The following is a 72,089-nucleotide window of genomic DNA, read 5'->3' as shown; positions in this document are numbered from 1 at the left end:
ATTTGATTTTGGTGTCTGATTCATAGTTAAAGGTGTTATATTGGTGATTTGATCACGCGAGCAAGTTCGTATGATATTTTTAGACTTGTGTGCATATTTGGTTTAGAGCCCCGAGGGCTCGGGTGAGTTTCGCATAGGCAACAAAGTGGAATTTGACTTAGAACATTGTTGGTGTGCTTCAATTTTTGGTGCAAGCCTCAGACCTCTCAATTGTGAGGTTAGGCTTTGCATTTGCAACCTTTGATGGGTTTGCATTTACGAAGAGTAGCTGGGGCACCTTAAGTTCGCATTTGCGAAGTGGGTCAAGGGGGTACAGTGATCGCAATTGCGATCAAACGGTCGCAATTTCGGAAGGTTGAAGTTCGCATTTGCGAACAAACCATCGCAAATGCGATGTTAGCAGAGATAGGGGGAGTCTTCGCATTTACGAAGCAATTCTCGCATTTGCAGGGTTCGCATTTTCGAACCCCAGGTCGGAAATGCGACATCTGCAACTGATCAAAATGGGACTTAGACGGGATTTTGGTTCATTCTCTCAAATTTTCAAAACAAGAAACCCTAGAGGCGATTTTTCAAAGGACCTTTCTTCCCCAAATCATTGGTAAGTGATTCTTAGCTAGTTTCTTTCAATATTTCACTACATTTCCTAAGATTTCAACCTAAAAATCTTGTGTTTTCATGGTGGAAATTGGGGGTTTTGGGTAATATTAGGGATTTTTGTAAAATGGGGATTTAAACCTCAAATTGAGGTCGGATTCCAAAACAAATTACATAACCGAGCTCGGGAGTGAATGGGTAATCGGGTTTTGGTCCGAATTTCGAGTTTGGACCAAACGGACCCGAGAGTTGACTTTTATTGACTATTTCAATAATAACCTAAATTGAATTCTTTGCAATCGTGGGTAGTTCCTAAGGCTTAATTTGAATCATTTGGTTGGTAATTTTCTAGATTCTATTAGTTCGGAGGCTTGTTTGAAAGGCAGAGCTGTGATTGAGCTTTGAGTGGACTTTTGGAGCGAGGTAAGTGTCGTGGTTAACCTTGACTTGAGGGATTAGGACTTGTTTGTCTATTTTCTACATATTTAGATGTTGGGTACAACGTATATGTGAGGTGACGAGTACTTATGCATTGTTGTCGGGTTAAAGCATATGGGTGGGGACTTGTTCCTTGTAGTTTATTGATTACTTTGATCTTATTATCCATGCATAGACTAATTACTTACTAAATTGATCGTTCGTATTGTATTTACGGGCTTTTGTGATAATTAAGTATTGATTCCAAAGTTAAGATTGGTATTGTGGAACCATTGTTGAAGTAAGGCTTGTTCTTGTTGATTCTATCTCCCTGCTATTACTTGTTCATTGTTAGGTGGTAAGGGAGAGTGTTAATGCACGAAGAGTGATGTCGTGCCATATTGTGAGTGTTAATGCACGAAGGGTGATGCTGTGCCATATTGTGAGTGTTAATGCACGAAGGGTGATATCGTGCCTTATTGTGAGTGTTAATGCACGAAGGGTGATGCCGTGCCATGTTATGAGAGTTAATGCATGATGGGTGATGCTATATTGTATCTATTAATTTATATTGAGAGTGAGAGTAAAAGTACGAAGTGTGATGTCGTGTAGTATCATTATTTCATTGTGAGGTTGAGAGTAAAAGCATGAAAGGTGTTGTCATGCAATTTTCTTTATTGTGTTTAATTGTTTTCACTGGTTAAAGGCATATTGTCTATTCTGGCTATCATTTCCATTGTATTACTCGTATCTTGCATCCCCTTTAGCATGTCCCCCTCCCAATAGTACATGTTTTAGATGTTATTGTTGTTTTCTTGTACATATATTGTTATCTGCACAGGTTTATTATGTGGGTGTCTTGTCATAGACTCGTCACTACTTCGTCGAGGTTAGGCTCGACACTTACCAGTACATGGGGCCGGTTGTACTCATACTACACTCTGCACTTCTTGTGCAAATTTTGGTACTGGTCCTAACTGATCGGGAGTCTTAGCAACATGGACTTGCTTATAGGAGACTCAAGGTAGATCTGTTGGCATCCGCAGACCTTGGAGTCCCCTTCTATCTCCCATATTTTACTGTTTCTTTTCATTCAGAACAATTGTATTTCTTTCAAACTCTGTTTGTAAAAAATCTTAGAAGCTCGTGAGTTGTGACTCCATATCTGTATTGTATCAAATATTATGGGCATATATGTTATTCCGCACTCAGTTTTGTTTCATTTTGGCTTAATTGACTTTATTTGTTGAAACTGAATAACAATTGACTTAACGGTTCTCTAACGTTGGCTTGCCTAGCAAGTGAAATGTTAAGCGCCATCACGGTCCAATAGGTATGAATTCTGGGTCGTAACATGTTCATACCAAGCGTGGCGCCGGAGTTAATCCCGAATCAGTTCAAAATGCCGGACGTGCAAAAATATGATGGGACCTCGGATCCTCATGAGCACATCACCGCCTATACAATGACGGTGAAAGGAAACGACTTAGCTCTGCACGAGATTGAGTGAGTCTTGCTGAAGAAGTTCGGGGAGACCCTCACGAAAAGAGCCCTAACATGGTATTCACTTTTACCCTTAATAGATTCCTTCGATATGCTCGCAAATTTTGTTATCAAGGCCCATGACAGAGCTAGGAAGGTGCAGGCCCGAAAGGCTGACATATTTAGAATTACGCAAGGAGAGTCTGAATTGCTGCGAGAGTTAGTGACCAAATTTCAGAAGGAAAGGATGCTGCTACCGGCCGTGACATATGAATGGGCATCTAAGGCATTCATGAATGGGCTGAACCCGAGGAGCTCTGACGCTTCCCAAAAACTGAAAGAAGGTCTTCTCGAGTTCCAGGAAATAACATGGGCGGATGTTCACAACTACTACGAATCAAAGATAAGAATAGAAGATGACGAGCTCGGTTTCCCGGCATCAATCAAGGGTCGGGATCGAGAGAAGAATAAGGAAAAGTTGAAGGATGATTTGACGCCGATCGACGATCTATTAAAGGTCTAGTTTTTCCCTACAGAAGGATCGAAAGATACAGTAGAGGTTTCCGGTCTGCGAACAGGTTCGCTACCAATAGGAGAGCCGATTGTGGCCAGACCAACAGATCGTTGCAGGATAAAGCGACGTCAGGTTCCCGAGACTCCACCTACCCCAGAGTATCCGAGTATAATTTCAACGTCAGCGTGGTGGAATTGGTATCGACGATGAAGAACGTAAAGGAAGCACGGTTCCCGAGGCGATGAGATCTAGCCCCAGTCAAAGGGATCCTAATCTATGGTGTGAGTATCATGGGACCAATAGCCACCGGACTGGGGACTGCAGACATCTGCGTGAGTAGGTGGCGACATTGCTAAAAAATAACCATCTCACACAATTCTTAAGTGACCGGGCAACCGGGATAACGCGAAGCCCTCAAACATGGGAGAAGATCATCCTCGTCTCACGATCAACATGAGTTTTGGAGGTAACGAGATTAATAGTGTAACCTTCTCAACCGCAAAAGAGATAAAGGTATCGGTAACCTATAGTAAAAGACTCTGGGAAGTCGCCAAGGACGATATCACCTTCACGGAATAGGACGCCGATGGACCCCTACTACTGCACAATGATGCCTTGGTAATTTCTCTTAATATTTTGATTTTAAAATTAAATGTGTTTTGGTGGACCCGGGAAGTGCAGCCAATATTAACCAATGGAAAGTGCTAGAACAAGTCAAGCTAATCGGAAGCCTCATTCCGGCTGCAGAGCTCCTCGCCAGGTTCAACTTAGAAATCGTGACAACCCGAGGGGAGATTCTTCTTCCCACAAATGCTTAAGGGGTAATGAAGAAGACCCTGTTTGAAGTAGTAGACGACGATATGGGCTACAACATTATTCTTGGAAGACCATAGCAACATGAGATGAAGGCTGCACTATCAACATACCATCAACTTCTGAAATTCCCAACTCTATAGGGAATTAAACAAATAAGAGGAAATCAATCGGCAACAAGTGAGATGAACGCAAACTCGGTTTCCAATAGCAAAAGGAAGGAACATGTGGCATAGCAATTATAGGAACTGACACCTGCTTCCGAGCAAAATGAAGTCTACAAAGGGGGGGAGTCGTCAGAATCCTATCAGGTACCAAGGTATTTCTAGGTACCATAAGAAAAGAACGCAACCAAATCCATAGCGGAAGAACTCAAACAAGTCGCATTATTCGAGAAATACTTGGAGAGGAAATTCCACTTGGGGACATGACTAAACCCAGAGCTTATGTCAGGATTTGTAGAATTTCTTAAATTTAATGTTAATTGTTTTGCGTGGTCACATGTGGATATGACGTGTATCCAACTAGAGGTGGCCGTGGACAAGTTAAGTCTGGATCCCAGCATCCTTCCGGTAAGGCACAAGAAACGCCCTATTGCCGAGGTCATAAATAGGTTTGTCAAAGAAGAGGTAACTCAATTTCTTGATATCGGTTCGATCCGAGAGGTAAACTATCCCGATTGGCTAGCTAACGCAGTAGTAGTTCCAAAAAAGAATAATAAATTTCATATGTGCGTAAATTATAAGAATCTGAATAAGGAGTTCCCAAAAGACTCATTCCCATTGCAAAACATTGATCAAATGATTGATGCGACGGTCGGGCACGAGTTGATGAGTTTCCTCGATGCCTATCCCGGGTACAACCAAACCAAAATGAACCCAGAGGATCAAGAAAAAACTTCATTCATAATGAACTTTGGCACATATTGCTATAATGTGATGCCTTTCGGGCATAAGAACGCCGGAGCCACTTATTAGAGTCTTGTGAACAAAATGTTTGAAAAATAAATAGGGAAAACAATGGAAGTTTACATAGATGATATTCTGGTTAAGTCTTTGAATACAAGTGATCATCTTAAACACCTCCAAGAAACTTTTGACATCCTAAGGAAGTACAACATAAAGTTTAACCTAGAAAAGTGTGCATTCGGAGTCAGCTCTGGTAAGTCCTTGGGATTCCTAGTGTCACAAAAGGGGGATCGAAGTCAATCCCAATAAAATTAAAGCCATCGAGGACATCCCCGGCCAACTATCAAATGTGAAAGAGGTTCAGAGGTTAACAGGAATATTAGTTGCTTTAAGCAGGTTTATTTCTCGGTCTTTAGAAAAATGTTATCACTTTTTATCACTTCTGACAAAGAAGAACAACTTCGAATGGACTCCGAAATGCTAGCAGGCTTTGAAAGATTTGAAAAGGTATATATCGAGCCATCCGTTACTATCAAAACCAGAGGAAAGCGAATAGTTGCTGATTTACTTAGCGGTCTCGGAGGTAGCAGTAAGTGTCATTTTAGTCCGTGAATATGAAGGTACGCAATCTCCTATCTATTATGTTAGTAAAATTTTAACGGGAACGTAAACTCATGACCCACATCTCAAGAAATTGGCCTTAGCTCTTATAGTCATCGCTTGAAAGCTTAGGCCTTATTTTCAATGCCACCTGATAGACGTGGTGACAACCTTTTCCCTGCGGAATATCCTTCACAAACATGAACTTTTAGGTTGATTTGCCAAATGGGTAGTCGAAATGAGTGAATTTAACATAGAGTATAAACCCAGGACTGCGATCAAATCACAAGTTTTGGCCGATTTTGTGGCCATTTTCAATCCCGTACTGCTACCTTTGGCCACCAAAGAAGTGGTGATGGTGTCGGAATCGACATTGGGAGTCTGGATCTTGTTCACGAACATAGCGTCCAACGTGAAAGGGTCCAGGCTCAGGGTAGTACTAATCACGCCCTAGGGAAAAATCCTGAGGCAAGCTATAAGAACTGTTCCCTTGACTAACAATGAAGCCAAGTATGAGGCTTTGATTGTAGGACTCGAGCTGGCCCGGGGACTGGAATCCGAGGTCACAAAAATCAAATGTGATTCCCAACTGGTAGTAAATTAGGTCTACGGGATCCTTGACACCAAAGAGAAATGCATGAAACAATATATAGTGAAAGTCCAAACTCTGCTCGCACGGTTCAGGGAATGGTTAATCACCTACATCCCGAGGGAAGAAGACGTAGAAACTGACACGCTGGCTAACATGGGCTCGTCCATGGAGATGAAGGGATTCGACTCCGGTACGGTTTTACACCTCATGCATTCGGTATTGGACGTGGTCGATTATTGTGAAGCAAACACGACTAATTTGGTCTGGGACTAGAGAAATGAGATCATTGACTATCTTGAGCATGGAAAACTACCCGGAGATCCCAAGGCATCTTGGGCGCTATGTACTAAAGCAACATGTTACTACTTCAGGGGAGGCCAATTATATAGAAAGTCTTTCCAAGGCCTGTTGGCTCTATGTTTAGGAGCCTCCGAGGCTAATTACGTCATAAGATAAGTTCACAAAGGAATATGTGGAAATCACTCGGGTGCGGACTCGTTGGTATTAAAGCTAATTAGGGCAGGATACTACTGGCCCCGGATGAAACAAGATGCTAAGACATTTGTTCATAAATGCGACAAATGTCAATGACACGCGCGATGGTGTATCAACCAGTAGAACTATCGCATTAAGTACTGTCACCCCGGCCATTCATGAAATTGAGGATGGACATAGTTGGTCCATTGCTGCCTGCTCCTGATAAGGTAATATTTTTTTTTATATTTTAACTAACAACGTTTCTAAGTGGGTTCAAGCATGTCCTTACAAGCAAAATAGACGAGTGTGAAGTGGTCGATTTCCTGTGGAAGAACATAATTTGCAGGTTTGGGATACCAAAGGAGATAGCTTGTGACAACGGGCCACAATTGATAGGCGCAAAGGTAACAAAATTCCTTGAAGACTTGAAAATCAAAAGAATCACATCTTTGCCATACTATCTGAGCGCAAACGGCCAAGCGGAATCTACAAACAAAGTGATTATTCAAAATCTCAAAAGGAGATTGGAAGCAGCCAAAGGCAAATGGCCCAAAGAGTTACTGGGAGTGCTATGGGCATGTTGAACGATGGCCAAGTCAAGCACGGGAGAGACACTTTTCTCTCTCATATATGGAGCAGAAGCCCTGATCCCAGTGGAAGTGGGAGAACCTACCATGAGATACTTCCAGCAGATGAAGAAGCAAATAACGAAGCGTTGTTGTCAGATTGGTGTTGCTTGACGAACGCCGGGACATGGCACATATAAGGAAGGTGGACCAAAAATAAAGAATGGAAAGATACTATAATCAAATAACCAATCTTCTTTATTTCAAAGTAGGAGACTTGGTTTTGAGGAAAGTAACTCAAAATACCTGAGTGGTCAATGTAGGGAAGTTGGGTCCAACGTGGGAAGGCCCCTACCGAGTTTCAGGTGTCGACGAGAAAGAATCATACGAATTGGAAAATCAAGACGGTATAAAATTTCCAAGCAATTGGAATGTGGCACATCTTAATAAGGTACTATTGTTGATAGGGACCGCTTATACTAAAAGTATGTGCTGCATTCTTTTTCCCTTCGTCTAGTTTTTTTCCCAATTGGGTTTTTCTTACAAGGTTTTTTAATGAGGCAGCAATTGAAATCATACTACGAAGGAAATTCCATTAGCACAAATAAGACCTTTAAACAACAAGGCATGGAAACAAGAAGCCACTACAGGATGGTTAGATAGTCTTTGGCTCGATAGCAAAGTTCCTAAAGGAAAAAAAAGCTTGTTATCAGACCAAAAGCTATCTGATCGTTCACGAGTGCCCCCACACCTCAAGCCACTAGGGGTGGTTAGATAATCTTTGGCTCGGTAGCAAAGTTTCTAACGGAAAATGAAGCTTGCTATCGGACCAAAGATTATCCAACCATTAACTAGTGGAATAATCAAGGAACAATACTTCTAGTGTTCAAATTCGTATTCTTCGCATTCGAACACTGAGGGTTGATATGAGAAAATGGAAACATGACTGCCACATAAACCGGGACTACAAAATCCGGGAACAAAGATGTATCATTGGACCGGGGATTGTGCGGCCAGCCCCGTAAAAATAAGTTGTACAAATTAGCCACAAGTAATGGCAATTTCTTTTCATCACAACGAATGCTTATATACTTTTGAAAATGGAAGGAATAAAGTAAAGTCCTTTTATTTTTATCTTGTTTCTTGTCCAAACGATGAATTAATTTTATCATCTGAAAGTTAATCAAGTACTTCAAATGTTAGTGCCGGAATGAACAGGAGACGTCATCTTCAAGAGCACCATAAATATAAGAGGGCCCTCTCTTATGAAACCCTCACAGTAAAGGATTGGTTCCGGAAGAATTTATGCCCCGAATCCAAATGCCATCTGGGGAAAATACAGTAGAAGCATTAAATAACTCGACATAAAAAGTAAAATTTATGCAATGCTTAAGCGAAAAAGAACTTTTATATAACAAACGTGCCAAGAAACACAAGTACAAGAGTATGAAAAGGAAAACAAAGGGTTGAAAGCAAAAAACTAAACTATTGCATCCCCAGAACTTCGGGGAAGAGAAGTGTTTCCGCCCCTAGGAGAAGTAGGCGGATCTGCTGCCAGCTTGGGACCTTGGACTTCATTGTCATCCCCTTCAAGTTCCTCCTCGGCTCCTGAGAATGCGAAACCAGAACCAGAAGAGTCAATTCCATCCGGTTGAACCGAGAGGCCCCTTCGGCAGTTGACTCCAGCTCACGGGCCTTGGCAATCTTGGCATCAAAGTCAATGACGCCCGCTTTGGCCTCCTTCAAGGTTTTTCTCCTCATGTTGTACATAGAATGTGTTGTTTCAACAATGAGGGAATCTGCTCAGCGCTGAAGCTCTGACTTAAGCTGATCAACCTCGGTTGTAAGGCTATTCCGCTCGAATCTTATGACCTGAAGGCTAAGATCAAGGTCACGGATAGGTGAGTTATAGACTTTATTGTGATCCATGACCCTCTTATACTTTTCTTCCATCTAGGCACGCTTCTCCTTAGCAGCAGCAGCCTCTTCAGCTTTGGAGTTCAAGTCTGCCTAAAATTATTCAGTCTTTCAGTAGAGGCAACCTTGCTCTCGGCAGCAGCAAGAACATCATTTTAGACCTCAGACCATTTATCCTTAGCCTATTAAAATTGTACATTTAAAGGGCGGCCTCTTGGCTAAGGGTCATCACCTCCTAATCGTTCTACTGCAACCGAGCCTCCAACTCACCGGCTTTGGTAGCTCGTGCTTCTAGTGCCGGGAGGCGAGAAGCAATTTAGTCCCGTTCGGCCAACATCTGATCCTGCTTAGATGTGAGTTTTTCTTTATCGAGGATCAACTTTTGAAGGCCCTCGAAAGCAAGGAAGTTAGCCTGCAAAGCAAAAATTCAACTCACAAATCCTGTCATAGCAAAACTAGAAGAAATAGTAAAAGGAACAAGTATTGTACCGCTGCCGCATTGTGCATGGCATTGTTTACCGTACACTCCCTCGAGAGAGAGTGTATTTTCTTCTTGTCTTTCTCTGAAGCCAGAGGCTTCAGGTAATTGGCGAGTTCCACTGGCTAGGACAACAGATAGCACTCGATGGAAACCGAGAGGGAGACGCTCATGTTCTGCAGAACGGGGTCAATAGTTGTGTCCAAAATTCCCATGGTCTTGGGATTGAGGAGGAGGAACATCCTCTTCTCGGGTATCTACGGTCGGTAGGGGTAATGTTGCAGTTGCTGGTGGTGAAGGAATGGCCAGTGAAGAAGGAGATGAAGATGATGGTGTTGTGGGTTGAGACACAACTGTGGTAAAAGCAGTGCTAGTTATTGGTTGCTCATCAACCGAAGACGGAAGAGTCCCGGTACCCAGCTTCACAATACCGGGAGCAGCGACTGGGACTCGAAAGTAAGAATTGGCATCCTCCACTATATCGCACTCTCCCAAGAGCACCTAGATGTCGTCCTCGGTTGGTATTATTAGCTCTTCATATTGAGCATTTTGTTGAGCTGATGAAGATCATTGTCTCATATTCCAAGCAGACTTGATACTGGTAGCAAACTCCAATATTAAAGGTTTAAGTCCCCCGCTCAATAAGAATGGGCCAAAGTGAAAAGATATGTGTAAACGTATGTAAACCCTTTTTAGGAAAGGTTGCTTGCTCCGCCAGATAAGGAGCGATGATGTTCAAATCATGGCAACCACATTCCTCCTTCACAGTAGGAATGCTAGAAGGACGGATAGAATAAGGGTACACACCAACAACCCATGTACGGGATTTAGCAAAAGGAAACTTCTCTTCAAAGTCCTTGGCTATACTGAGCCTTCTGGGAATAATGGTGCTCACCATAGGAGGGGCATCATCATCGGTGTTTTCTTTGTTTTGAAAAGCTTAAGTTCTTGGAGTAGGAGGCCATAGTTAGCAGAAGGAAGTAACAATTCTTCGAAGAAGGAGGATAAGGGAGAGTGAAAGCAAGAAAGAGTTGAGTAAGTGAAGTCGAGAGAGTTCAAAATATTGTGAAGTGTAAAAGAAGAAAAATTAGGCATATAAGTAAAGGAATAGGAGGCTAAAATCGTGGCCATGATTACCTCGAGAACCGGCAAAAGTATTGCTAAATCATGGAGTGACGCATGTTTGGGGAATTAAATGCGGAGAGACGTGCGTCTAATCAAGTGTTAGAAACTTTTCAGAGGAGATCAGAAAATTTCATGCCAAGAAAGGTATTTTCACCAACTTTTCGATGACACAAAGATGTGCCATTGGAAAGTAGGGGGACTATTTGTATAGGGTAAAATCGGTTCATATTAAATACTCGTATAATAGAGAGACACATGGAACCGGAGACAGACGGAAAATGAGGCAGGTGAAAACCAAGACCGGGGGCAGCAACTTTGGTTCGCACCGGGAAGCTCCTGAAAGGAATATTGCTAATGAAGACAAACGAATGACTACCACTCTATAGCATTCAATGGAGAATATTCTGCAGTATTAAATACACAATCCATAATAGAGAATTTTGGCATTCATAGCCTGCCGTTACACATTCTTCAATGGCTCCATAATTGTCATTTAAGAGGGGTTTGATCCTAGGGCCTTGTTCCCTAGGTGTAACTATAAATAGTGACTTCACCAGCCATTGTAGGGGATACGAATTTTCTGACAAACTTATGCTATATACTATTCAAAAGCTCAATAACATTTCATTTTTTGTTTATTGATATTCATTGCTCCCTTCAGAAGCTCTGCTCCCGGGACCAAGCTATTTGCTATCTTATATCATTTTCATTTCTAATAACAACATACCCAGTATTATCCCACATCGTGGGGTCTGGGGAGGGTAGTGTGTACGCAGACCTTACCACTACCTTCTGAGGATAGAGAGGTTGTTTCTAATAGACCCTGGCTCAGGAAAGCATAAACACCACAATAATGAAAATATAGACAAGAAGGGACAGTACCAAAAATACATATAAAAGCAGAATAAAAACAACAAGACAGTAAGGTGATCAACAATGAAATAAAACAACGGTTAGTCATAAATGCGTCAATACTACTGTTATGACCACTCTAGACTACCTACTCTACTACCCTAATCCTCGACCTCCATACCTTCCTATCAAGGGTCATGTCCTCGGTCAGCTGTAGTTGCGCCATCTCTTTCCTAATCACCTCTCCCCACCTCTTCTTAGGCCTACCTCAACCTCATCGTAGGCCCTTCAATGTCAACCTCTCACACCTCCTCACCAGGGCGTCTGTGCTCCTTCTCCTCACATGACCAAACCACCTAATCTGCATTTTCTGTATCTTGTCCTCAATAGGGGCCACACCCACCTTGTCGCGAATAACCACATTTCTAATTCTATCTAACCTGGTGTGCTCGCACATCCATCTCAACATCCTCATCTCTACTACCTTTATTTTCTGGATATGAGCGATCTTGACTGGCCAACACTCAGTCCCATACAACATCGATGGTCTGACCACCATTCTGTATAACTTACCCTTAAGTTTTGGTGGCACCTTCTTGTCACACAAAACACGGGAAGCGAATCCTCAATACGATATGTGACATATTCATCAATCTCCCCATCCCCCTGAATAATAGACCCAAGGTACTTAAAACTCCCTCTCCTAGGGATGACCTACGAGTCTAGCCTCACCTCTCATTCCCCTCCTTGAGTCTTGCCACTGAAATTACACTCCAAGTATTCTGTCTTGGACGTGCTCAACTTGAAACTTTTAGATTACAGGGTCTGCCTCCATACCTCTAACTGCGCATACACATTGTCTCGCATCTCGTCGATCAACACAATATCATCTGCAAATATCATACACCACGGCACCTCCCATTGGATGTGGAGCGTTAGTACGTCCATCACCAGAGCAAACAAAAAGGGCTGAGTGTCGACTCCTGATGCAACCCCATCATAATCGGAAAATGGTCTGAGTCCCCACCCACCGCTCTCACTCAGATATTTACTCCATTATACATGTCCTTAATCAACCTAACGTAGGCAACGGGTACACCTCTAGCCTCCAAACATCGCCACAAAACCTCCCTCGGAACTTTATTGTATGCTTTTTCTAAGTCGATGAACACCATATGCAAGTCCTTCTTTCTCTCCCTATATTACTCCATCAATCTCCTAACAAGGTGGATGACTTATGTAGTCGAACGCCCCGGCATAAACCCAAACGGGTTCTCAGATATAGACACACTACTTCTCACCCTTAGCTCTACCACTCTCTCCCAGACTTTCATATTATGGCTAAGCAGCTTGATACCCCGATAGTTATTACAATTTTGGATATCACCCTTGTTCTTGTATACAGGAACCATCGCGTTCCACCTCCAATCTTTGGGCATCTTCTTCGTTCAAAAAATGATACTTCTTCCGTTCCAATTTATGTGAACATGTTTGACTAGGCAAGGAGTTTAATAAAAAATAAAGACTTTTGAATTTGTGGTCCTAAACAATTGAAAAGGCGGCCCAGAGTATTTGTGTGGTTATAAAAGCTTCTCATTAAGGGAAAAATTGTAAGTTTAAGCAAAATTGTTTCCAAATTTAGAAAGGGGTCATTCTTTTTGGAACAGACCAAAAGGAAATAGGTTCACTCCAAGCCTGTCTTGCCCGCACTCTTCCAAAACTCCACTGAAATTTCATCCGGCCCGGTCGCTTTGCCTCTACTAATCTTACGCATAACCTCCTCAACTTCATCAACTTTAATCCGCCTACAGTACCCAAAGTCATAGCGACTCCCAGAGAGTTCCAAATCACACAGTACAATGCTCTTGTCTCCCTCCTCGTTCAAGAGACTATGGAAGTAGGTCTGCCATCTCCGACGAATTAGCCCATCATCCAACAAAACTCTACCTTCTTCGTCCTTGATGCACTTTACTTGGTCCAAGTCACGCGCCTTCCTTTCTCGCGCCTTGGCTAACCTGAAAAATCTCTTATCCCCACCTCGGCCCTCGAGTTCCTCATATAAACGACTAAAAGATGCAGTCTTGGCCACCATAACTACTAGCTTTGCCTCTTTCTTAGCCAACTTATAATGCTCCTTATTCGCCCTCTTCTCCTCCTCGTCTACACTTTTCACTTACTTCAGATACGCTTCTTTCTTGGTTTCCACTTTTCCTTGCACCTCTTCATTCCACCACCAGTCTCCCGTGTGACCACTAGAGTAACCCCTTGAGACCCCTAATACCTCTCTCGCAGCTTCCCTAATGCACTGCGCAGTCATGGTCCACATAGCGTGTGCGTCCCTACTACTCCTCCAAGCCCCCATAGTCACCAGCTTGACCCCCAACTCCTGCGCTTTAGCTTGCGTCAAGGCTCCCCACTTTATCTTATGTTGGCTATACATCAAGTCTTTCATTTTATTTAATTTGTTTATCATTTTGGGATTAAATCAATTCGTTTGTCTATTAACCACGTTATAAAATTTAACATGTTTGATTCGTATTTCCATGCTAATGCTTTTATGGTAAAAAATTCCCGATAATCCGGTGTTTATACCAATCGAATGAATATATGACACATATCTTCTTTACCACTAAAATATATTACCCCTATTAATTAATAATATATGCACTTACCTTAATTTGACTCGATGAAATAAATTAGAGTTATTTGGTATTTAAGGGCTGCGGGTAAGTTTTTATACTATTCTATTCTTATTCAACACTACAACTAGGAGAAAAGCCTAGAAGAAGAGACGGCGACGGTGGTTAGCACTAGCATTGGCACGTGAAATGGTGTTACCTGAAGATATGGTAAGGGAGGTTATGTTATTTGTATACGGTCAAAATAGATTTCAGCCTTCCTACGTTCGATCGAGTTCAAGTGTTAAAAAGTCGGAATGAGATTTTGGGAGTGCGCTCCGTAGTCGGTACTAACGAGCCTCGAGCCCGAAGGTCGCTCGAGGAGTCGGCTCGATAACCCTATCGAGCCCGTGATCGAATCGATCCGCAAGGCACTGCTTCGAGGTCGGAAAGGCGCGACGTCCATCTCGAAGGTCGAACTCGAGCCAAGACCGAAGGGCCTGACCTAGTAACGAGTTCGAGCCAATATCGAGCTCACACACAAGAGTCGTTGCAACCGCACCAAGAGAGAGAATCTTGGTGGGAATCAAGGAAAAAACAAGTCATCATGGGCCTTCCACTATTTGCTTTGTTTTATTATTTTTTGTAATGACCCTCTTCTATAAAATGGGGAATCCTTGTAAGCTAATGGCAGAGACAAAAAATCACTTCTCAGATAAAAATATATCCCCTTATGCTTGTTTTACTCATTCTTTCTGCTCACTATTTTCATTCTCATAGTCAAGAATACACATATTTCTATTTCTCTACACGATTTATATCAAATTGTATCGCATATCCTTGAACCATACACAAATCTAGCGTTATCCGTTTTTTCGGGTAAACAGTTTGGCTCCCATCATGGGGCCAAGGGTAACAGTGGTTGTTTGATACAAATCTGCAATACACACCAGTTTACAACTTTAGATAAACAATGGCAAACCCTCGATTGATGGCTTTGCCTATCGACCATGAAGTCGGCCTTCAAGATGAAATCAACAACTTGACACCCAGGGACGGGAGGCGAATTAACGATGTCACCGAAGCTCGAGTCAAAGTACCGCTAGATGTCAATTCACAAGTGGATCTTGAGGCGAACCAACGTTCCGAACTGGAAAAAAGTGTTCAAGGCGGTACTCGACCCATAGCTCGAGACACCCATAACGCGAAGGAGATCAGAGTCAGCTTACGGATGATCTTTGAGATGTTGCAAGCCTAGCAAATAGCGATAGCTCAGTTGCAGAGTCAAACTCAGGAACAAAGCAGGCCGGAGCCCAATCCGATTCGAGAAATCACCCACAGAACGGAACTAGCCATAGTGAAGTCAAATGAGCCAGAATCGGGGACTACTCCCGAAATTACTAAATTGCTCGAGCAACTCACAAAACGAGTCGAAGCCAACGATAAAAAAATGGAAACATATAACTACAGGGCCGATCAGATCCCAGGAGCTCCACCAATGATAAAAGGGCTAGATTCGAAGAAATTCATTCAAAAGCCTTTTCCCTCGAGTGCAGCCCCAAAATCAATCCCCAAAAAATTCCGTATGCCCAAAATACCCAAATATAATGGAACGACCGACCCCAACGAGCACGTCACTTCTTACACGTGTGCCATCAAGGGCAATGATTTGGAAGATGATGAGATCGAATCTGTATTATTGAAAAAATTCGGTGAAACCCTGTCAAAGGGGGCATTGGTATGGTACCATAATTTACCATCTAACTCTATTGATTATTTTGCTATGCTTACAGATTGCTTCATAAAAGCACATGCCAGAGCCATAAAGGTCGAAACCAGAAAGTCAGACCTGTTCAAGGTAATACAAAAGGATAACGAGATGTTAAGGGACTTCGTAGCTCGTTTTCAAATGGAACGAATGGATCTGCCACCAGTCACAAACGATTGGGTTGTTCAAGTTTTCACTCATGGTCTAAACGAGCGAAGCTCGATGGCTTCACGGCGGCTGAAGCAAAATCTGATCGAGTACCCAGCTATTACTTGGACCGATGTGTACAATCGATATCAATCCAAAATAAGAGTCGAAGATGACCAATTTATTTCTAAGTCCATTACGAAAAAGCAAAAGTCGACCAGAGATCGATACCAGCCATATAGAAAAAACGATACTACTGCTGAGTATCTGAGGCCTCTTTAAAATCAACATCGTACACTGGGGGGCTTTCTCATTGAACGCACCTGTGATGATTATCAAGTTCGGTGCAAAGGAAGTTACTTCGTTATTTCATGACAAACAGTGTCTCAACGGGAAACGTTGTAAGGGCCAAATGATCAAAACGAGCCATGCTTATGTAGTTGGCCCGAGCCCTGATGCAAAACATGAACCCATGTATAATGACTTTCAAAGAAAGCTTTCTTCTTTACCGATATTCTATGTTCAAGATTTATTATGCAAACATGATCGAGTTGGAACAAGAGCTTACTCGACCATTACGCCTAAGGGCTACATTGCATCGAGTTTGAATCATTCGCTCGACTACCAAGTTTACGGGCTACCTTTATTTCGAGTTCGAGCAATCACTCACTCGACCATTAAGCCTACGGGCTACTTTGACTACTAAGCCTACGGGCTACTTTTATTTCGAGTTCGAGCAATCACTCACTCGACTACTAAGCCTACATGCTACCTTTATTTCGAGTTCGAGCAATCACTCACTCGACCATTAAGCCTACGGGCTACTTTGACTATTACGCCTACGGGCTACATTGCATCGAGTTCGATTTATTCGCTCGACTGCCAAGCCTACGGGCTACCTTTATTTCGAGTTCGAGCAATCACTCACTCGACCATTAAGCCTACGGCTACTTCGACTACTAAGCCTACGGGCTACCTTTATTTCGAGTTCGAGCAATCACTCACTCGACCATTAAGCCTACGGGCTACTTTGACTATTACGCCTACGGGCTACATTGCATCGAGTTCGATTTATTCGCTCGACTGCCAAGCCTACGGGCTACCTTTATTTCGAGTTCGAGCAATCACTCACTCGACCATTAATCCTACGGGCTAATTCGACTACTAAGCCTACAGGCTACCTTTATTTCGAGTTCGAGCAATCACTCACTCGACCATTAAGCCTACGGGCTACTTTGACTATTACGCCTACGGGCTACCTTTATTTCGAGTTCGAGCAATCACTCACTCGACCATTAAGCTTACGGGCTACTTCGACTACTAAGCCTACATGCTACTTTTATTTCGAGTTCGAGCAATCACTCACTCGACTACTAAGCCTACGGGTTACCTTTATTTCGAGTTCGAGCAATCACTCACTCGACCATTAAGCCTACGGGCTACTTTGACTATTACGCCTACGGGCTACATTATTTCGAGTAATACTACTCATTTCTTCGAATTAAAACGAACACTTGACTATTTAAGCTGAAGGATGTTCGAGCCCGATAAAGCAAAGGGGACTACCCACGAGGCCCGAAGGCAACAAAGATTTAAATTCAAACTATCTATTTAGTTTGAAAGGCTATTTTTCTACAAAAAGAGGAAAGATTTATATTTACAAATATTTTGTACAGAGGCGGCTACTCTTCCAAAAGGAAGTTCTTTATACAAAAACCGAAAACGGTATCGAATGAATGAAGCGATCGACCTAAGGCCCTAAATGACTCAATCTTCATTGGAGGTCGTATTCTCGGCTTCGTCCTCGTCTTCAGACTCCCCCGAGTCATCAGAGTCTTCCTCAGGAAAGGCCAACCTCCGAGCTTTGTTCTCCTCCGCCCTGGCGACTTCAATCTCGGCCCCAACATCGAAGCCCTGAGCTCTGACCTCCTCAAGAGCCTCTCTCCGAGCCTGCCACTTTGCATGTTCGACCATGCTCGCATCTTTAACTTGGTTAACCTTGACATTGATCCTGAACTGAGCCACTTTGGCATCGGCTCTTTTGTTGGCCTCGATCACTTCAGATCTGACCACTTTGAGTTCTTTGGCCATATCTGTTTTATCTAAAGTGGCCAAATCCAACCGATGTTGAAGCTCTCTTATCTTTTCAATCAGCCCCAAAGCATTTTCTTTCGTAGATCGAAGTTGGGCATCGGACAGCTCCAACTGAGCTTCGACGACTTTCCTTTTTCGAGGCAAGGTTATCCATACACTTTTTAAATTCCTCTACCTCGGCCAGTAGCGCATCTACCTGAGAGTTAAGCCGTCCAATCTGCTCGATCCTCTGCCGAACCTGCAGAATCGGATCGTTAGTGGTTATCTCTTTTTCATCTTCACTATCATGGAGCATTCAGAATACCTGCTCAGCCATCTCCTCATGCTCTTCCCGAGTCGCTGCCAAATCTGCTCAAAGTTTTTCACTAAGAAGCTTGTACGAGTCACTCTTCTCAGTGAGGCTCCGAACCTCGGCATCATGCTCCTCCCTAATTCGAAGAAAGGCCTCGTGATGCAACACCGAAGCCTGCAAACAAAATGAGAGACATTAGAATTACCTACAACTCTGTGTAAAAGAAGCGGCGAAAAGGCCATCAGAGTTACCCGATTCAAAGCATGTTGGGCCTCGTTGAAGAGGCAAGCGGGCCCCACCGCATTCATCACTGATTGAACGAGTAACGAGTTCGAGCCAGTATCAAGCTCACAGACAAGAGCCGTTGCGACCGCACCAAGAGAGAAAATCTTGGCGGGAATCAAGGAAAAGACAAGTCATCATGGGCCTTCCACTATTTGCTTTGTTTTATTATTTTTTGTAATGATAGAGACAAAAAATCACTTCTCAGATAAAAAGATATCCCTTTGTGCTTGTTTTACTCATTCTTTCTGCTCACTATTTTTATTCTCATAGTCAAGAATACACATATTTCTATTTCTCTACACGATTTATATCAAATTGTATCGCATATCCTTATAACCATACACAAATCTAACGTTATCCGATTTTTCGGATAAATATTGCTGCCATCGAAGTCTCTGTACCGATACAAGTCTGTCTCAAAAACCTGGCGCTCAATCATCTGCGAACATGAATTCATGAAACTGCGTAACGGCCGCAACATAGGGATCGTCATATCCAATTCTAGCTCCTTTTTCCTATTAAGGCTCCGTCTTACTAATATCCCTTCTCCTCTTCCTCCTTTTATCGAGCAGCAGTTCGGTACTGCTGAAATTGGATTCAGAGAAGTAATCAATGGCCTCTTTTGTTTTTATACTCCATTTGGTGACCTTATTCTCTGCAATTCCTACACTTTTGAAACAATGGAACTCCCACTCCCCTCGTTTTTCCGTCCTAATAAATATGAAACTCAATTTCGTTTCGGATTCGATCCCTTTATTGGCTCCTACAAGTTGCTATGCATTGGCGGCCTCTTCGATAGTGATAATGTTAATTTCCTAGAGATTCTTACTCTAGGAGGAGTGGATATGAACAAAACAAAGACCAAGAGTATAAGCAGAAAGTACACAACTGGATAAAGCTGTCGCCTACTCATGATCTTCAAGTAAGTATGGATTTGTCATGCACACCAAGTGTTTGGATAAATGACTCTGTGTATTGGTTGGTCGAATGCGACAACTCTAAACGGAAAATACTGGCATTTAACCTTAGAAAACATTGTTTTTTTACTATCTTCCTTCCTGCTGCTGCAAATCATCAAAATCTTGTAGTTGCAGATGCCGCCAGAATAGTGAAGTTAAGGGGAGGTTTGGCGGGGGGATGTTTCATCGCCGCCGCCACAACTACACAAGAATTGGATCTCTGGGAATTGAAGGGTGAAGGGGTCGAATTGTTGGAAATGTTCCATCACCTTACCTGAAGAACTTCAGGTTAGATGTAATATAGAGAGCTGGTGCACTATTGGTAACCTTCCAACTGGTGAAATACTGCTGGCTAATCCTAATATTAATGATAATGATGATTCTAATTTTACCTCTATTTATTCTTATGATCATTCCACTATTAAGTTTCAGAGGTTTGTAGTTGGCAAGTTTCCTTGTACCATTACTGGTGAATCTTTTCAAATATCTTGTCTCGAATTAAACAACAGTGATTCCCTTATAGTTTTATTGCGCAAACCCCCAATTGCTGCTCTTCAATATATGGAGGAATATATGAGAGAAGAAACGCTTGCAGAAAAACTTAGAAGAATACTTATCGAGAAAAAGAAAGAAAGAAAAGTTTCAAGAATACGAGCATGAAGACGCAAGTGACTTTATTTAGTAGGAGTATAATATTATTTTGATATTTTTCTGTTTATGTTTTATTGTCTAGCGAGTCGTATTTATTTTGCCATGAATGGAACTAAGGTATTTGTTTCCGTTATATATCTCTCCCTTAAGAATAGTTCTTTTAAATGATGCATTCAGTTTTTGACATGAGTTGAGCTCGTATATTTATTTATGTGCATGTCTTTGCAGAAAAAGATTTTGATGAGTTTAATTTTAACTTAAACAATTTAATTATGAAGAGTATTGGAAGACAGTAAGTCCAATGATTTCACTACACAATTAAAATAATAAACTTTGTAATTTCAAATTTTCAAATCGTAGACAAGGCCAGTTAATGCTATGGCCTATGAAGCCAAAAACATAAAGAAAAGAGCAGGAATAATACTGACAGTTTGTATTGTTGTCTGTATGATTTGGTTTTGGAGTTAATTTATGATACATTGCAGTGTAAAAGGTTTTTAAACTACGTTATATCTTAACTGGTTATTTTAGGTTATTTACTATATTTTCTAGGTTTACTATTGTGTTATGTAGGCTTGACGTGATGAATGATGATGTAAAGAAAATATACACTCAATTCACAGAAAATAAAGTTGTTATAATTTGAAATGATATTATTATGTGAATATTTTACACCATTAATGTATATATAATTTAAATTACTAATCTCCCGTTGCGTCTGTCTGGAGCTCTGTCGTCAATTCGTTAATTGCATGAGTTACTTTGTAATCACCCAATGTGAATATTAGCATATTCAAAACCTAACAATTGGAAGGAAAAACACAATTGTAGTAATCAATCTCTTTACAATAGTGTGCAATTCAAAATTTTGATCAAGAACTACGAAAATGTTATCTATGCATCAGCAATACATGTTTCTGATCATTGTCTTGGTCCTCTTGGAATTTTAGACTTCAGCTGTGTATATCAAGATTTGAAGTAGCTACTCACAACAGGCTTTCTTGGGAAATTTTAAATTTTACAAGTTCAATTCTGACAATATATAATTCAAGGGGAAAAGGTGTTTGTTGGTGAAATATTGAAGATATATAGACCTTTTTTTTGTAATAACGCCTATCCAACTTAGCTTGTGTACACCGTACCTATTCTATCGGGCAAAAGAAAAACAAAATCCTTTCTTATCTTCCCTCTCGAGGGAAAGAGGAGAGGTCTTACGCCTCATTTGTTTGCACTTAATGGAGATCTAACTCTTAATATTTCATAATATTTCAGATCTTAATCATTAAGTGCAATTATTTTTTAGATTTGAATCTTAATAATCCAAATCTTAACCATTAAGTCTGTTTATTTTTTAATTTTACAATCACTTAATGGGTCTGAAAGATCTTAATGATTAAGATTTATATATAACATAGTCTTTAATATCATTAAGATGTTATACATTCAAGAATTTATGTAAAATATGACATTTCACCATAACTCCTACACTTTTACCACTAACCACCACCACCACCACTGCTACCATTGTTCTCCACCATCACCAGGCACCACCCATTACTATCAATCCTCATCCACAACCACCATCGTTGTCAAGCATAAATGTTAGTTGTCACTACCACTAGCCATCATTTACGGCCATCACCACCAATCACTATTACCACTAGGGGTGTACATAAGTCGGATTGGTTCGGATTTTTCAATTATCAAGCTAAACCAATTGTGTCGGGTTATTAAATCGAAAGACCAAACCAAACCAACAAAAGTCGAATTTTTTAATCTCGGGTTTTTCGGGTTATTTCGGGGGGGTTTTCTTCGTAATGTCTTCATAGTACAAAACATAGAATTTGTGCTCCAAAAATTTCTCTGATCCTAGTAAGACATATCTATATAAGATGTTTTTCACGAAAATAACATAAAATATGAGGTGAGTTATGGCATTGTACCAAAATATTCAACAATAAAGATAATAAAATCGCATAAAATAAATATTATTAGTAAGCCATAATGAAAATAAATATAATCTAAAATTACTAAGTTGCTAAAATATGTAAGAGTAACAAGTACTATTTTTACCTGACTAAACATTATAAAAAATAAGTTGTGCATTTTATCTAAACCATAGAAAAACTAAAAAAATAGATATCCAACACTATTGTCATTCCTAGTACAATTTAATTGAATGTCTTTTATTAGCATTAATATTGACTATAAAACTTATTGTAACATTCAAGAAATATAAGTCCAAGTTTAAAATTATACGTTAAAAGATACTACAATAAATATTTTTATGTATTAAATATCTTTAAAACTTCTATATATGTAATGTCGGGTTGGTTTGGTTTCAGTTTGACTTTCTTTAGTTAAAACCAAACCCAAACCAATTATGATCGGGTTTTTTTCCCCAACACCAAACCAAATCAAACCAAACCATAGTCGGATTTGTTTTCTCGGTTTGATTCGAATTATCGGTTTGATGCAGTTTGTCGGTTTCCTTTATACACCCCTAATTACCACAATAACCATCGACCACCACTATCAGTCAACGCTATATATCACCCATCGCAGTTATTAGTCACCACCACCATCAATCACGACTGTTAATTGCTACTATTATCCACCATCTACTACCCATAATCACTACCATCAACCACCATCACCCACCAGCTACTACCCAGTCAACACCTACAACCACAATCTTTAGCTACCACCACCACTAACCACCATAAACTTTTTTAAAAATATTTTACTAATATAAATTTTTACTAATTAGGATTATTTGATTGGATTTACATTTATTAATGTTTAAATAAAGACAAAATATATAAATTCAGAGAAAATAAACAATCTTAATTATTTAGTATCCAGATCTTAATATAACATCTTAATATTCTTATGTGTATTTAGATTCAGACGTTTTAATCTTAATACACATACTAATATTCATATGTGTATTCAGGTTCAGACGTTTTAATCTTAATAAAAACATATGAGGTCTTAATGTCTTATGGAGAGAGGAAGAGTGGAAAGGCTTGGGCAACCTATCCCCGTAGGACCCTATAAAAGAACGGAAGTTGTTGAGAGATTCCATGTTGTCTAGACGAAGGACAACACTTATGTACATGATCAAAGTATGCCACATTGTCTCGTCCCTGCTGCATTGAAGAGTACCTATGCTAACATTGGAGTGGTGGTCAAAGTAGCCGATATTAAATGTTGGTGAGAGATCGAATAATATATAACCCTCACACCACCAAAGCTTATGTAAATGGGAAGAGGTAGACACCTTCTTTTCAAAGTTATAGATTTTTCCTGTATATTTCTTCCATCGTGGTGTATGCAGATTTCCTTGGTCAGATCTCTAGACAATCTGTTTGGGATACAAAATTAAATTTTTCTTTCCGAGTTTTAACTAGGTCCAAAAACTTTTCTCAACAACTAAAGTTCCAACCAATTTTTCGAAACAAGAATTTCTACACAAAAAACGAACCTCACCGCAACTCCCATCAGTTGTTATCCTCAATTCATCCACGTTATCAAATTCCCCTTTGCATTTGCCACGTTATAATCTTCATTTCTATCCATTGTTTAGATAATTTACATATAAATTCTTTAGTATTTGTCCAAGAATTTTTAAGTAATCATGGAAACAAGAAAGAAAAACATTAGAATTGTGATGTTGCCATGGCTAGCTCATGGTCATATCTGCCCATTTCTAGAGCTAGCAAAAGCACTTTCAAAGAGAAATTTCATTACTTATCTCTTTACTACACCAGTAAATCTCACTTTTTTCAAACAAAGACTTTCTCCCATTGATTCCATACGTATTAAGTTAATGGAAATCCAACTTCCAAATTTACCTCAACTTCCTCCTCATTACCACACCACAAATGGCCTTCCACCCCATCTTATCATGAACACTTTAAAAAAGGCCTTTCTTATGTCCAAACCTGATATTTTCACAATTCTTGATACTTTAAAACCAGATTTAATTATCTATGATTTTCTCCAGCCATGCATTCCAACAATGGTCGCTACATTAAATATCCCAGCTGTCCTATTTCTCACTCCTGGTGCTGCATCAAACAGTTATCACTATCATCGTAGGAATAATAATCCAAGTCTTGATTACCCTTTTCGCGAAATCTTTTTTCGTGATTATGAGCATAGGAAAAACAAGAAAATATTCGATTCGCTTGAGAATGATGGCATTGATGAGAAAAATGGTGTCACGAGATGCTTTGAAAGATCACATGACATCGTCTTGATCAAGACTTTTAAAGAGCTCGAAGGCAAATATATCGATTACCTCTCGATTTTATTCAAGAAAAAGTTTGTTCTAGTTGGCCCTCTCGTTCGAGAAATTGATCGAGAAGATGGTGAGAAACATTGTGAGATCATTGAATGGCTCAATGAGAAAGAAAAATGTTCAACAATTTTTGTTTCATTTGGTTCTGAATGTTTCTTGTCCAATGAGGAAGTTGAAGAATTGGCACTAGGATTAGAGCTTAGCATGGTGAATTTTATATGGGTAGTTAGATTTCCAATGGGAGAGAAAAAGAATATTTTAGAGGTTTTACCAAAATGGTATTTTGAGAGAGTTGAGAATAGAGGGATAGTAATTGAAGGATGGGCACCACAAGAAAGAATTTTGGAGCATTCGAGTATCGGAGGATTTGTGAGTCATTGTGGATGGAGTTGTAATGGAAGCGCTTAATTATGGTGTTCCAATTATAGCCATGCCCATGCAACATGATCAACCACTAAATGCAAGGTTATTGGTGAATGAGGTAAGGGTAGGAATGGAAATTCATAGAGATGAGGAAGGAAATCTTGGCAAAGAAGAGGTGGTTAGGATTGTAAGAGAAGTGGTATTTGAGAAAAGTGGAGAGAGATTGAGGGAAAAAGCAAAGGAATTTAGTGAGATAATGAGAGAAAATGGAGAAAATGACATTGATGAGGTGGTGGAAGAGTTGCATAAGCTTTGCAAGAAATTGTTAAGGCATAATTACTAGTCAGGAAAACTATTTTAGAAAGAAAAGAAAAAAGAGCCTTGTTTACATTTTATCTTTTTCTGTTTAGTTTGTCTTAGTGCTTATGGTACTTGTTTACGGGGCGGATTTATAGGTAAATATATGGGGCATGTGAACTCATGGTCTCTTCATCAAACTAGTTATTTTATGTACATATTTTTCAGAATTGGTTTAATATTATTTGCTGGCACTCATGCACCAAAGAGAATAAATGATACACTTGGTTGAATGCTAAGTTATTTACCTAAACCTTTTCTTGTTTACGACAAGAAAGAACGGCGGCAAACCTATATAAAAAGGGAAAACTCCTGTCAAGTTGAAACTACTAATCAAACACAAATTAATTCCCTAATATTGACAAAGAGTTCAGGTTGATGTCTCCTTTAGTTTGTTTGACAAATTCGTTGCCTTTACTTTTGCTCACGAAAGCTCTTCTATCTAGTTTTCTTTCTTTGTTCCTTTTACTTTAATTTGTTCAATGGATTTGTCCAAGGAGATCATCGGTTGGATATGTGATATGTCTTTGAAAAGCAGTCCTTTTGAATAGAGTTCCAACGTAATGAAACATACTCCCTAAGTCTCATTTTAAGTGATTGTGTTTTGATTGGGTCGTAACTCGTGAGTATAAAGCTTGAGAACAAAGAAAAACTTTTGAATTTTATGGTCTAGAATAAGCCATATACATTTGCATAATTATAAATCATTTAATTAAGGTTTATAATTAAATTATTTCTAAAAACAAACTTATGTTCTTTTCGGCACAGATTTAATAAAGTTTTCAAAATCAAGAGAGAGAGATGTTCTTTTCGGCACAGATTTAAGTAAAGTTTTCGAGAGAGAAACGCATATTTTATTTGTGCCAAACTACAGATAAAATGTATAAGGTTCACTATACCACCAGTATTATTTTGAATAAATAACTAAGTTAAACATTTACTATGGATGACTTTAATTATTTATTTATTTATTTAATTTGAATGTAGAAATTACAATCACAAAATAAATTAAAAGAATCAATATATATAGTTAAATCAAAGTAATAATATTGGACAAGTGGCTTAAATTTAAGGAGAAAATTGTACAGGTTACACATCCTCTTTACCTCAAAAGTATGAGCCATGAAAATGGGAGGTATATACAACTCTGCATCAGCTACTGAAGCATTTGATAGCAAACAAGTGAAGCAAACAACATGAAACAATACGCCAAAAAAAGAAAAAGGGGAAATTCTATCACCAGAAAAACAATAAAAACAGTATACTTAGCCACAAAATCTCTTATCCAGATGAACCATGTGTCTTCAGTCCATGCACAGACAGAAACATTACTTTCAACCTCCCTGGACTGCCATGGTATTCTCATTCACCATAAAGCAGCATAACCCAAGTCAAGAATAAATAACGAGTTTAAGTTCTATGCACCGGCAACGTAAAAAATATGAGTATTTACATAATCAGGTTAAATCTCTATGATAAACATTAATTAATAACCAGGTAAAAAATAGTAATCAACCAGCTATAATAGGATGAATTACACTGGGACTCTTAAAATCTTTAAACTGGCAGTGCGTACAAGTTAAATCCATAGATAATGTAACGGAAGAATCACATTAAGTCGCCGAAACCTCTTCAAGAAAGTTCATATGATAAGCAGCAGCATTTGGTCATTAACAATCTCCAACATGATTGCAATAGTCCCGGCTTGTACAACTCTTACAACTACTAAGTGACAAGTATTGCTAGTTTAATTACAGGTATTAGTTCTAAGTTAGAATTTCTAACCACTTTCAATTCCTTTTTTTGACAGTGCACTTTCAATTCCTTTTTTAACAAGATACCTTCACTTTTGTAAACTCTCTACACTAGCCAACACAAAATAGATGTCTATATCTGTTTGAGATGGAAAACAAAGGACTACGAAACAGATGTCTATATCTTTCTGACCAATGTCTCTAAAATGACATCGCATACAATTTCTTAGTATGCACAGGAAGTGAGTTGATTGTCTAGTGGTAAATAAGCACAACTTATATCAGATAGCTAGCAATACACAGACATATGTTATAAGATCATAAACTATAGTTTTGACAGCTTAATAACTTCACTTCCTTTAGCAAAAACCAAGGATAAGATGTTGAAGTTAACTTGACAAAACAAATCATGAAGCTGTACAACAGTAATATAACAAGCCATGAATTGTCTTATCTGTGGGATAGACGTTGCATGAGTCCTCTCTATTGCCAGGAGAGGCGCTGCAAATGCAAGCATCATCTTTGGACTTTAGGAGGCAAAGGATGCATGCATCCCAATGTCGCCATGGAAAATGCACATGCTCCATGAATAAAAAAATTGAGAAAATAAATTCACACTTCTAGATTGTGAGGAGCCCAAAGAAATGAGTAAATAAAATCCATAAGTATGTTACAACGAAGCGCAACGAAGTCACCAAATTCTGTGCTTGATTAGCAGCTTCTGAAATAGGAAAAGATAATATAATTACGTTATTTGCATAATAAAGATGATCCTCCACATTGTCAATAGGTACATTACATCCTAAAAACTATTGTCTTCTGATACATGCATCCACTCTTGGTTTCTTTCAATTCAAAAAAACACTAACAGATTCCTTCTTATCTGTTTTTCCGCCCCCTTTAAGAAAACTTTTCGGATGTAACATTTAAACTTTGACATTTCCAAAGCAGGAATGTCATCAACTAGATCAGAATCAGGGGAAAGTGATTTTTTCAGCTCAATGATATTACAGAAAATAGTCAAGGTCCTTCAGAAATAACATCAAAAGACCTTTCAGTCTTTCTTTACAAAGTTTTGAAGTAAGAATTTAAGAATAATTGAGTCAATTTCTTTCCAAGAATATATATGGCAAGATAACATAGTTACAAATTTGGCCAACTGTCTATAATGGTGGAGGTTAACGACCAAGAGAGAATTAACAAGTGTGTCACCTATTTTCATGCTTTTACAATGCTACTCAAGTCAAAACATGGGTGTGGTCCTACCATAAAAAAGAAAGCCAAAATGGAGAAATTAATTATCAACTGACATGAATACCAGTTCCAGCAGAAATTAAAGTCCTGAGCTCCGTCAAATGTTCGTCATTTGAGATATGGAGTGCGATGCGTAGATTTGTTAGTAATGCTTCTTGATCCCAACTCAAGGGACCAGAAGCATACAATGCCTCCAATGTGCAGCGATAAGCATGCAACTCCAGCTCATGAATACTTGCTGCAACATTGTCCTCCGAAGAAAGACGGCAGCTTTCCTCCTCATGTGCTTCTGCTGAACCTTGAAAAGACTCTGCATCACTGCACAGAAGATCAGGTACTTGACAATGAACTTCGGCTGAAAAGCTACAAATTTTATCAGGACTCTCATGATAAATACTACAACTACCAACTGAGCATGCATCACTATCAGAATCATTAGATTCTCCAATTCTGGCAGCGGAATAGCCATTGGCACCACTTCTTTTTGTAGGCTTCAATCCGTAATATTCATCAGACCAGTTGTTAAACGAAGCACCCACATACTTTTCATCCATGATATTTCCTTTGCACTTGGCAATAACATGGGTCTTGCCCCCTAAGGAAGCCGGAACTATTCTTTGTCTCTTAAAACCTCTCTCAGCTGCCACTACCTCCTGAATGTTTCTAGATGATTCGTCTGACACCCTTTTCAGCGACATCAAAGAGCTAGAATGAGACTTCTGCCTTTTAATGTTTCCCTGAGCAGCTAAATCTCCGTCTCTAACATGACAACCATTCCTAGCACTTAAGACCAGGCTCACCTTTTTACAAGGTTTTTGAGCAGAAAGCTGGTCAGGTTTTGCACACGTACCAGATCCCTGTAAGTGAAAACCAACACAGAGTCAGGAAATGCATCAAAAAGAAGGGTTATCTTTCCACTAATACATTTACTAGACAATGACAAAACAACCAACAAAGCAAGGGATAAAGCAATGATGAGAATGGTTAAAGAGAGGTTAGTCCAAAGGGGAAAAACTCATAAACAGCAAAGCTTAACAAATCCCAACACCATCAGGAAATTCTATCTAATAAAATTCAACAGATAAGATAGTAAAAGTGGGATGCTTAATTTCTTCTGTCATTCGACATTACTGGCAAATAAGGTCAAAACTCAAAACCAAAAAGGAGAAAAATAAGAGCACTAGGAGAAGGGTGAAAGGGAGAGTCAGAATGAAGACTTGCCTTTCCGATCAAGTGCCATTTTTCATCTTGCCAACATTGTCGCACTCTGGTGTTTGATCTGTGAACCTTAATCTCCTGAGGACACCCAGTTGGGTGTACCAAATAATAGCCTCTGTTCAAAACCTTCACAATTCTGGCAGTTTTCCATGAATAGTTATCGAACACCTCGATAATTTGACCAGTTTCCCCATTCTTCACACCTTCTAGACGAGGGGGACATGGTCTGATGTTCCTCCTCGAAACCCTTTCAGCCCTCGCATTGCTTTCTATACCTGGATAACAATCATACATTACAGAGTAAGTATGCCCATTACCAGAGAGGATCTCAGCGGGAGACCAAGATACGGGCGAATCGTTCTTGTTCATCACCTCAACTTTACTTCCTCTTTTAAACCTCATGACCTATGATTAAGCCAACAATTAATAACCTGATTTTCACAAAGAAAAAGAAAAACATGAGAGTTATACATAGGAACCAAGCAAATGCTTGTCCAGGTAGAATTAATATGAGATCAAAACTACAAACAAACAAAAATGGCATTTAAATCACAACATGATTAACTAAATGTAAAGTGAAATATAAAGAGAGAAATATCAAAAAAGTTTCTTCTTTTCCAATAAATAAAATTACCATAAAATGGAGTGTATTTTTCAGCAAGATGATTCTCAGATATATACAGGAAGCAAGAACAAAAACTCTACTCAAAGCCCCACAAAAAAAAATATACTCAAGGTAAAACATAAAATTAAAAAATAATAATTAGTACTATAAATTTCAAAATACTTGATGAAAACACATTGATCAAATTTTTAAAAAAAAATCAAGGAACAAACTAGAGTAGGCACTAATCAGAACATATATATAACACAGAACAAAAAATAGAGAATAAAAAAAATTAATAGCAAGGCTTAAAACTTTATGAATGAATTGCAGGAAATGATAAAAAATTATGCAGAAAATTTTGCCAAGAAATCAATAAATAAGGTTTAGGAAATTAAAAAAAATGGACATGAAATTAAGGACCTTTTCTTGAAATTGAAGCAATGCTTCAGCTTGTGAAGTTGTTGATCGCAAATTAGATTGATTTTCTCAAAGAAACTAAATGAATTTTCCCTTTTGTCGGATTTGGGTAAATGGTATTTTTGTGTTCTAGGGTTTGGTTTTGTTGGGGAAGAAAATTAAATAAGAAAAGAAAATAATTTTTGAGAAAAAGAAAAATTGAGAGAAGGGTATTATTGGAAGATAATGATGATTTGATTCCAAAATTTGATCCACCAGAAAAAACTTTAAGGGCCCCATGAAACGATGCACGCTTTTCCTGTTTGTTTCAAGAATATTAATTTCTTTTTCTATTTTTTACATTTGGTATTACATGGAAATATTCTGTAAAAAATTATTTTAGCTAAAAATATTACTTTATTCGTTTTAATTTATATGACACACTTTTCTTTAAAATATTTCTGACTTTAACCCTCGTAGCTTTTAGAATAGACGGGGACGTTGAAATTACTGAAACTAGGAAAATAATTACAATATAAAATTAGGTAAATTTTATATTCTATTTTATTTGTATTCCGTTTTTATAAAAGTAATATAGCTATAAATTTATATTTCAAGTCTTGTATTATTTTATAGTGGATTCAACATGAAATAACTTCACAAGAATAAAACACCTAAAAGATCGGGATAACTTTGATTTCATCTTCTTCTTTTTTATTCACTTTTAAAATAAGGTAAATTATTAAATTTTATGTTATATAATAATTATTTTATTTTAATATAATGAACCAAATATGTACCAGGAAATGCACATGCGCAAAATTATGCGGCGTATTAATTCCAACATTACATTCTCTGCATTATAATAACTTCATAACTTCGTCTCTAAATGAATGACTCCTAAATTCATTAAACTATTCACTCTCAGAACTGTAATGTGATGTTTGCTCTCTTTTTAACCATCAGTCTAATATTCTCTTTCGTCATCACAAATATCTTTATGTAGATCTAATTAATAACATTTACACTTCATAACCTTCGGGTTGCCCAGTTGGTTTGGAGGTCGGTCATCTATAGATACAGATGATCGCAGATCGATTCCCCCTCAATACCTTCTGGGTTGAGTCTGTCGCATAGGGCTTGCATAGTACGGTTTACATATCATGTACGGTTTGCAGACTATTACACAGGGGGAGTTTTACCCAGTGTTCACCCGAAGGACAGAGGCTGTGATAGAAATTGTAACGGCCGCGAATTTCCCCTCTTACCAAAAAAAAAATACATTTACACTTCACGTCCATCAGAAATTGTTATATAAAATAAAAATAATAGTACTACTACTTTTGAAAGTATTATGGAGTATTTGATTAAAGATTTATTAGTATAAGGGGTAAATAGGGAACTGTGGTGATATTTAGTGATTATCATGAACACAAAATTGGCATTCTAGTTAATAAATGTCCATTAAAATAAGTTTAAAGTTTAAATTCCTATTAGAGCGAGTCACGAGAAAAATTCTCGTGCAATATAATTAATCTTAATGAAGATAATTAATTTGTTAGACAAATAGGTAAACTTAGTTTTACCTTTGACTATCTAAACAAAAACTATAAACAATAAAAAAAAAATAGCTTATGCTTACAATGTCGTAACAGCTTGCATTATGAGTAGCAAAGACTTGTACAAAAAAGTAATTAGTGGTAAGTTAGCATTCATCTATCATCAATATTTATCTCTTTAAGCAAAAGTAATTAAGGAATGATAATAGCAGAATTAAATTGTGGTGTTTTGTGCACACACCTCGGCTAATTCACCCCCCCCCCCCGCACGCACACACACATTCATTTTATATACATTTTACACACACATTAAGGAATGCATATTTTCGTTATATACATTTTACATTTTACAAACTGGATAGCTTTATCCACACAGGTGGGTTGTTTTGATGGTAAGCATCCTCTACTTCCAACCAAGAGGGTTGTGAGTTCGAGTCACCCCAAGAGCAAGGTGGGGAGTTCTTGGAGGGAATGATGCCGAGAGTCATTTGGAAACAACCTCTCTACCCCAGAATAGGGGTAAGGTCTGCGTACACACTACCCTCCCCAGACCCCACTAATCGGATTATACTGGGTTGTTATTGTTGTTGTTGATAGCTTTATCCACAAAAGCCGGACATAAATGATTTTAGTGTAACTCTTTCTTGAAACCTCTCAAATCTTCTTCCTAAAAACTCTACCAAAGTTCCAACTAATTAAGTTACTAGTTATAACTTAAGAAAGAATAAAAGAACAATTAATTAAACCCAATATTGGCAGTTATTAATTCCATCTTAACTTTTTTTCCTAGATTTTTAATTTACAGGATATTCTAAGAGTATATTGTATTTCTAAACATGTTGCTTTTTTAAGATTTTAAAACTACCCTTGATTATATTAGTTTACTTACGGTACACAAAACTGTTCAACTTGTTTTAATGATTATTGTGGAAGAGAAAACTTAAAAAAGAAAAAGAAAAGAATAAAAAAGAGAACAACAGAACCTTCCTAATTTTGTTTAATTATGTGAAAAGTCAAAATTAACAAAAGGTACAAGATAAACGCAAAATTATTATGCATATAAAACGCAAATATAAAGAAAGATTTGACATTTTCCACTGGAGCAGAGTAGATTTCAAAGAGAATTAGTTCAAACTAAAATTTAAACAATATTATATTATAATTGCAAATTGAACCAACCCATAAAGCAAAGTAGCCACTAATTTCTCACAAATGTTAATAGAAGCAAGAGGGATATACTGATTTTTCTTGAAGCCCTTTAATCATAAAAGTTTAAAAAAAAAATTGAGATAGAATAGCTTTTTCAAAAGAAAAAAAGAAGTTACTAACACCAACCAACAGCATATTTCATCTCATCTGATATCCTTTTTCATTCTATTTTTTTCATAGTTAATGAAAAAGTGTGAGGAAATTATACTGAATAAGAATTTGAATTCGTGACATTGCGTTTTTTTTCTTTTTAGTTTTTTGGCTCAGTGTCCAGCACCTGCATTGAGCCTCACTAAATTCGGATTGAAGCTGGAGAATCGCATATTTGGGGTAAAGTGTTTCCTAACAAAAGTAACTTCATACCCAAAACTTGAACCCGAGACATCTGATCAAGAATAAAGAAATACTTACCACTACACCATAACCTTTGTTTGTTACAATGTGTTTTCAATTGTGACTGTTCAATTCGTCGAGAAATTATATTTATGTATCTATAGGTTGAAGATTACATTCTATACATATATACTAAATCTTAAATACCTTTGAACTCCCTCAACGAAATTTTTCGGGTTGCTATACATAGATAGCAAACCTCAAATGAGGCAGAAATTATTATTACCAATTAAATAAGTTTAGCCTTCCACCTCGTCTATGCTTTATATCTATTAGAAATTTCCCGCAAATTCGAAATATTATATTCATGGTTATTTGCCTCTATTATAAAGAAGCCAACAGTATTAAGTAGTGGTTACAGAGTTGATACTAGGATAGATATATACATTATCCATTAGAAGCAATCTCAAATCAATATCGCTGGCAAAATCTTGTCGTACGATCAATTATTTACTTTTTATTAACTCCATAGGCTTTTTTTTAGTAAAACTTCATGAAATGAATCTGTTTCAAACATATTTCTAGTGCGTATTTAATAGTTAGAATCTCACATATAGCATTTATAAATTTTATGCATTGACAGTGTAAAACAATATTTTGACTTCAGATCAATTGCATGTAATTATTTTTTCTATGATAAAGATAGTATTATTAAGACTCTTACATTATCTTTTCCTTTAGACAAAATACTGATAGAAAATTAATCGAATCGATATAAAAGAAAATTTTAAATTTTGGAGCAATTCAACAGATTAGTATTATGCATTTTCCATCTCTTATACCATGGTGTTTAGATTAATAAAAAACAATTGTTGTTTTTCTGCCTAACATTTTGGCTAGTAGCCCTTCTCTCCATTTCATCCACTTATCTCACTTATAACCTATTATGCTCCCACACGTGTCCCACTTATCCAGATAATTAAAAATTTCGAGTTTGAGTTTGAAATGGAAAAAATACTGATAATAAGTGCTTCTCTTTTTAATTTTAATAATATGTCATAAGCACGAGTCCCGATTAATTGCGGTCTCAAAACTTATACCGGACATAGGATGAAAAACAACAAAATAAAAATAAAAAACCCAACTCTTATCCTATATCCACAAGTTTGAAGTCTGTACACTAATAAGGTATGGCCCCTTTAATTATTTTGTACTTTTCTTTTTGATTTTTTTTTTTTATTATTAAAATAAATCATCAAGGCAGATAGCTGATGGTATATATTTAGCTTGAAAACAATACTTGTACTCTTCTGTCTTGTAATAATCGTCATCCTGATAAGTTATTTTTTATAATTAAAAATGCCTAAAATAGTCTTAGATTTTAGTGCATCTGATCTTCTTTTATAGTCACATTTTTTTTAGAAGTTGAGGTATATCGAAAATAACCTCCTTGTCTTCATAAAATAAGGGTTTGTCTGCGTATATACTTTCTTCCCCAAACTATACTTGTGAAAATTTACCGAATTATTATTTTTATTGGTGTAGTCACATTTCTTGGATCTGCAAAACGGTCCTAACCACTTGATATTTACAACCTATGTTATTACTTAGGCCACAAACTAAATAAAATTTAAATTGTACATGTTGTATAAAAAAATCATGATTATGTAAACTAATTCATTTTTTCCGCTTTACCTCCAATCACTTGTTCTACCTCTTGGTTCCTTCAGCGTTTGGTAAATATGTTAGCAGCAAAATGTTGTGAAAACAAGTTTAATTGTTTTAAATGATTTATAGTGTTAAATGTTGACAATTTAAGAGCCACAATTCTCCATGAAGCTGAACAAGACAAGAAATAATGGAATTGACCCAAAACGAATAATATCACATAATATTAAAGAGTTTTTGTGCTGTCTCGACCAACGGTATCAAAAAACTTAAATTAGGTGATTGAACTATAAACTAAAGCAAACTTTTGTTCGTAATATTTGAATAGGAAAGGTTTACTTCTTTGAAATCATTATTCATGAAACATCATTACCCCTTTTTACTAAATTGAAAAGAGAAAGTATTCCTAGAATTCTTTCTATAAAAAGAAAAAAAAAGGATACATCAATAACTTTACAAAAAATAGAGGTAACAGGACCAACCAATTTAACAGCCAATTAAAAACAAGGAAAAACCAAACAGAACAAGGAAAAAGGTATGGATGAGTGGTTGATAAATCACTTGTAGTGGTGGGTGTCAGGGGCGGTGTCGGTATTTGAAGTTTATGAATTCAGAATTATAGCATTTTTAAGTTGCAATTAATACATATCAAATGAATTTCTTAAGATAAATACAAGGTTTGGACCAAAGTGACTGAGTTTGGTCTAACCGGCGCTATCAATGCTACCTTCGCTCCTGGTGGGTCTTGTAGATTCATATGAACAGTAACTTTTGTGTAGATATTGTATATATATTAAAAAGTTATTAAATATTTATAGATATTTGACAATAAACTCAATTATTATTGTATCTTAACTTAAGATTGTTATAAAAACTCACACAATTAAAATTTTGGATTACTTGTCAATTCAGACTAAAACAACCCCATCAGGGGTCTGAAGTAACAAACACTCGAATGAGTCAAAAAAACAAACTAAAATACCACCTAGCCTACCCCTTCCTTCAAGCAAAAGACTATTTTATCATTTTCATATTAATCCTTTTACAACTTAGCAAAGACAACTCATTCCCATTACAGTATTTATATATGCAAATACATTTCTGGGCAGTGTTTTATAGTTGACATGAAACTTAGTCATATAACACGTATTTCATTTAATATGTGTACCCTTTCAAGATATTGTTTTGAAGTCAAGAAAGGAAACGTGAAAGAGAGGTTAGAATTGAAGCAAAAGCAATAACACAAATAAAAAGGGATCAAAAGATGAAATTAAAGCAAAGAATAGGTAAAATTGTAAGGAGAAAATTTTAAAGATGATGAGTAATCTTCCAAGTGTTGGCAGCAGTGGAAGAACTTCAACGACTGCGGACGACAACGATGAAGATCAAGAGATGACAAAGGTAGCATTGGCTTCATTTCAAGCAAGAGAAGAAGAGATTGAGAGGAAGAAAATGGAGGTGAAAGGAAAAGTTGAGTCTCAACTTAGCCGTGCTGAAGAAGAAACTAGGCGTTTGGTTCGTGTTTGGGAGGTAAAATTACAAGAAAATTGATTCGTCTGATCCCAAATATTAGTCGTTTTGGCAGAATAATTTTGTCCATTTATTATTATAATTTTTTTCAAATCTATTTTTACTCTCTTTAATTAGTGGAGCGTTAATCAACGCGAGATGTTTAAAAACGATAAATGGTAGTCAGATAAATACTAATATGATTATTTAAAGAGTATGCAAGAACCTTATAAGACTGATAATATGAACCGGAGATAGTATTATGCAATGATCATGAGAATGAAATGTTCATTTTTTTTAATTTTGTGATTTTTTATTTCATGTTAACAATTTTGATATCGTTCAAAAGGAGCTTGAAGTGTTAACGGATCCAATGAGAAAGGAAGTTGCAATGGTACGCAAGAAAATTGACGTGGTTAACCGTGAGATTAAGTCACTTGGACAGACCTGTCAAAAGAAGGTATTTTCTTATTGCTCTTTTATTTTTTATTTTTTTATATAGCTAAATTCGTTGTTCAATTGCTAGTTTTACTTGATATAAATCTTCTCCTAATGCTCCCGCAGTCCTTATTTGTGTTTGTATTAAAAAACTGATTTCTTTTTTTAAATGATTTTTCCTGTGGCAATAGGAGAAAGAATACAGAGAAGTGTTAGAGGTTTTCAACGAAAAGAATAATGAGAAAACTCAGCTAACCTCCACTCTAGTAGAGGTGACAATTCATAATAACCATTCTTTTTTATATTTTTTTATTCTTGCTTTTTCTTTTTCCTTTTAAATGCCCCTAATTTAATTGATTTTTGGATGGTGTGTTGTCATCTTTTAGTTGGTGAAGGAAAGTGAGAAATTCAGAATGGGGAAGCTGGAGGAGCTAAGCAAGGTTTTGAATCCCAAACGCTAGTGGCCATTGCTGACACTATAGAATGAATCACATATTCTCTATGTATCATACTGAACAATTTATTTTAGCTTTCACTAGATATCCCTTCGAATAATGTATCAAATTTTCCTTCCTTTGGTTTGATTATTCACTGTTGTTGAAGAGTTTGTTTGCAAGCAAAAAGAAAAAGAAAGATAAAAGTTTGTTAAGTTTGTCTGGCTTCCTTTTAGTCCTCAATTGCATACACCAATTCACTACATGTAAATTAGAGGTGTCCTAATAAATGCTCTATTTTAAGCGCCAATTACATAGCTCAAGTGAGAAATGCTTTATGCAATGCTTGATTCTCTACAACAAAAAGGATGATAAGTTAATTCATAACTATGTTTATAACGTCGTTGGGTTTTCCAAACAAAACAAAGGAAATATAAGTCTCGTGTAAAAAGACTTTTTACTAACTGCCAGAAAAGGTAGGAAGTTTATGAGTACATTCAAGATTTTTCGCGTCTTTGCTAATTCATAGGGTTTACGTCGACGCCCCTCCCCCTGGGAGGGGGCAACTTTGAAGTTGAGAAACACTAGAACAACTAATTTCCAGATCTTGAACTTGAAACTTTTAGTCTGCTGCTATATCCACAACGAGTTGTCTGTACTCAGCTAGCAGATGGGGTATATCATCCATACGTAGCTGCAGATCAGAAACGAAAATTTTAACTGAAAACTGACAAGTAAAGAGGAGCAAATGACTCTATGAGGATGCACGCCTATCGAGAACGTGCAAAGTAAAATAGCGGTAGATCAACTGGGTAATTACTACTAGGAGAAAAGGTGATAATGACAAGTAAGCAGCACTCTGTTGCTAACCTCAGTAATCATGACGAACTACTGGAAAAGATACATGAAGTAGGAGGGAAATGGAAAACTTAACAAATAATTAACATTAAAAGTTCGAATATCAAGCACCAATGACACTTGAGCTAGTTGCAGCCCTCAACAAATCAGAATATCAATTCAAGCACAAAGGACACTTGGGCAATATATATGAGGGATGATAAAGAAGTAAAACAACCAAGTATTCAGATGTAAATAGCATCAAGACTAAGAAATATAACTTTGAAGAACTCATACCTGACTAACATTTCTGATATGATAGAATCTATAAGTCTCTTTCCCCAGAGATCCAGCTTTCGAGGATTGTAAGAGCGATCTTAGCTTTTCCCTATAATGTCAAATGATCAAAAGTTATACATTTGAGAAGGTGAACAGCATTTCAGTTGAGCCCCCCCCCCCCCCCTCCTTTTTCTTTTTTCAATAGTCTAATATTTGTCATTACATACAACAATAACTACGCCTTAGTCTCAAACCGGGTGGTCGGCTACATAAATCCTCACTTTTCCATTTAAACTCAATTCATGTTATCATCATAACAAATAAAATAAGGGAAAATACATATATTACCCCCCTAAACCTATCCTTGGAAAGTAAGTTATACACTCTAACTTTATGGGCGACCTCTTACCCCCTAATCTTATTTGAAGTTAGACTTCCTTCAATTGTGCATGATAACAACACATTCACAAAGAGAAAAATGGGAGGAAGTAATTGAGGACAAAATTGTACTTAGATTGGATTAATAGGTTTCATTAAAATCAATGATTAACTTATTTATTAATTCTGAGAAACATTGATGAAGTCAGAGTTAATACACTTACATCATGCTAGTTGAAAGGAGATTCTAACATTTCATCATCATATCCAAAAATCTCTAGTATAATGCCCCAACATTTAGTCTCACACCAGTAGAACACACGAAAACTTCAAAAGATCATATGCAAAACAGTTGCTAACAAAAAAGCCTATCAATGACTTGGTTACTTGGGAAAACCATGAGTTCATGCACAGTTGAAACATCTCAGTTTGGTGCAAAAATACTACTTTAGACCAACAATGCAATAGCCTTTATACTTCACTAGTGAAATTTACATTTACTTTCATCACTCAGAAAAGTTGTCCGACTAGATCATCTTATCCGGATAAGTAAATTCTTCACATTTATAAGAATATCAGAACTTAGCTAGATGTAAACAAAAGCAAAAATGTACAAGACAGAGCAGTGCTCTTACTTTTGAAGGCGGGTAATCATGCGCTGGTAGTCACGAAGTAATGGGCTAAGCTCCTTTAATTGAATTGACTTTGGCGAGGACCTTGACCAATGGTCACGAAGGGCTTGTACAGCCTTCAGTGAGCAAACAAATCTAGATTAAGAAATCTAAACATAACATGCGCGCGCATATGGCATAACATACACTGAGCAAAGCAATTACAACCTCTTTATTACTGAGAGCTCTCTCTCCAACCAATTTAGATGCCAATTCTAATAGTTCTGTATCTTCCAACTCATCTACAATTTTCTTCATATTGGAATTGGAGACGGACACTGAAACTCCAATCCTTTTCTGCAACTCTGCCACAGCATCTTCTTGCATTTGCCTCTCCTGTCAATAGTTAGATAGAGTTAAACCAGGAAAGATGCTTTGTCCGTCATAGAAGCAATATAGCAATATCAACAGACTCATCAAGTTTTACACCTTTACTAAGCTTTATCAAGTATGATTATCAACTTCTTACGCCACACAAAATCTCCAGAAACTGGATGCACGAGTCCTTAGTGTGCCAGAAAACCAAAGTATACTGGGATTACTTTTTGTGGGGGGGGGGGGGGTTAACATATGCGTCTAGTGAGTGAGCTTTGAAGTGTAAGTGATTCAAATTTTGTCGGCAGGGCTAAGCGGCTCTTTTACATGGGTATCATTCAGTAATCATTGCTCAATGTTTAACTTTATTCAGAGACTCCATTGATCAGTTCATTCCACGAGTCAAATACTTCGCAACTCATTGATACACGATCAGAGATGTTTAGGCTCCTAACATAGACACATTTTAACATTTGAACTGAGACCGGAATAATGAAAATGAAAATTCATGGCCCTTTACCTTCTCCATACTTGTCATTGAAACATGCTGATTTTCATGAATGCCCTCGGGAGGAGAAGCTGTTACGCGCTTAGCAATTGGATCATCTAAAGATCATACATTCAGAAAAACATACGTACAAGATGTTAACTGAAAGAATGAAAATGCAATGTAATCAACTCTATTAGACAAAAAATTCCTTCAGTTTTCCTAGACATGCATTAGATCAGAGCTAGCGCTCTTTATTGTCAAATTGTGTAATATTTCAACTCGTACAACTCTTGGACCATTTAAATGGGTGATTAAACTCTGCATGAGAATAGCTTAAAATGGAAGCTTTTTTCCTGACATTTCTTCATACATTGATGACCAACTCAAACGGGGCTGTGGAAATTCTAAGGAAAAGCTGGAAGTTGAGAAGATAGGGACAAGCTTCTGATATCAATTTCCAAATGATCTAACAGAATTATAGATCACCAGCATAAAATCATGCGGGCAGGACATAAACAGCAGAGAATAAATGCAGGGAGAACACCAATATAGAAGGACGTAATCACATTAAGTAGGTGGCACAACACATTAGTGCAAGTTCTCAAAAAAAAGAACTCCACTTAACAGTGAAAAATTACACAAAGCAATGTACTTGAGGGAGACTCAATACCTTCTGGAACCAACCACCAGAGATCACCATAAGTTGATTTTCCATCAAACCCTCCAAACAACAAATATCGTGCCCCAATGGAGGTCATTGAGTGGTATGCTCGTGCAGCTGGCGGTTCATTCATAGTTGCTAGGCGTTTCCACTGTACAGACACTGGAAACAGAAAACTTTAGAACAAATTACTCTTACTGACATTTACAATAATCATGAATGGTTTTCAGGTCATTTAACTATGTGCCTCCATCTTCTAAAAAACCTACACTCACAAAATTGTGGAGACATTTGTTAATGCAGTTATGTCTTCAACATCTCCAAATCAGTTTTCTATGTACAAGTTATAGAAATATATCAATGTGGATCAATAATATTCTGGCATTAAATACAAAAGACACCCCACCATTAGAACAAAACCGAAAGTTGTAATGCAGTAGGGGTCACAAAGCCTAAAAAGTACTGATCAACCATGCTTACCCCTGTCTAAAACAACACAATCATTGTAGTAAACATCGTACCGACTCAACCAACCACCAGTTCCATGCCCTCCAAATAACAACAGCTGCAGAGAAATTATAAGTCAGAATGCTTTTTCCTTTTTTTGGGTTGCTGGAAGGAGGGAAAGGTTTGAGTGAACAATATCAAGTGAAACATGGAAATAACTGCATTACCCAAAATACATAAAGTGGCAGTTTTTTTTTTCAGGGGATAAAGTAAGGTAAAAAGTAAGTGGCAGAGTACTAATCATTAAATAATCATACTTGCCACTCAATGCAACAGTAATTGTGCAGACATTTCAAGTCCAACCCGGGGAAGTTCATCAAGAATTTCAACATAATTTACCACAATCTTTACTGCTGAGATAGAGACAACCATCTTTGCCAATTTGGGCTTCAGGGACAATCGAACACTTGAACTTACATGCACCAACTCCCCCTAGGTGAAGAGGTATGTACAGACACTATAAAGCTTCTATGCACATATATACACACACACTCTGGGGAACAACTTCAGAAGTAGCAACAGAGTGTAAGGAAAGGAATTACAGAAGTTCGTATATTATTCTCCACCGCTATTCTTTTAGAACTCTTTCAAAGTGGCAACAAAGCATCTACTTGCAAAGGGTTTCGACTCCTCAAATTTTGTTATCAGAGTAAACAAAGTGAGTTAAATAAAATTTTAAGATTCTTTTTTTAAAGGGTTATATGTGCTAAAAGAAATTATACTTCCCCATGAAACTGAAAGGTATCAGTAAACGTTGCACACATCAGAGGTGCTAATTATGTCTTCACTGCACACAGATTTTCAAAGGTTTTGACAAGATCGATTAACACACCTAGCAGCTGATAAACATGAACACCAACAAGATAGATTTAGCACACCTAGCAGCTGATAAACATGAACACCCCAAGAATAGTGTTAAATCATTCTTTATATCCTTATTCCAACTATTAACTCATACAGTTTTTGCATGGAGTGATTTTCACCATGAAAAGGACTTACATGGAACCCTCCGGATGTAACTGTATGTCCGCAACGTGCCGTAGGAGCTTGACCTGGAAGCTTCAGTTGGGTCCATCCAGGGCTTTCATTCTCTTCCTTCCGGAAAATCAGAAAATTTTACATAGTAAGTGCTTAAACAGGAAATACAGTCATAAGAGCTTCACGGGGAAGTCCAGAAAAAAAGGAAGTGGAAAGATAAAAACAATTCAAACAAACTACGGTAGATGATAGGGTACAAATCATGTGTGCGATCCAAAATAATATTGACTAATACTGGAAAGCAGCAAAAGAAAATAGAAATTCTAGCCATACGAACTAGAGTATTTCATCAAGGTCAGCCAAACTCATATTTTATAGGAGATATTTCTCAAAGACTGGATAAGCTCAGCCATGAAATATTAGCTGAAAATGTATGACATGCCATACCAATTCAAGAAGCAACATGATGAATTTAAATCACATCTTCTCTTCAATGCAAACCCGAAGATAATTTACCATAAAAAGGAAAAATCAGTAGTTAAATAAGAAGTCCACTGATCATAACTTGAGCTTCAAGGTAAAATATACCTTCTTCAATTAGGCCCTTCAAAGCCCACAAGTCAGCCATGATTGGCCCTCCACCTCCTACCAAAAAGTAAAGTTAACCACATTAGTCCAAATATTAAGAAAGAGCTTCACGTATCTGAACACATATAGATGAAAACTAAAAACCAATTAAAGATGTCAATGCCAACTTGGCCTACAAAAAGATGAAACGTAAAAGCATCACTAATGTATGTAAATTGTGACAAACATACTTTCAGATAAGATTGCAACTGAACGGTCAAAAGTTTTTTTTTTAAATGGTAAGTGTATTATTATAACTTGATTCTATGCCTACATACATTATGTCCTTGTTCTCCATGCCTTCCAAAGTGGAAAAAGAACTAGACAAGTTGAGAAGGGATTTCTTATGGCAAGGAAACGCACAAATATTCAAACTCCTCCTTAATGGATCTCATACCCTGCTAAATTCCTCGCTATATCGAAATCTTTCAAGACCATTTCTCTGAATGCCCATACATTTGACCATTTACTTTAGAACATTTTAAGAGCTTAATTCCCTTCACCATTAGTTTAGGATGTAGCATAGACGTGCAAGTGTAAATCCTTAACTTCACTCAACATATTAAATGTCCATGAAATTTTCCGTTATGCTTAAGCGAGACTAAATTTGCCGATAAACTGCTTTAATTCCCACTGTAAAAGGGAAGGGGGTTGGGGGGGGGGGGGGAGGGGAGGGGGAGGAACAAAGGTTCATGCACGTTGTGTCTGGGATAGACAGAGATACTTGTGCAGTAAAAGGTGAAGGTTTGAACTTCACATCAAAATTTAGATCCAGCTTTAGTTGATTACCTTCTTCATACATTACGGGATCTTGTCCTTTCAACAAAATTCACTGTGAACCTTTTTATTGCTCAACCTAATAAGTACAAGACCTCAAGATTTCCTAAGCAGCATAAAATCTTTACAGTACATGAAAATAGCTGAAAAGCAAATTATAGAGACAAACATGATATTTCCAAGCCAAAAATAAATCATCATCCACATTTACCTCTACCACCATAGACAAGCAATCTTTTTTCAACCATAGTAGAAGTATGGCCACATCTAGGCGGCGGTAAAGTTCCCAAAACAGATAACTCCCTCCACTCAAGAGACACTGTTCAAAAATCATACCAATTGTTATCGATAAATTGTATTTCTAACACGGGGAAAGGACAGCGAAAACGTAGAGTTGCTAGCAAAGACAGTACTTGTGTCCAAGATATAGACATCTGACAACCACTTTTTACCATCCCAGCCACCATACCTGCATGCAAATGAAGGCCAAAAAATAATGAAAGAAGGATAAGACATAAGCACCAGCCGAAGGACAGACAACCTTACATAACAATTTTACTGTTTCCAATGGCTGAAGCAGCTGCAAAATCCCTTGCAGAAGGTAAGTCACCAAAACTTGTCAGCTCTGACCATTGCCATATATCTAGCACCGGAGATTAAAAAAAATCAAGACCCAAGTCTGATGACAGTGAAAAATACTTTCTTCACTTGGTTTATAGCTTAGAACGCCATACTAACAGCAGATAACTAGCAGAAGAGGAGTCGGGTAATAGTTAGTTTGTATTGTTTCTGTCAAGCAAACACTAATCGGTGAGAATATGGATTGTATACGGCTTAGTTACAGATTTACTCAGATAGCTAGTATACTCTGTTTTTGATACCCTCTACTGAGAGCTGTGGAGAAAACTTTGGAGCGCTGGAGGTTAAGGAAGACGGACAATAGGAAAGAGCTGAAGGGCGATCCTCTATGCATCTTTTGGCTGATTTGAGAGAGAAAGGAGTTCTTCTGAAGGAGCTGAAAATCCATTATGGATGAATAACAACTCCTGTTTGATCATTAGTATTTTTTAGGCAAAAGAGCTATCCAATATTGTATATAATTGGAAAGAGATTTGATGTAAACCTGCACTGTTTAGTGATACAACTTGGTGTAATATCTTCTTTTTTTTTTGATGGTACAACTTGGTGTAATATCTTTTTTTTTTTGAGATGGTACAACTTGGTGTAATATCAGTGACATTATTGTGAACTTATCAAAAATGTCCAATGATAGTGAAAAGAAGAAATACAAAATAATCATGCATTTTTCTTTACATAGTAGCTCGGATAGCCAGGGTAGAAGGAAATCCTTACCAGTATCCAGAACCCAAAAATCCCCTAACCTGAGAACGAGGATACCCAATTAAAGGCATTGGCGCAACAATAATAATACACAACATATGAGTTATTTAGCATTTGCATACCTTCTACTGCCAGATCTCCCACCAAAGATGAACATATGACAGTCAATTGATACAGCAACGTGGAATGCTCGTGGGCTGGGACCCACTTGGCCATCAGAACCACTGCCTGTGCACTCTGGCTGAAACCACAATTTGTTTTCTGAAACATTAACAACATCTGAATTTAGAATATAAAAATGACTGACATTGATTCAATACACAGCAACCACATTGGCTTCCAGAAACTGTATCACAATGAAAAAGAGGAAATATCAACTGAAGACGCCTCAATCCCAGACTAGTTTGGGTTGGACCTACGAATATTCTACATACTGTTCCGCCCATTCGGACCCATTTCATCCAAGTACTCAACAATTTATCTTAAAATGAAAGGTAGTGGTAAAGGTTCTCTAGATCTCACAGTTATTCCTACACCAAAATACAAATCTCTAACCAAACTAATTAGTTCTCTAAATTTCACACTTATTCGGACACTGAAATACAAATCTCTAATCAAACTATCTAAAGGTTTCCTAAATCTCAAACTTAAACACTGAATACAAAATTCATAAGGTAACTGACTATAGGTTCTCTAAGTCTCACACTTATTCCAATACTGACATACAAATCTTAATTAAACTAAAATGACTCCTAAAAAACACGGAACCTAATTTCTACAGAAATGCAACGTTTAGAATACTAAGTTCAACTCCAATGAAGAGAGAATTAAACATTAGCAGCTGAATAGGAGAGATACAAATTACCAATGTCATAGACAGTGATGTCATTAAGGAACTTCTTGTCAAGTAGTCCTCCGAACACCACAACTTTCGATTTCCCAATGTTCACTGCAGTGTGTCCACTGATAATTGGCAACAAAAGTTTCGTATTTAGTATCAAATTCAAATGATTCCGACACAAATGAAGACAGATTGAAGAGCAAAATTTTGTCCTACCTTCGAGGTTGTGGAATTGTTCCGGCGAAATCTGAGGGAGATGCTCGAATCCAGTAATGCATTTTCGCTTTTTCTTTTTCCTGAATTCGTATGAGCTGAAGAACTGATCAAAAATAATTCATATGAGCTGAAGATGTTCCCACCGGATCCGATCCGACTTTGACTTGCCAACCGGGTGGGCATATTATGTGGGCTGCATTGTGGGCTTTTGGCTAATGCGACTTTCATAAATGACCCTTTTTAGGCTACTTTTAGATTTTGACCACTATATAGATTATGGCCCCTGCGCTATATAACCAGATGAATCAGAATTTTTAGGAGTACTATTTCCAGACAACTACGGACAGTGGATTGCATATTCACTACAGACAGTGGATTCAATCAGAATTGTCGCATGTTATATTTTAGGGTGGCTAAAAATATATATTTCTCAACTTTCTTTCGAAACTATAGACCGTAAATATTCTTCCACTTATACTACCATAAATATTCGTTTAGAACTATAGGCCATCTAAAGTTTCCAAATTTGTATTAATTCAACCTTATAAGGGCAACCCGGTATGCTAAGCTTCAGCTATGTGTGGGGTCCCAGGAAGGTTAGGATCACAAAGGTACGCAGTCTTACCCTACATTTTTGCAAAAGATTGTTTTCACGGCTCGAACTCGTCCTCCTGGTCACATGGTAGCAACTTTACCGGTTACGCCAAGTCTCTCCTCCCCAACCTTACATTTTACACACAACTAGTACAGTACTCGCGCATTGCGCGAAAAATAAAAATCATGTTGTGTAATCTAATTTGTTTAGGCATATTAAATCACATTGCTTGAATTAAATATCAATTCCTTTTTTTATCCAGTGAAATATGCCCAATAAGAAAATCGGATGAAATTAAAAAAAGATTCATATGGTCATCAATAACTTTTCAGTTCCCAGCTTTTCTTTATTACATAATCTACTATATTTATTATTATTATTATTATTTTATTTGCTATTATGATATTTTATTATCTTGTTACATGACTTAATATTTTTGTTAATTATCTCTTTTTAATATACTATAGATATAAAAATATAGTTTTCTTACTCCTTGAACTTTTTCTTGAAACATTTTTTCAATCGTACATCTTCATTTGAATTCAACAAAAATATAAATTAATTCTTTCTTTATTAGTTATAAATCTACCAATTTTTTTAAAATATTTGGTAGTTTTGTATTATATGCCTCAATATTTTCTTCTCCTTTGACTTTATAATGACCCGGTCAGTCATTTTGAGGTCTAGCACGTTGTTCAGTGATTTGAGGCCATGAGTAGTTTCATTTCAGGTATTATGACTTGTATGTGTGGTCAGAATTAAATTTAGTGAAGTTCGGAGTTGACTTGGAAAGAAAATTCTAATTTCAGAAGTTTTAAGTTGGAAGAATTGACTAAGATTTGACTTTTGAGTAAACGGTCTCGGAATCGAAATTTGAAAAGTCCAATAGGTTCGTATGATGATTTCGGACTTGGGCGTATGTTCGGGTTAAGTATCGGGTGGCCCGGGAGCATTTTGCTGCTTATGATGGAAAGTTAACATTTTTGAAAGTTTAAAGATTTCTTAAGTTTGATTTGAAGTGGACTTTGGTGTTATCGATGTCCGTTTGAGGTTTCGAGCCTTGAAATAGGTCCGTATTGTGATTTATGACTTGTGCGTAAAGTTTGGCATCATTCCGGGATGTTTAAGTGTGATTCGGATGCATTCGTTGAAGTTTAAAAATTTAAAGAAAGATTTCGATCGTCGGTTCACAATTTGATATTGTTTGGTGTGATTTGAGATCTCGAGTAGGTTCGTGCCATATTTTGGGACTGGTTGATACGTTTGGTTGGGCCCCCGGGGGCCTCGGATTTGAAACGAATTGAAACTTGGAATTTGGGACATGCTAGTTTTGGTCAAGTTCTGGTGCAACCGCATCTACGGAAATTTGGGCGCAGGTGCGGAGCCGCTGATGCTGCAGGAGAAGCGTAGGAGCGCCTCAGGAGCTGGGAGTAGAGGATCGTAAGTGCGCGGGTTTGGGCGCGCATATGCGCCTCCGCAGAAGCATGTAAGGCACCGCATGTGCGGAAACTGGGTATTTGCTACTGGGCTGCAGGTACGGTCGTGTGTCGCAGATGCGGGCTCGCAGGAGCAATCAGTGCTCCGCAGAAGCGTGACCGCATGAGCAAATTTTGCCGTAGAAGCGGATTTACCTGGCCTTAGATGGAACCACACATGTGATGGATTTGTTCGCATGTGCGGAGTCGCATGTCCGACAATTTTGCCGTGGGTACGAAAGTCGGGCTGGACAGTGTGGTTTTAAAATAGGGGTTTGGCTCATTTCCACTTTATTTCTTCTACGGGAGCCGACCTTGGAGCAATTTTGGAGTGTCATTTTCATCATCTATTATGGGGTACGTGATTTATTCACATTGTGAGTTAAATATATGGTTTATATATGGATTTAAGCATGAGAATTTGTAGAAAATTGAGATTTTGGTAGAAAAACTTAGAAATTGGTATTTTTGAATTTTACCACGAAATTGGACATGGAATTAGGAATAAATTATATATTTGAGTTAGTGGTGTTATGCGTAAAGTTTACCTTCTAGAATTTTCGGAATCCGGGCACGTGGGCCTGAGAGTGGACTTTATTGACTTTTAGAGCTGAGTTGGGAATTGTTATAAAATTATTAATTATAAATATTGGAGTATATTTTGATTGAATTGCTCATTGTTTGACTAGTTTCGGAACGTTTGACTCGGCGTTGAGTGTTAGAGTGGCGTTGGAGCCGGTTATGAAACCTCAGAGCGAGGTAAGTCTCTTGTCTAACCTTGTGAGGGAAAAACTACTCCTAGGTTATAATTATTGTTATGTACAACTAGTTGTGGGTGCTACGTACGTACAAGGTGATGAGAGTCCGTACGTAGCTAAAGTTGTTTATGTCCGGGTATACTTAGGACTTTATCATGTAATATTTGAATTATTTGGACGTATTTTGCTGGCTTAATTAATTGAATTTATAATTGAAATTGATTTAGAAATAAATGTATGTATACTAGGACGAGCCTTATCACCTCGAGTTGATGGCTAGTTATTTGAGAAACGATAAAGTCTATATTCACTTTGTGCTTATGTACTGTGTTGTAAGCACGTGTCTCGTAATGCGGTAACTTCCTTCCTTTCTTGTGGAGAGGGTCGAATGTCTCGACAATATAATAGATGCATCTATGGTTCGTGCCGCTCGACCCACGGTAGTGTACATATTATTCTGAATCGGGTCGAACGACCTCGACATAATCGTGCGTTATATCGCTGGTAGTCCGACCATTCACGAGATTATCTTTCCGCGGATGCCCGACATTTCACATGGTATTCGTTATTCATCGATATTGGCATTTGACATTTTTCTGAGCTGTTAAGGTAGAATACAAGACTGAGAAATTCATGCTTTAAAGGAAATATTTGGAGAATTATGTAACTTACAAATTACCCCATTATCGTTGTGTGCTTCATATCTGCTTATAATTTGTTATATTACTTTATTAGACCTCTAGTAAGTGTCGATGTCGACCTCTTGTTACTACTTCTCCTGGGTTAGTCTAGATACTTACTGGGTACGCGTTGATTTACGTACTCATGTTGTACTTCTACACTAAATGTACAGGATTTGACAGGTTTATTTGGTGATCAGCTTGGCGCGTAGGTGCAGCTATGGAGGAGACTTTATGTGAGCTGCATTCCAGGCCACGCATCACAGTCTACAAAGTCTCCATCGTATTATTTATTTTATCCTGTCTTATTTACATTATGGAAAGATGTATTATTGTTATTGTACTCCTTAGCAAACGCTCATGCACTTGTGACACCGGATTTTGGGGGTGTTTTAGAACTTGTTATGGTTTGTATTACACTGATTCATTTTCACATATTATTTTAACGAAACTGTACGTAACCATAATTTATTTTAATGCATTAACCTCGCTACCCGAGGAAGACTCATGATTTTAAAAATGATGAAATGAATAATTAGGTATTGGCTTGCCTAACGGCGATGTTGGGCGCCATCACGGCCTATAGTGGATTTTGGATCGTGACAGCTGTTACAACCCAAATTTGCGTACCTTAGATCACGCCGTAAGTTAGTCGACATAAATTTAAGAAGAGATTATCTTTGAGATGATAAGAAGTTAATCCTATTGGTCTTAAACGATACAAGGGTGTATAAGAGTGGTTAACAAGTATTAGAAGTTAAACGAATCAAGGATGTTGTAACCCGTATTTTCGGGTAACACTGGAGGTGATTAATTGTCCCAAGAGGTGATGTTTTAATGTATTTGAATCATATAATATCCATATCATAAGTCTTGAAGTTAAGCGAGTTATGAAACAAAGTCGATAAAAGTTGTCGCAACTTACGTTTATAATTTTACTTAAAAGGTCAAATGTTACAACATTTTTCTCCCAATGTACTTAGAATTATGGGGTGATCTACCTATCAACTTGAATATCTATGAGTCTAGTTTCCAACTCATTAAACCTTTTGTCGATACGATCTCGGAATAGAGAGATATTTGCGTTTTCGAGAGAGTGCGCCAAGCAGCTCTCTATGGGGCCCACATAGGCGGTTTAAGAAATATGGATATATATAAGATACCTCAACCACGTTTTAAGTCATTATTTTTCAGTATATTCAGACCTTAGAACCCTAAAAATACTCTCTCAAGGTTCTCTCATGATCCAAGACCCAAACAAAGGGCAAACAACACAAATCAAGTGTCGGGAATCCCGTGGCGCTAGTAAGTTTCTTGTTCTTCTTGTTGTTGCTGATTTTTGTGTTGTTCCAGATCGTGTGGGAGGTTGTTTTAAGTGTTTTATGTTCTGTAAATACTCCTTCAAGTTTTTAATATCAACCCTAGGTGATTTCAAGTCTTCTAAAGTAATTCTAGTGCCGAAAAACCCGAATTAATTGCTAGTTTCGCTTCCTTGTTCTTGTGGCAGAATTGGAGGGATATTTCGTGGAAAATTAAGGTCAAATTAGAGTTTTCCGTTCTGTTTAAAGGTAAGGAAACTCTTACTATGTATATATTTAAGATTATCCAAGTTGCGGCTAAGTCGTTGAAGCTAGAACTTGTGAAATATATATCGAAAGGCTTGGTAGTAATGTTGTTGGTTGGTGGACTGTTTTGGAGGCTCAATATGATTATTAATGATGTTGTTTGGGCTGTTTGGTGATTGTATTGACTTGTGGGAATTCATATAAATAGGGGAGGTGCTGTCCGTTTCATCGTAAAATAGGTTGCGGTCGATACATAATAGTTACGACGCTTAAACGATAATGATAGTGTCATTTCTCTTATTATAGACTAAGGAGTCGTGACATTTGCATAGCTTGAGGTTGGACAGTATATACAAGGTATGTGACGCTATCCCCTTCATTCTTTTGCACGACTCCGATTGTACATAATGTATTGAATGAGCTCCCAAAGATACTCTACTCTTAGAAGCTAACAGTACTTACATTGCTGCCCTTTTTATGAAACGATTGATATTGATGTTACTTCTCTTATTCTTATATTATCAATGTTGTTGGTAGTTCCTGATTCTTATAAGATTCTTGATGAAGAGTTAATCCTAATAATGTGTACGAAGGATACCGACCTTATGTCACTCCGAAAGGTTCAAAATGTGATTCCAATGAGTCTAGCATGCATCATATATATGTATCTATTTTACTCTACCGAGCCGTGCTATAGTCGGCCGGGTACGGCACTTATTGTGCAACCACTGATCAGTTGGATTTTACCGAGCTCCACGTGGCCGGGTATGATTCTACCGAGCCCTATGATGTCCGGGTACGTTTTACCGAGCCTATTACGGCCGGGTACGATATGATGATGGTGATGCCCATAAAGGCATATATTTTAAAAGTTTATGTATATATATATGTATGTATCATGTGTTTCATGTCAGTAGCCCTCAGAGGTACCCAGATGTCACAGGTTGTATATTCCCTATCCCTGTTTACATTACTGTTCTTACTTATGCTTTCCTGCCTTACATACTCAGTACTTTATTCGTACTGACGTCCCTTTTATTTGTGGACGCTGCATGTCGTGCTGTAGGTCCTGATAGACGGGTAGACGCAGCTCCCCCACCACAGTAGGCTATCCAGTTCAGCGGTTATTGGCGAGATCCCTTCTCCGGACTTGCCGTGGCCTTGGTATGCATTTTTGTTATAGACATTATGGGTATGTCGGGGCCCTGTTCCGGCAATGTTGTAGAACTTATGTTCCTTTAGAGGCTCATAGACAGGTGTCGACTCATGGTAGCTCGTACCTTATATATAGTTTCTTGACAGTCTTGTCGTCCCATGTTATGTATGTTCATGACATTATCTTTCATTGTTGGATGTTCATGATCCATGTCTACCATTTATATTGATCTTGTCGGCCCTTAAAGATAATAAGGAAGGTTAGATAAAATGTACGTTGGTGCTCGGCAAGTATGGCCCGGGTGCTAGTCATGACCCTCCAGTTGGGTCGTGACAAACTTGGTATCAGAGCAAGTCTGTCCTAGGGGTTGTCTATGAGCCGTGTCTAGTAGAGTTTTGATTATGGATGTGTAGCGCGCCACATTTATAATCAGGAGGCTACGTGACATCTAGGGTTGTTACCTTCTTCCTGAATCTAGATCGTGCGTAGAGTTGAGTCGTAAGTGTTCATATCTAATATTCACCTTGTTTTCTTTTAGCGATGCCTTCGACTAGGAAGCAAGCGATTAGTAAACGGCTTGATACAGCTGTAGGAGAGGGTAACATTCAGGTGCCTCCAGCCATAGCAGGCCAAAGTGAGCCTCAGAGTGAGATGCCGTCTCATACCTCTCTGTCTCCTCCAGAGGATATTAGGAGGCACCCAGTACATCCAGTTCCTCCGTCTGGCACTACAGACCACGATATGCGCAGTGCAGTGCAGTTGTTGAGTAGCTTAGTAGCTGCTCAGGCTCAGAGGCAGAATACCGGTGCTGCTGATAAACCGGTTAGTGCAGGAGTTCGTGATTTTATTAATCTAGACCCTCCAGTGTTTACCGGATCAAGCCCCAAGGAGGACCCGCAAACATTTATTGATCAGGTTCATTGTACATTGCGTGTTATGCATGCTAGTGATACAGAGGCAGTAGAGTTGGCTTCTTATCGGTTATGGGATTTAGCGATTTTATGGTATGATAGTTGGGAGAGATCTAGGGGTCCGAACGCTCCTCCAGCCGTGGGGAAGGAATTTTCTGAGGCCTTTCTTCATCACTACTTCCCAGCTGAGATACGACGAGCTAGAGCTGATAAGTTCTTGAACCTTCGACAGGGTAATATGAGTGTACGAGAGTATAGTATACAGTTTGATTCTTTATCAAGGTATACTCCCCATATGGTGGCCGAGATGAGTGATAGGTTGCACCTGTTCGTGAACGGGTTGGGACCACATCTGATAAATGAGTGCACAACAGCCTCCTTGGTAGAGGGCATGGATATTTCCCGTATTCAGGCTTATGCCCAGACCATATGCTAAGCTCTCTAAATGTGAATTCTTGCTGAACTCAGTAGCATTCCTTGGCCATGTGATATCTGATGTGGTTATTAGTGTCGACACTCAGAAGATCGATGCAGTGAAGAATTGGCCGAGACCTACAATACCGTCAGAAGTCCGCAGCTTCCTGGGGCTAGCAGGATATTATAGGCGGTTTGTAGAAGGGTTTTCCTCTATATCAGCACCATTGACTAAGTTAACAAAAAAAAACTACCAAGTTCCAGTAGTCTGATGCTTGTGAACATAGTTTTCAGGAGCTAAAGAATCGATTGACATCCGCGCCAGTGCTCACTCTCCCAGAAGGAACAAAAGGTTATGTGGTATATTTGTGATGCCTCAGGTATAGGTTTGGGGTGCGTATTGATGCAACGTGGGAAGGTGATTGCTTATGCATCAAGACAATTAAAGAAGCATGAAAAGAATTACCCGACTCATGATTTGGAATTGGCTGCAGTAATATATGCTTTGAAGATATGGCGACACTACTTATACGGCGTCCATGTTGACATCTACACAGATCACAAGAGTTTACAATACATCTTCAAGCAGAAGGAGTTGAATTTGAGGCAGCGTAGGTGGCTTGAATTACTGAAAAACTACGACGTCGAGATATTGTACCATCCCGGTAAAGCCAATGTTGTGGCAGACGCTCTCAGCCGTAAGTCAATGGGAAGCTTAATACATATTGAGGCAGGTAGACAAGGGTTGACCAAAGAGCTTCACCAGCTGGCCAATATGAGAATCAGATTGTTGGACTCTGATGACGGAGGTGTTACTGTACAGAATACAACAGAATCATCTTTGGTAGCCGAGGTAAAAGCACGGCAATATGAAGATCCTACCTTAGTAAGATTGAGAGAGGGAATTCAGCAGTGTAAGATTACAACTTTCAAGATCGGAGGAGATGGGACACTGAGATACTAGGGCCGATTATGTGTGCCTAGTGTGGAAGGGTTGCGAGAGAAGATTATGATTGAGATTCATCAGTCCCGATATTTTATCCATCCCGGCTCGACAATGATGTATCATGACGTTAAGGAGCAGTATTTGTGGGATAACATGAAAGAGTCTATTATAGAATTTGTAGCTCAGTGTCCTAATTGTCAGCAAGTAAAGATCGAGCATCAGAAACCCAGTGGATTGATTCAGAATATAGAGATTCCGACCTGGAAATGGGAGGTGATTAATATGGACTTCATTATTGGATTACCTCGCTCTTATCATAAGTTTGACTCCATCTGGGTGATAGTTGATCGACTTACAAAATCTGCCCATTTTCTGCCAGTTAAGACAACTTACACGGCTGAAGATTATGCGAAGTTGTATATCAAGGAGATTGTTAGGCTTCATGGTGTGCCGGTATCTATTATATCAGACCGAGGAGCTCAATTTACGGCTAACTTTTGGAGGTCTTTTCAGAAGGGTTTAGGCACACAAGTAAATCTCAGCACTGCATTCCATCCGCAGACTGACGGACAGGCTGAACGTACCATTCAGACGCTTGAAGATATGCTACGAGCATATGTTCTAGATTTCAAGGGGAATTGGGATGACCATCTGGCACTTATAGAATTCGCCTACAATAATAGCTACCATTCCAGTATTAAAATGGCCCCGTATGAGGCACTGTACGTGAGGAGATGTAGATCACCAGTTGGATGGTTCGAAGTCGGTGAGACAGAATTATATGGGCATGATTTGATTCACCAAGCCATTGAGAAGGTGAAAGTGATACAAGAGCGACTGAGGACGGCACAAAGCAGGCAAAAGTCTTATTCCGATGTCCGACGTCGTGATTGGGTTTTCCTGAAGATCTCGCCGATGAAGGGTGTTATGCGTTTTAGGAAGAAGGGTAAGTTGAGTCTGCGGTATATTGGGTCGTACAAAATTCTTCGACGAATTGGACAGGTTGCTTATGAGTTAGAATTGCCATCCGAATTGGAATTTGTACACCCGGTATTCCATGTATCTATGTTGAGGAAATGTATTGGAGACCCTTCTCGGGTCGTCCCTATCAAAGATGTACAAGTTACAGAGGATCTATCATATGATGAAGTGCCAGTGGCTATATTAGATCGACAAGTCCGCAAGCTGAGAATAAAGGATGTAGCTTCCGTCAAAGTATTATGGAGGAACAAGAATATAGAAGAAATGACATGGGAAGCAGAAGATGAGATGAAGTCTAAATACCCTTACCTATTCCAGAGTGAAGATAACGAGGATGCCGCGGGAAAGAAGGACGCATTATAAGGTGGAACGACTCTATGAGGTAAGCAATAGCTTGTGAATACTTTTTTTTTAATACAAAATTGTGATATGCAGATAATGTACATATCCATAATGCTTTGTATAGTCTTGTAAGGCCATAGGTTGGGTTTAACTGCTTGCAAGTTTGGCTAGTGTCCATTTTATAGGGGAAGCTCAGCCGGAAATTTCCGTCGGAATCCACGATGAGTTAGACACCCCATAAACCCTTACATTCGAGGACGAATGTTCCTAAGGGGGAGAGGGTGTTACAACCCAAATTCGCGTACCTTAGATCACGCCGTAAGTTAGTCGACATAAATCCAAGAAGAGATTATCTTTGAGATGATAAGAAGTTAATCCTATTGGTCTTAAACGATACAAGGGTGTATAAGAGTGGTTAACAAGTATTAGAAGTTAAACGAATCAAGGATGTTGTAACCCGTATTTTCGGGTAACACTAGAGGTGATTAATTGTCCCAAGAGGTCATGTTTTAATGTATTTGAATCATATAATATCCATATCATAAGTCTTGAAGTTAAGCGAGTTATGAAACAAAGTCGATAAAAGTTGTCGCAACTTACGTTTATAATTTTACTTAAAAGGTCAAATGTTACAACATTTTTCTCCCAATGTACTTAGAATTATGGGGTGATCTACCTATAAACTTGAATATCTATGAGTCTAGTTTCCAACGCATTAAACCTTTTGTCGATACGATCTCGGAATAGAGAGATATTTGCGTTTTCGAGAGAGTGCGCCAAGCAGCTCTCTATGGGGCCCACATAGGCGGTTTAAGAAATATGGATATATATAAGATACCTCAACCACGTTTTAAGTCATTATTTTTCAGTATATTCAGACCTTAGAACCCTAAAAACACTCTCTCAAGGTTCTCTCATGATCCAAGACCCAAACAAAGGGCAAACAACACAAATCAAGTGTCGGGAATCCCGTGGCGCTAGTAAGTTTCTTGTTCTTCTTGTTGTTGCTGATTTTTGTGTTGTTCCAGATCGTGTGGGAGGTTGTTTTAAGTGTTTTATGTTCTGTAAATACTCCTTCAAGTTTTTAATATCAACCCTAGGTGATTTCAAGTCTTCTAAAGTAATTCTAGTGCCGAAAAACCCGAATTAATTGCTAGTTTCGCTTCCTTGTTCTTGTGGCAGAATTGGAGGGATATTTCGTGGAAAATTAAGGTCAAATTAGAGTTGTCCGTTCTGTTTAAAGGTAAGGAAACTCTTACTATGTATATATTTAAGATTATCCAAGTTGCGGCTAAGTCGTTGAAGCTAGAACTTGTGAAATATATATCGAAAGGCTTGGTAGTAATGTTGTTGGTTGGTGGACTGTTTTGGAGGCTCAATATGATTATTAATGATGTTGTTTGGGCTGTTTGGTGATTGTATTGACTTGTGGGAATTCATATAAATAGGGGAGGTGCTGTCCGTTTCATCGTAAAATAGGTTGCGGTCGATACATAATAGTTACGACGCTTAAACGATAATGATAGTGTCATTTCTCTTATTATAGACTAAGGAGTCGTGACATTTGCATAGCTTGAGGTTGGACAGTATATACAAGGTATGTGATGCTATCCCCTTCATTCTTTTGCACGACTCCGATTGTACATAATGTATTGAATGAGCTCCCAAAGATACTCTACTCTTAGAAGCTAACAGTACTTACATTGCTGCCCTTTTTATGAAACGATTGATATTGATGTTACTTCTCTTATTCTTATATTATCAATGTTGTTGGTAGTTCCTGATTCTTATAAGATTCTTGATGAAGAGTTAATCCTAATAATGTGTACGAAGGATACCGACCTTATGTCACTCCGAAAGGTTCAAAATATGATTCCAATGAGTCTAGCATGCATCATATATATGTATCTATTTTACTCTACCGAGCCGTGCTATAGTCGGCCGGGTACGGCACTTATTGTGCAACCACTGATCAGTTGGATTTTACCGAGCTCCACGTGGCCGGGTATGATTCTACCGAGCCCTATGATGTCCGGGTACGTTTTACCGAGCCTATTATGGCCGGGTACGATATGATGATGGTGATGCCCACAAAGGCGTATGTTTTAAAAGTTTATGTATATATATGTATGTATCATGTATTTCATGTCAGTAGCCCTCAGAGGTACCCAGATGTCACAGGTTGTATATTCTCTATCCATGTTTACATTACTGTTCTTACTTATGCTTTCTTGCCTCACATACTCAGTACTTTATTCGTACTGACGTCCTTTTTATTTGTGGACGCTGCATGTCGTGCTGCAGGTCCTGATAGACAGGTAGACGTAGCTCCCCCACCACAGTAGGCTGTCCAGTTCAGCGGTTATTGGCGAGATCCCTTCTCCGGACTTGCCGTGGTCTTGGTATGCATTTTTGTTATAGACCTTATGGGTATGTCGGGGCCCTGTTCCGGCAATGTTGTAGCACTTATGTTCTTTTAGAGGCTCATAGACAGGTGTCGACTCATGGTAGCTCGTACCTTATATATAGTTTCTTGACAGTCTTGTCGTCCCATGTTATGTATGTTCATGACATTATCTTTCATTGTTGGATGTTCATGATCCATGTCTACCATTTATATTGATCTTGTCGGCCCTTAAAGATAATAAGGAAGGTTAGATAAAATGTACGTTGGTGCTCGGCAAGTATGGCCCGGGTGCTAGTCATGACCCTCCAGTTGGGCCGTGACAACAGCTTGGTATCAGAGCGTTAGGTTCAGTTAGGTCTCATGAGTCATGAGCAATTCTAGTAGAGTCTTGCAGATCGGTACAGAGACATCTGTACTTATCTTTGAGAGGCTACAGGATTGTTAGGAGCACTTCCCTTCTTGATTCCTCATCGTGCAGTTTTATATAACTGAGGCTTGTGCCTTTATTTCCTTCCTACCCAATCTTACGCGACGTGGGGCGCTTGTTATTATTTAGGCATAGAGGAGTTGTAGTGGTACTGCAGATGTGGTGCGTGATGTTTTTTCATGCGTATTCGGGCAGGCTATTATCGTCGCATTGCGAAAGGATGTCCTTTTGTGTCAGCTCAGTATCTATATTTCTTATGGTTTTGAGGCTATGCACGGATTGCTATGATGTTCATGTATTGTTATCGCACAATGTTGGTGTAATGGTAGGGTACTTGTTTATGTGCTGAGGTAGTGAATGACTTGAAGGGAGGGTTTCTCGATGCATGATTTAGAGGTTCGACATTTAATTCCAGCGAAGGAAATGCAATCGTACTATGGATGTTCAAGCCTTGGTTGATGGAGTAACGAGACTTGATATTTTCGAGCGTGGTGAAATTCTCATTTGTGATGTGGTATCGTCGCCCTTATTTGAACGCATTAAGGTTCGCCGGTGTTATGGTCTTCTTCAATTTTGCCTTTGAGGCAGGGTGTTGTGAAATGGTGCCTGAGAAGCGGTTGTCAGAGATGGCGGTGTATAGCGGTTTCAGAAAACGAATTGGTGTTTCTAACATTGATGGCTCGAGAAAGACGATCTTTGAAGAGGCTTAGAGTTGGTAACAATTTATTGGTTCAGGTGCTACAGAGATGGATTTTGATTTGATGCAACATCTGGGCAGCGATGTATGAGGAAGGACATAGCGGGAGGTGTCTCGCGGTGGTTGAATTACTAGCAGGTCAAGTATCGAAACCAGAGGTCGAGAAGTTTCTTAAAGGAGATGGTTTAACCGGAGTGAGGGTGGCAGAGTAGCATATGGATTCTATGGTAGGATAGCCACATGCCTTGAGAAATGTTTAGAGCGATTTGGGAATCATGGTGCGTAATGACTAAGCATGTGCATTTCATTTAAGATGGAGGCTACTGTATTGAGGAAGATTGAATATGGCCTGGATGAGTTTGCTTGAGATGAAGAGGGGTGTGAAAACTTGATTATCGTTTTGGGATGCAACATGACTTCGAGTTTGGAGCGTATTGTCAGACTTTCAGTTGATGTTAAGGGGGAATGAATATATTGTACGGCTGGTGGGCGAGCATGGGCTCAGGAGGGTTTACTGAGTTCGCGGTGGTGGTACACAGTGCAACATCGTTGTAAGATGTCGGTATGGAATCTCCACATGTGGGTTATCTCTTGTGAGCAGGTTAGCGGTTGTGTGATTTTGATGAACTTTCTATGAAGAATTCTACTTACTACCCGATGAAAGGTCGAATATGCGATTATGGCTGATAATTTGGAATATTCATGAAAAGTTTAATAAGAAACTACAAGAAATTTGGCGGGTTGACGGTGCGGGATCATGGTAATTGAGAAGGAGAAATCTTTGTGGTTTCTAGATTTATATAATTGTAGCTTAAAGCTAAGTGGGGGATCCCCATCGTCTATGATTGGATCACGTGGTTATTTGCTTGTGCGGTTTCTGGTTATCAGTGTATTGGTGGGTTATTAAGACTAAGGAAAGAAAACATCAGGGGCAATTCGAGCAAAGAAATTGATAAATGTATTCTATATTCCGCCTTATCTATTCAAGTGCTGGTTTTGGGAAGACTCAAGAGTTTATGCTGCTAGTGTGTGTGATGCACAAGGAAAAATAATTTATCCGGTTGCTTCGTTGGGAGTGTTCATGTGCTGATAGCACACTAGAGTTTGGTTTCATATTTGGGACCAAGTCAGGGTGGCTGACTCTCAACAATGGTTCTAATGGGTTCGCTTTGTGGCTGGAGACCGGGATTTTGCAGCAGAGTGTGAAGAATACTTGGGGAGTTTTCTATGTTATCATTGGATATGCGGGGAAGTATTGGAAAAAATGGGAGAAACAATTTCGGATTCACAGAAGGTCTTTCAGAATGGGTGTACCAATTGGAGATGCTATTGTGCGCATAAGGAGACAGAGGTGGATCCAGGATTTAAATCCTGTGGCTTCTATTTTAAGGTTTTTAACATTGAACCCATTATATTTTTAAAGTTATGGTTTCATATCTAATATTTTTGCAGTTTTAATGAATTTTTACATATAAATTTTTACTCCGCGTCGAAAGTTATGAGTTCAGTTGAACCCGTATGTAATACACTACATCTGCCTCTGTAAGGAGAGTATGAGATGGTTCATGAGTATTGAGATGACGTGGTCTCGTGATGCGGGTCACTCAGGATGAGTGCGGATTTAGTTCGTTATGTTTTGAATGGAGCTATTATTATTTCTAAGGCAAGTCGAGAGTAAATTGGAAGAATTTGAGTGGTTAGTAATGGTTGAATCAACATGATTGTGGCAATTATCAGTTCCTTCAGCGTGTGAAGTTACACATGTGTTTGTGGTTGTACGTGCGGGCTTGACAACCACCATAACTTGATTGATTTGGGAGGTATTTGATTTAAATGGCCTTGTTGTGTAAATGGATTCCGGAAAAGTCATGGCGGTTTAGATCACGACTTGAGCTTTGTATTTTCTGCCGTTTGGGAATTCCGTTGCGTGTTGCATTGGTCCTTCTGAAATAAGCTAAATGAAAGGTTTCTAGATAATAAAGTGTTTATTCTGCTAGTAGTTCAGGGGTTATGATGAATTCTTGTACTCTCTTGTAGCTGCACCATAGGTTCAATGAGCGGCATGAGAACTGGAAGTTGAGGATCAAGGTTGCGGTTCAGTGTTGATAAGAATGTCACGAGCTCGGATGAGCAGGGAAGAATTCAGATGTTTAGAGTAAGCTGGCGTTATCATAGTGTCGCTTAAGAATGGTGTTCTGTGGAAGAGGCATTGTGTATTGATTTGCGGATTGTGTTTTGCCTTGCAAAATTAGTACGGTTGGTGGAATGGGGGTGCAGATTTTGCTACCTGGTGCGGAAGGTCGTGGGAGCATGCCCCACGAGAAAATTGTATAAGTGTAGCATGTTAGTCATTTGATTGTGAAAGATTAAAACCAAGCATGTGGATTATAGTAATATCACAAATATGAGAGTTTATGCCTGAGAGACGTTCTATTCCTTCGGCTATGGACTGTGTGAGTTTGTTCTGAATTTGACGACTGGTCTTATGTGTCATGGAAAAGGTTATAGTGTATCATTGAAAGGTTATTAGCCCAGTATGGTATGATCAGAATTGGCCTGAGTTCGTTGATGGGTCTAATGTGAAGGTGTGCTCTACATCAGGCCAGATGTGTTCATTCAGCATAGCGTTTCTTATAGAGGAGTCGTTGGGCATTGGATGTTATTCCCGTCGTAAGCTATTCTATGTAATCTTCTTGATTGTTATGTGCGGATCGGGTGGCACGCCTCCAAGAGCATATTGTTTGGACTGGGTGGCACGCCGCCACAAGTATGTTATGTAGATCGGGTTACATGCCGCAATAGTGTCATGTTTGGATCGGGTTGCACGTCGCAATAGCGTCATAGTTGGATTGGGTTGCATGCCGCAACAATGAGATGTTGAGTACGGTTCCCTATACTTATTTTTGTGTATTTGTTTCTCATTCTCTGAGAAAGGTTCATAGCATCTCTTCGGCCTTTTTATTCGTTACGCGGGTTAGGTGGTTCTTTTTTCCAGAGTTCGTTCTCCCTTATGTGTCATATTCAAGTTATAGCTTGTCGGTGCATCGGTGGCGTCATGTGAGATACGGGTCAGTGTTTGAGGTGGTTTATTGGATGAGCAACTTGTACTGGGTGAGACGAGGCTATTGGACCTGAAATTAGTGCAATCAGATTTATATAAGGTACATTAAAGAGCAAATATCATTATTCAGTCAGAATGAGGTAATGGTCCTGTCAGGAGGAGAGACTCCATGATTTGTTGATTCGGTAGGTGGTTATTTGTTTATACATATCTCTTCCGTCGTAGAAGTATTACGAAAGTTGGATCAGGTATATGTTATGAGAGGTATTGCGGGAACCAGATTCGTGAAATGGCAGCTATTATGGTCGGATGATGTTATTATGGTCAAGTGAATTAAGTGGTACATGGTGTTATTTTAGCAGAGGAGCATGGTCATGTTGGGTACAGTGTCTGGTGATTGATGTTGTGTTCGTATGTTAGAATCAGGTCTCGTGGAAATTTTCGGATGTTGGAATTTTGTTCTAAAGCTTGTTAGATAAGGTTATAGGGAGCATCTTCAGTTTGGCTCGAGCTAATGTACTCAACTGTGTTATGGTGGCACAGGTAGGTGCACGAGGTGTTAAACAGTGATTTTGGATAACTTCGGAGCAGTCCTTAGCACGTTCGAGGACAAACATATGTTTAAGTGGGGGAGAATGTAACGACCTGACCAGTGGTTTTGAGCTCTAGTGCGTCGTTCAGTGGTTTGAGGCCTTGAGTAGCTTCACTTCAGGTATTATGACTTGTACGTGTGGTCGGAAATGAATATCGTGAAGTTCAAAGTTGACTTGGAAAGAAAATTCTCATTTTGGAAGCTTTAAGTTAGAAGAATTGACTAAGGTTTGACTTTTGAGTAAACGACCTCAGAATCGGAATTTAAAGGTTCCAATAACTTCGTATGATGATTTTGAACTTGGGCGTATGTTTGGGTTAAGTATCGAGTGGCCCGAGAGCATTTCTGTGCTTATTATGGAAAGTTAACATTTTTGAAAGTGTAAGAATTTCTTAAGTTTGATTTGAAGTGGAATTTGGTGTTATTGATATTCGTTTAAGGTTTCGAGCCTTGGAATAGGTTCGTATTGTGATTTATGACTTTTGAGTAAAGTTTGGTTTCATTCCGGAATGTTTAACTGTGATTCGGATGCGTTCGTCGAAGTTTAAAAGTTTAAAGAAAGGTTTCGATCGTCGATTCACAATTGTGATTTTGTTCTGTTTGATTTGAGACCACGAGTAGGTTTGTATCATGTTTTGGGACTGGTTGGTACATTTGGTTGGGGCCCCGGGGGCCTCGGTTTGAAACAGATTGAAACTTGGAATTTGGGACTGCTGGTTTTGGCCAAGTTCTGGTGCAACCGCACCTGCGGAAATTTGGGTGCAGGTGCGTAGCCGCTGAAGTTGCAGGAGAAGCATAGGAGCGTATCAGGAGCTGAGAGCAGGGGATAGCAAGTGCGGGGGTTTGGGCGTGAAGATGCTCCTCCGTAGAAGCGGCCGGAGGTCCGGAAGCTGGGTATTTGCTACTGGACCGCATGTGCGATCGTGTGCCACAGACGCGGGCTCGCAGGAGCGATCAGTACTCCGCAGAAGCGTGACCGCAATAGCGGATTTTGCTGCACAAGTGGATTTACCTGGCCTTAGAGGGAACTACATCTGAGACAGATTTGTTCGTAGATGCAGAGTCATAGGTTCGACAGTTTGGCCGCATGTCATGACCCAAACTGATGGGCCGCGACGGGCACCCGGTACCTTACTCAACTGAGTACCAACGTAACGTATCTTTATTATTACATCATCATATACACGTGACACATGGGCCTAATAGGCCAACATCATCATTTATAAACTCAAAACATAGGCCGACAAGGCCGTATAATTTTTCACGTATACGACATATGTCTACGAGCCTCTAAGAGTACATAATTATCATAAAGGTCAGGACAGAGCCCCGCCATACCAAACCATATACATCTAAATCATACTGACCAAACAAGCATCTCCGGAGCAAATTGAGTGCACTAATATCTTTTGATAAGCTGATTGCCTACTTGGAGGACTCTCGACCTGTCTATCGAGACCTGCGGGCATGAAACGCAGCGTCCCCAGGCTAAAGGGACATCAGTACAAATAATGTACCGAGTATGTAAGGAATGAAAATCAGTAAATAATAGACATGAGAGAAACATGGAGTAAAAGACTCGACATGTACGTGTGTATAGCTCTGTGAGTCATTTCATTTTTATAATGTCATGCATATGCGTATAAATGTCATACCATGCATAGGTATATGAGTTCATAGCATCATCAAGCCTCTGAGGGCATCCCATCATATCATTTCATCCACTGTGGGCAAATCATCAACGTATATCAGCTGATCAGGTGGTGGTGCGTATATAACGCCATAACCTTTTCCCATATCCAATATACATATAATATACGCGTATATAACAACATCTGGTCATGGGTCAATGTACATGCATAAATGCATGAAATGCATAAGAAATACATTAATAAGATTTTCTCGGAATGTCATAAAAATAATATGCATGTCAGATAAATTTTATCAAATACGTATTTTTCTAAGACCCATGAACAGAAGATATAATAATAATTCACATGGGGAATCAATAATATAGACACCCATAATACTTCTATGAATAGAGTCATTTATGAAAATTGTGCGTTTACTCGTTTCGTTTGTATCGTATTGATCATGCCAAAAGAAAAAAAGGGATAGCCTTAACATACCCGAGCCGATTCTCTTGACAATCCTTCCAACACACGTCATTTGCGACAAATCACGTAACGACGGATTGAAGTATCTGCATGCTATTCTTGAGAAGGATTGCACCGTACTCCCTTAGAATCGCAAACTTTTAGCCATTCTCTAGGCTTCACTTTGTGAACATATAAAAATTATGTCATGCTGTCCCTCTTGGCGTCATTAGCTTTACTACATCTAAGTAGGCCATACTATACCATGATTCTTACTTCGATTTATTGTTGCGGAGGTCTGCTATCAAATTCCAGCTTACTCTTGTTGCTTATCCATATGTATAAATCTAAGTTCTTTAATGATTCCTCGTTACTATTCATCTTAAGAATGACGACCTAATCTCAGCACATACTTTGTGACTTTTGTCCATCTATTATGATTTGCCTCAATATTGATCTACAATATACCACTGATAACTTGAAACTTCTTACGTAAAACCTTGCCACTAGGGCTTACGTTGCATCGAGGAATATTTGAAGTTATTTCCATAGTCATATTTCATAGTATCTCGATGTGATTCACCTTATGGGGGTATTCTGATCTCGTACCGTCCGCGAAATCTTTTCTCCTTCTCCTTTTTTTTTCTCTTCAAATCATTATTCAATCGAAGGCCCAAACGTTATCTTTTATCTGTCACAATTACACATTCATGTCACTACCAGGGCAGCATTCCATCTCTTCTAAATGCTACTAGTCTTAGACTCCTTTGAGTTCATTCAGGCTATACTGGGCCTTCTATTACTTAGAGAACCCATCAACTCTCTTGTTTCCATGGGCTTAATCCCGAGAACTTATTCATTCTCGTCACCTTCTCACTCACCCTTTCTTATTCTTACTCTTGTCTTCCTAAAACCTTGTCGCTCTATCATACTTTAGCTTGCGACCTACATATATCCATGTATATTGCTCGTAATCTTGCTTGCACCATAGATTTCCTTGTATTATTCTGGAACATCAAGCGAGACATCTCATCGTCTCTAACTCTTCTTTACTCTCTTGGCTAGATCTCTCGGTACCTAGAAACCAGAGGCTGGAAAATATACCATTGACTATGCTGCTATTATTCCTGGATACTGAATCCCCGTGCTTCTAGCCTTCTATCTGAAGTATAGACTATTCACAACCTTCTGCATTTGATTATCTCGTACATTGTTCACCTTTACCTTACTTACCTTAAAATCACGCATCACATCTTGCATCTCTTTCATAACCTCCCTTCCACATAGGTATGATTCACATCCACAACTTGGAGCTTTATAATAATACTTGCACCTCTTGTGCATACACAATCCGGTGGGAGCTTTGTACTGACTTCTTAGGAGGCTGGTACTTTTCTAACCGGCTTTATCGTAGGGTCGTTATAGAATATGGCTATTGTACCATCTCTCTTATACCTCTGCTATTTAAGAGTGCTCCTGAGGTCTATAATTCTCTTGGTCCACTCCTGTTTTACTTAGTCGATGTAACTCTTTAGTTTCCTCTTCTTTCTGATTAGCCTTTATGTAGGCTTAAGCTATCTTCCGATCTGCGGCTCCTGGTATTAGTTATTACTTTAGCCTTTCATGGGCGCTGAGGGATATCCATGATACAATCCTTTAACAATTCAATCCTTCGTCTATGACCTGGGCTCAATTCTTTCTTTACCAGAATCTTCTACCGTTATATATGCTGCAGGTATGAAACTCCAACTCTTAAGTGCGTCCATAACGTAACTAACTTCGGATCATTGATTGAATAATTCCTTCTGTTCCTTTTCAGCTTTCTTTAAATGTAGGCTTTTACTTTTCCTGGTCTTTCTTCCCCCTTTCGTGTGTATACTTAGCTTATCTTAGTGCCTACGCATATTGTTCCATACAACTCATATGATCTTTGATATCACTTCTGATTTTACTTCCCGTTCATTAGCCATGGTAGGTGCCATTTTCTTATGGAGTGCATACAATGTTGTTGTGAGACTGTTGTTATAAGACCATTCCCTCCTTAGGTCACTGAGCTTAGGTTGAAGCCTTCTTCCTTACTTTCTCAACTAGTCTTCCATTGTAGTATTTAGGGAGGACCCTCTGACTCTTGTAAAGCTGCGAGCTTATTACATCGTATACCCGATAGAATATTTGATGTTCGTACTCACATATAATTATCCTTAGTTACTTTCTTCCACGCTCATGTGCTCATACGGTATCTTCTGAACTGAAGTTTTGATTGTTTTCCCACTGGGACTCTCTTTTATTTCCATAACACTCACACAGTATCTTTAACTACCCCAACTCTTATCTGACTATTTCTCAAGGTCAAGATGTCATATCTGTGAGACTGAATTCCCCATGTTGGGGTTCACTCTGGTTATCTTGCACGATCTATTGATTTGTCTGTATCCTCTTGTCTAGCCATAACTAGGCTCTTCCTGAATCAAATACTAACTAATCGTTGGCCCACTCTCATATCAATATTCTGCGTAATCTTTCTTAAGTTATTTCCTTTGTCTTAACTTACGTCTCGTACTGGCTCCTTATTTATCAATAACATCTTGAGCAAGATCTCTCGCTTCCTCTCCTTAACGTCGTGTTTGCATAATGTTCTGGAATTGTAGCCTATCTGTAGGCTTTGAATAAGTGCAATCTCATCCCTTTTTCATTTTTGTCGCATTCTTCCTTTTACCATACCATAATTACTAGAACCACTTAATTCTGACTTAATGTCACATCACTCCATATTCCCCCCTTTAGGGGAGTACTAAGAGTTGGAGCTATGATGATCTACCTATAGATGTTTTACCTTTTCATCTTTGGCGTCCTTTCACATCATCGATGACCCTTACTCTCCTTGCGGTAATCCTTCTGTATTAAGGATAACGAAATTCCTTACTCGCGAGGTGACAATTACTATAACTGGCATATACAGTATCTTAAGCTTAACTTTGCTCACATTGCTTACTTTAGGGAAGCGTCTTCCTGAATGACCATTTTCTTAATTTCTCATGAATCTTCTTCTGTTGTCCATTCTATTATTGTCGGTACAAAATCTGAAATTCTCATGATATCGACCATTATCAAATCACTAAATCCCTAATTCAGGTTTACTTTATCTTGTTCACCAACCCATACTGATCTCTATTATTCTGGGGTCTAGCTTTTCCTATTGGTAATCACATTAGAGTCACGAACTTATCTCTCGAAATGAGGATATGACTTCATGGCCTATACTCTTTTGTTGTCGTAAGGCCTATCACCTCTCGTCTCTTCCTTCACCTGATTATGGACCCGGTAATACCGTCATTTTTGTTATCTACCGTTGCCATCCATGTATCGCATCTTACTCATAATTCTTCCTTATCTCTCTTCTCATTACTCTGCTAATATTTCTGCTTATCCCTTTCTTGTGAAAACTTCAACAAGACATTCTTTTGCTTTTTTCTCCCCTTGCTTCATCCATCAGCTCTTCGGGTTGCTCAACGTCCTCGCTCTACTAGGGACGAGAGTCACACTAAGGTAATATTTATCCAGGCTTTCAGTGCCTATCTTCTGAATTTTTTCTTTTTGATCATGCTAGTATTCACATCCAATTGTAATATTCTAGAGTGCACCATATGGGTTTCTCACAAGAAGGTCTATTAGCACATTTGTAATATCCTTCGGAAATGTCAACTAACACAAACAATCCATTCACCATTTTGGGTTACTCTATCCCCAGCCGGATCCTAATAACCCGTCCTTCTCTTAAACTATGTCTGTTAGCTCCCAATAAGGTATAACTGAGATGGGTGTGGCCAATTATACATACCTCTTTTACTGTTGAGGGTAACTCACAATGCTTATATTTTTCTTCCGGAACTGTAATACTGATAATATTCATTAACTGGGTGCCTCGTACCCTTCTTCAACTTGCTCCTTTTACTTGCTGAAACTTGAGTCTCCCTCCTTATTCCTTTTTGCCGTAAGAGTGGATTGGTATTCTTGCCTTAGGGATCCTTATCAAGAAGATTACACATCTTAGTATACACATGATTTGTTGAATACCTCATATTTATCCATCATAAGCATGATGCAAAAATCGAGTTCCTCTGACTCAACTCTTCCACACCTATATCTCTTACCAACAGTCTTTCTGGACGTAGGCATCGTCGTATTATGAATAAGATAGAGTTAGGAAATTGAGTTCTTACAATTGAGCTCTATGACACAATCTAGAGTAAGAAGAAAGAAAGACAGTCCTAAATGCCCTTTAGCCTCCTGCTTATAAGTGTGGTGCACAACATACCCATAACAAGACTCTAATAGACACGACTTGTAAACTCCTTAGGACAGAACTGCTCTGATACCACTTTTTTCACGACCCAAACCGATGGGCCGCGACGGGGACCCGGTACCTTACTCAACCGAGTACTAACGTAACGTATCTTTATTATTACATCATCATATACACGTGACATATGGGCCTAATAGGCCAACATCATCATTTATAAACTCAAAACATAGGCTGATAAGGCCGTACAATCTTTCACGTACACGACATATGTCTACGAGCCTCTAAGAGTACATAATTGTCATAAAGGACGGGACAGATCCCCGCCATACCAAACCATACACATCTAAATCATACTGACCAAACAAGCAACTCTGAAGCAAATGGAGTGCACCAATATCTTTTGATGAGCTGATCGCCTACTTGGAGGACTCTCGACCTGTCTATCGAGACCTGCGGGCATAAAACGCAGCGTCCCCGGGCAAAAGGGACATCAGTACAAATAATATACCGAGTATGTAAGGAATAAAAATCAGTAAATAATAGACATGAGAGAAACATAGAGTAAAAGACTCGACATGTACGTGTGCATAGCTCTGTGAGTCATTTCATTTTTATAATATCATGCATATGCGTATAAATATCATACCATGAATAGGTATATGCGTTCATAGCATCATCAAGCCTCTGAGGGCATCCCATCATATTATTTTATCCGCTGTGGGCAAATCATCAATGTATACTAGCTGATCAGGTGGTGGTGCGTATATAACGCCATAACCTTTTCCCATATCCCATATACATATAATATACGCGTATATAACGACACCTGGTCATGGGTCAATGTACATGCATAAGAAATACGTTAATAAGATTTTCTCCCTTAGTATTGCAAAATCCTGTTGCTAGTACGTAGTATAACTTCGTATTAAATCTCACATTTTTGAATTCTTGAAGCTCCCTGAAAGATCACATTACTGAATTCTTGAAAGCTCACATTATTTATTTATGCAAGCTCACGTTATTTAAAAGATGAAGATCCTATCTTGCATATGACTTACGTTTGAGACTTATGTTTGTAATATACAAACATTACGTTTTGAATGCATAACAAAATGGATTTGTGACTTATGTCTCTTAAGAATGGATATGACTCATGTTATATGTGTCTTTCCTTTATTAAATAGAAAAGACACACATTCTTAAGACTTGTCACATAACATAGTGACTAATGAGTCACCATTCTTGGATGGGTTTGCTGCCACATGGGAGATGTAATTGTTATCCCAATTATTTGAATTAATTATCCACTAATCACTTGATTAACTTATTAATCTCTCATTAACCAATAATTACCCAATTATCCACATAATTAGGAATTATCTCAAATTATTTAAAATATCACTCACTTTTAATACACTTTATACACCTTACTATCATGGTCATATGGTACCTTATATGGTACTAGTCCATAAATATCGGGTATTTTAGCTCGGATCGTATTTTATCCAAAATGCCAAACTTTCGACGAAATTTATTTTCTTCAATTTGCTTACCCTCTCACCTTCACGAATTTACTCATCCCTTGTTTGAAATAGCATAATACTCATAATCCCAAAATAATCTCATTCCCGAACTTACGCCGATTAACTTACGACGAAACTTTAACGTACAAAAATGCGGGACGTAACATTTTATTTCCGAGCTTTCACCAATTTGCTTATGGCATACTTTTACGTACGAAAACATAGGGTGTAATACCGCAGGTGCGAAGGTCGCGCTGGACATTGTGGTTTTAAAATGAGGGTTTGGATCATTTCTTCCATGGGTGCCGACCTTGGAGCAATTTTGGAGTGCCATTTTCATCATCTATTATGGGGTAAGTGGTTCATTCATATTGTGAGTTAAATACATGGTTTATATAAGGATTTAAGCATGAGAATTTGTAGAAAATTGTTATTTTGGTAGAAAAATCTAGAAATTGGTATTTTTGGATTTTTAGTACGAAATATGATATGGAACTAGGAATAAATTATATATTTGAGTTAGTGGTATTACGGGTAAAGTTTACTTTCAAGAATTTTCGAAATCTGGGCACGCGGGCACGAGGGTCAACTTTATTGACTTTTCGAGCGGAGTTGAGAATTGTTATAAATTTATTAATTATAAGCATTGGAGTATATTTTGATTGAATTGCTCATTGTGTCACGA

At 38.5% G+C, this 72,089-nt stretch overlaps 4 protein-coding genes, 1 long non-coding RNA gene and 1 pseudogene across 5 annotated transcripts; 3 read left to right on the top strand and 3 right to left on the bottom strand.

Moving 5' to 3' along the window:
* Positions 1-13,022: 13,022 nt before the first annotated feature.
* LOC138893074 (uncharacterized) lies at positions 13,023-13,430 on the bottom strand. Its single transcript, XM_070176844.1, has one exon. The coding sequence runs from the start codon at positions 13,428-13,430 to the stop codon at positions 13,023-13,025; it is 408 nt and encodes a 135-aa protein (XP_070032945.1).
* Positions 13,431-18,693: 5,263 nt separating this feature from the next.
* On the top strand, positions 18,694-20,021 carry LOC104114338 (uncharacterized). The gene is made up of 2 exons (XR_011407996.1): positions 18,694-19,464; positions 19,631-20,021. It is a non-coding gene; the product is annotated as an uncharacterized lncRNA (long non-coding RNA).
* Positions 20,022-23,729: 3,708 nt separating this feature from the next.
* On the top strand, positions 23,730-25,318 carry LOC104114342 (UDP-glucosyltransferase 29-like; annotated as a pseudogene).
* A 2,687-nt stretch (positions 25,319-28,005) lies between these two features.
* Positions 28,006-30,598, bottom strand: LOC104114339 (uncharacterized). Its single transcript, XM_009624762.4, has 3 exons — positions 30,432-30,598; positions 29,408-29,835; positions 28,006-29,043 (listed from the first exon to the last, which is right to left on the bottom strand). Exons 2-3 carry the CDS (start codon positions 29,804-29,806, stop codon positions 28,234-28,236), a joined length of 1,209 nt encoding a protein of 402 aa, XP_009623057.1. The 5' UTR covers positions 29,807-29,835; positions 30,432-30,598; the 3' UTR covers positions 28,006-28,233.
* A 5,716-nt stretch (positions 30,599-36,314) lies between these two features.
* LOC104114340 (uncharacterized) lies at positions 36,315-37,867 on the top strand. The gene is made up of 4 exons (XM_009624764.3): positions 36,315-36,706; positions 37,035-37,145; positions 37,315-37,395; positions 37,510-37,867. Exons 1-4 carry the CDS (start codon positions 36,491-36,493, stop codon positions 37,582-37,584), a joined length of 483 nt encoding a protein of 160 aa, XP_009623059.1. The 5' UTR covers positions 36,315-36,490; the 3' UTR covers positions 37,585-37,867.
* A 40-nt stretch (positions 37,868-37,907) lies between these two features.
* LOC104114341 (protein GLUTELIN PRECURSOR ACCUMULATION 3) lies at positions 37,908-46,635 on the bottom strand. The gene is made up of 16 exons (XM_070175270.1): positions 46,476-46,635; positions 46,284-46,381; positions 45,541-45,679; positions 45,431-45,459; positions 44,624-44,720; positions 44,491-44,546; positions 44,289-44,396; positions 43,262-43,318; positions 42,695-42,786; positions 41,669-41,753; positions 41,198-41,350; positions 40,558-40,643; positions 39,891-40,058; positions 39,687-39,799; positions 38,692-38,782; positions 37,908-38,251 (listed from the first exon to the last, which is right to left on the bottom strand). The coding sequence occupies exons 1-16, from the start codon at positions 46,535-46,537 to the stop codon at positions 38,180-38,182; spliced, it is 1,506 nt and encodes a 501-aa protein (XP_070031371.1). The 5' UTR covers positions 46,538-46,635; the 3' UTR covers positions 37,908-38,179.
* Between the last annotated feature and the right edge of the window lie 25,454 nt (positions 46,636-72,089).

This window comes from Nicotiana tomentosiformis, chromosome 5, assembly GCF_000390325.3.
Source record: "Nicotiana tomentosiformis chromosome 5, ASM39032v3, whole genome shotgun sequence".
NCBI lineage: Eukaryota > Viridiplantae > Streptophyta > Magnoliopsida > Solanales > Solanaceae > Nicotiana > Nicotiana tomentosiformis.
Note: the sequence above shows the minus strand (reverse complement) of the source record. Positions and strands in the feature narration are given on the sequence as shown.

Bases quoted from the DNA above. Each gene is read 5' to 3' on its own strand.
- LOC104114341 (XM_070175270.1), bottom strand. From the start codon at position 46,537: ATGCATTACTGGATTCGAGCATCTCCCTCAGATTTCGCCGGAACAATT. The intron at 45,460-45,540 runs GTATGCAAATGC...CCTCGTTCTCAG, and splicing joins GGGAGATCTGGCAGTAGAAG to GTTAGGGGATTTTTGGGTTC. The intron at 38,783-39,686 runs GTAAGAGCACTG...TTGACATTATAG, and splicing joins ATGATTACCCGCCTTCAAAA to GGAAAAGCTAAGATCGCTCT.
- LOC104114339 (XM_009624762.4), bottom strand. From the start codon at position 29,806: ATGAGGTTTAAAAGAGGAAGTAAAGTTGAGGTGATGAACAAGAACGAT. The intron at 29,044-29,407 runs GCAAGTCTTCAT...TTTCACTTACAG, and splicing joins AATGGCACTTGATCGGAAAG to GGATCTGGTACGTGTGCAAA.
- LOC104114340 (XM_009624764.3), top strand. From the start codon at position 36,491: ATGATGAGTAATCTTCCAAGTGTTGGCAGCAGTGGAAGAACTTCAACG. The intron at 36,707-37,034 runs GTAAAATTACAA...ATCGTTCAAAAG, and splicing joins GTTTGGTTCGTGTTTGGGAG to GAGCTTGAAGTGTTAACGGA. The intron at 37,396-37,509 runs GTGACAATTCAT...GTCATCTTTTAG, and splicing joins TAACCTCCACTCTAGTAGAG to TTGGTGAAGGAAAGTGAGAA.
- LOC138893074 (XM_070176844.1), bottom strand. From the start codon at position 13,430: ATGGTGGCCAAGACTGCATCTTTTAGTCGTTTATATGAGGAACTCGAG.